The sequence below is a fragment of the Cyprinus carpio genome, chromosome A18 (assembly GCF_018340385.1).
Source record: "Cyprinus carpio isolate SPL01 chromosome A18, ASM1834038v1, whole genome shotgun sequence".
Taxonomy (NCBI): domain Eukaryota; kingdom Metazoa; phylum Chordata; class Actinopteri; order Cypriniformes; family Cyprinidae; genus Cyprinus; species Cyprinus carpio.
The window spans coordinates 2,183,681-2,255,769 of record NC_056589.1 but is presented as its reverse complement, the minus strand read 5'-3'; the positions used below and the strand labels follow the sequence as shown (position 1 = coordinate 2,255,769).

The following is a 72,089-nucleotide window of genomic DNA, read 5'->3' as shown; positions in this document are numbered from 1 at the left end:
GGTATTCACTGCAAAATAAGCAGAAAACACGATGCCTTCACAGGGAAGCATGTATAATGAATTGGATTTATATTAGCAGTGCAAGTTCGTTTTGGATAAACGCCCAATACATAATTTGAACTGCAAACATTCACCTAAGATATCTAATAAACCATGGGAAATGTTTCAGCCTGGGAATGAATCTGCAATTAGTGTAGACACATTAGACAATAGAGGCCTCTTTATTCCCTAAACAACCCTGAGAATAAGGAGATCTACTCAGATCAATACTGCCCACAGTTTTCTGCAAGGTCAACAAAACAGCAGCCGAGAATAGGGTATCGAGATAATCCATTCACTTTTATATATTCAGATTACAATTTTGCTGCTGAAGACCAGGTATCAAAATCATATCGGTTAATTTTGTACAGTCGGTGCTTAAATGTATTTTCATTTGATTATGTTAAGTGGAATATGACTATTTTTTAAGGTAATAGACTTAAAATTAGATGCAGACTGAACAAACTATGCAAGCACTGCCACAGTAACTCCACATCAACAGCATTATTAACAATCAATTTGAATGCCACAACACCTTGGGCTTTCTGTTTTGTTTTGGATTGTGTATTAGTCCAAATGTCTTAAAGTATAATACCGAAACTGTGGTCTCAAAGACATTTTAAAAACAGTTTTCTCATTGAACTGCCTGACCGTTATTGAGTATCAATGACCTGAGAACTGGAACAATGTTAATTAAAATGAAGAGTGGAAAAATAAACTTTTTTTTTTTTTTTGCTCCAATAAGCTTTCCAAAGGATCCCCTCCAGCAGAGTGGAACATACCCGGAGTACTTTCATCACCTTTCACCTCTTTCTACAACTCCAGCCTGGACAGGTTTGCAAGGACATGGCTAGCCGGACAACAAGAGGCTCTCAAACCCAACATTACTCACGTGTTGGAAATATAGCCTTAGCATCAATATTGAAACATTTATCTTCTTGTCAGTTCTTGAATGTTATTTTGTGCAGTCAGCATGCTTTAGGAAGGGATGACTCAGCATTGTCAGCAAATGAATAATGTGTTGCAGTTTTGTATATTTAAATGAATGACCTCTAAATCTCTCTCTTACCACAAAAAATCATGGAAAATTCATTGAGGTCAACTGCTCTACAGAGCTTGGCAGTTAATACGCAACTTGCTCCTTGAAGCCATTCCGAAAGACTTATGGTTTCTAGGGTTAATGCAAAGCTTTAAACTGTCATTTCTTACTCATGGAGACTATGACACTTTCAGGTCAACAGTTGAATTGCTTGATGTCAAAGAGAACATACCTGTAGCTTCGACCATGCCCTCCAAGATGACGACAATCTCAAACTCTTCCTTCTCCATCTGTGCCCGGGACATCTCCCAGAAAGGACTCTTCTCATTGATCTCGTGGGAGATAATGAGAGGTGATACCAAAAAGAGGCGATCGTCTCCTGTGTCAAAGCCAATGTTGATGTCCGTCTGGTTGAGAGGTATAAATTCACCCTCCTTCGTCTGCTGTGAACGAATGAGCTTAGCGCGGATTGATGCTTCCACAATGTGCGAATTCCGCAGGTCACCCACTCTGAACATCAGGCACATCTTGCTGTCCCTCACTGAGATCACGGCCTTGTGGGAGAACATCAGCGTCTCTGCTCGGTTCTTGGGCTGTGAGATCTTTACAAACATGCAACCTACCATCATGGCGTTTACAATGGACCCCAAGATGGCCTGCACCAGTAGAAGTATAATCCCTTCTGGGCACTTCTCTGTGATGACACGATAGCCATAGCCAATGGTGGTCTCGGTTTCAATGGAAAAGAGAAAAGCAGAGACAAAGCTGTTGAGGTTTTCAACACAAGGGGTCCAGCCCTCCTCATCGCCGTGCAGAAGATCTCCTCGTATTAGTGCAATGAGCCACCACAAAACCCCAAAAAAGAGCCAGTTGACCACGTAGACCAAGGTGAAAATGAAGAAACTTAGGCGCCAACGTAAGTCAACCAGTGTTGTGAAGAGGTCGCTGAGATAACGATAGGTCTCTTGAACATTTCCATGATGAACATTGCACTTGCCGTCTTTCTGTACATAGCGCTGGCGGGGTTTCTTAACAGGATCAGAGATGAGGTGGGTGCGATCTGTGGGGATTTGTGCTTCCCTCAGATGCTTGGGGAGTTTCTTCACCTGCTGTAAGGAGGTAGAGAGATAAGGAACAAATTCATCCTTCGGCTACAAGATCAGTGTGATATAATGTTCTTGAATAAAGTCTCAATTCAAAATACTGATGATGATAAAACAGGCTACAATATCAGCAAGTCTGAACCTGTAGACCTATATTAAGCATCAGTGTTAGGGAGACTGCTAGGGAGACCGTTGGTTGCTGGAGGCATAATACATGCAGGATGTGATGCTTCCTACAGGTCCTCTGGTGTTGCAATCATTCAACATATTTTGCAAGCCAGATCAATAGCTCCCATCTGCCTCTTCTATCTCTTCACTAAGATGCTGTAAGCCAGACAATGACAATGTGGATGGCACAGTTGCCAACATCGAGCATTGGAACGTTCATACTGTTCCTTTCTAACAATGTAAGTGCTCTGATATCTTTAGCAACTGTCATGAAATTGTCACAGTATGCCTCTGCACACACAGAACATTCAGATTACTGCAACATAACAGAACTGGTGGATTTTTCTTTTTTCTATCGCTACTCTTTTTTTTCTCTCCCATGACTCTCTTGCACTCTCTATCCTATGCTCTCTCTATCTTGGCACTAGTCCATTTTCTGATTCCATGTTCTACACCAGCTCCATGGGACACTTCCCCATTACCTTCCTCTTCCCCATGGGACACTGGCAAGCCCAGATAAGAATCTTTGCCCCCTCCCAAGTCCATAACACCATGCCCTCCACATGAGACAAGAACACATTGGCATGTTATCTTTCCATTTGTGGAAGAGTGTGCTTGGTTGTTAATTGAAACGTGGTATCATGGTTTGTGGTGGCAGTCAATTATAGGAAAGCCTTAAAGTGCATATGAGAAACTGGAGCACAGAGAGACCTCCTGCTGTGTACACACCTGCGGCCCCCTATTTTCTGTCAGATAAAGCCAAATATTGGCCAAAAAATAAAACCAACACTTTTTGTAAAAATTGCAAACAGATATCTACAACTACAGCCAGTTTCCAGTATTTGGTGTGCCTCCAAATTTGTAGATCAAGTTAGCTATTATATTCACTATTCCTCATCATTTAAGTCATAAATGAAATATACATTTAGCATAAATTAATTAAAATTTATTTAAATTTAAGTAAATTAGACATAACATATTCAGCTTTACGTGACGTGACGTGACATACAGCCAAGTATGGTGACCCATACTCAGAATTCTACTCCCATCCAAGTGCACACACACAGCAGTGAACACACACACACAGTGAACAGCCATTTATACTGTGGCGCCTGGGGCGCAGTTGGGGGTTTGGTGCCTTGCTCAAGGGCACCTCAGTCGTGGTATTGCTGGCCCAAGACTCGAACCCACAACTTTAGGGTTAGGAGTCAAACTCTTTAACCATTATGCCACAACTTCCCCCAAATACATGTCGTTATATTTAGATTATTGCACAACTCCCTGAAATACTTGATTGAACATTGTGTAATCAGCTATTTTGTTTTATGAAAATATATATACTGTAATGTCCTGTCATTGAATATAATAAAATATATATAAGAATAAGTATATATAGCCTCTAAGAATAGTTTGATGTTTCATTAAAAATGGTAAATAGTTACAAATATTATCCAAATGTCTTGGTTAATTAAGCCATTCACATCATCACCTATTGTTTTTGTTCCTTTCATTTTGACTGCCCCCATTATGATTTATTTGAAGGCCACTGGACTGGACTGCTATTTTGAAGGGTTAATGATTAAAAGCTATTAAAACATGAAATAAATAAATTAATTTATCATTTTTGTTGTATATTCTAAATGCTGCAGCTTTGTTATTCTATTCCTTGGTTACAGTATATTCCTTATTACTGAACATTACTTCAGTTGAAAGTGATATTGGGGACAACTGACCTCTCTTGGAGTCACTCCTATTTCCATGTCGTGGTCCATGTGGACGCGAGAATCTCCTGCCATCCTCAGCTTCGACTGCAAACCTGAAACGGAAAGATAACACAAAAGAATAAAATAACATAATTGCTCTTGTAGAAATTATAGCAAACAAACACGTACACTATGATTCTAAACATGTTTTCAAAAGTAGCACTTTTAATGAGGGGGAAAATACTAAGTGATCTTTAATGAATGCTCGTTCAGTCAACCTTGGGATTTAGCACGTTAAGCCTTGATACATTACCATTATCCCTTTCAGATGGATAAATGTCATTACATGGATTTATTGTGCCCTATCTGAATATTGAATGGGTTGTTTTAGGATTACCACTGTTTACAGATTCAGTCGAGCAAACAAGGTGCATTCAAACCCAGGGTTAATCTGATCAGCTAATGTCTCACTCACTGTCTCACCCACCCAATTAGGTGAGTAAACATATTTATTATGTCAGATGCCACAGTGAAAGCTGTTAAACCATGGTTGTCTGAGTCTCTAATGGACAAACAGGAAAACTAAACCTGACTGCTCAGGTTCTCACATTAAATAGAGTGTCTTTTTACATGTGACATGACATGACTTTGAGATGGAGCAAGCCGCACACACTCAGACACCTTTAGGGGAACATCTTTGATGGTTACTTGAAGGATTAAATCAAATCTCACAAGGGAAATGCACTTTCTGAGTGTGCGGATTGAGTTTAATTTGTGCCTAAAACAGGCTGGCAGTCTCAGCTGTTCCCCGCTCCCTAAAGACTTACTGCATCAGCACCGTCATGCCATGAAAGCTGCTGCTGCTGTCTCCATCATCCAGTCAAACTCTCCCTCATACACACAGAAGAAACACCAACCTGGGTGAGCACCTCTGCGCACTCCTCGCTGCCTCCAGCAGCTCACTATCTCCATTCTGACACATTTAGTGTTCACCTGTCAAATCTATCGAGCCAGGCTCTGAGCAGGTAGGGCCTGAACAGATAGTACTGCTGTAGCATAGGGCAAAAAGAAGCACATAGGCTCTGTTTCAAAACCTACTGAGCTGTTTTGCTGTTTACAACATCCAAACTGAAATAGAATCTCATACGTAACTGATTTGCAAAGGTTTGTTTAGGGCAGCATCTCTGTGTCAAACGACTCACAATTGACTTCAACAGCGTCTGCTGTTAGCATGTCGCTAAGCTAGCAATATGACGTTACAAGCATAAAAAAATAAACTCACACAAATATACTAGAACTGGAAATAGTCCATTTTAAATTAATTGTAACTATTTTATTGAAACCTTTCTGCATTTCAAAAGAGTTGCAATGAAGAGTTTCTCATCTCTGGATAAATGAAATAAAATAGAAAATGAATGAAAGAAAAATAAAAAATAGATAAATGAAATGTTGATGGTGCCTTAACAGGCTGTAGGCTACATCTTACTGTACCTATGCTTTGTTTCCATTTACGGGTCTTTGGTATGGAAAACTGGATTTTGGTTAGTTAAACTTTCAGATGTTATGACATGGTGCATTTAGCAATGATCCAGCTCCAGATCCTGGTCACTCCCACACTGCACCTGTGCAGCTGTTGGTAATGTCGTTGTCTATGCTAATCGCTTACATAAGGTGCCTAATGACAGTGAAAAACTCCCATGATCCCCAACAGCCCATCTACAAGTCATGCTAGCCATGTGCACGCCCTAAGTGTTCTGAAAGCTATTTAAGATAATAGTTAAATAATTTTCAAACAAATAATGGCAGATTCTCCTCTAGAATATAGTGTAAAAAGGAAGAGAGTAAAAACCAGAAAGAGAAAGTACAGCCTATTTAGAGGGATATTTTACAAATCCCCCACTGCTTTTTCCAAAAAAAAAAAAAAAAGTCCTTAAAATAGGTATTGATCAGCTAGGAGAGTAAATCAATGTAAAGTAATCAGGTGAACCGATGAACCCAGAGAGCAAATTACCACAAATGCTGTTGCATATTTCTATTCCATGCCTTGCAATGGCCACACACATTTTCAGCGCAGAGAAAATAACCCTCACGGTGGGGGAATGAGATAATCAACACCTTGTAGAGCTAAACACACAAAACCTGCTGCTGTATTGGGCAACAGCTAAACTCTGGCTAATTATTGCATCCTAGAAAGAATCCTTGTTGCAAAAGAGCTAAATTCAACAGTAGTGAAAATTTCACAGGAATTGGAGTCCAGTCTCACTGGAGATTCAAGTCCTTTGTTTGACCCTCGTTCTTATTTGTCTAATTCCACTCTACTGCAGTGACATCACTCATCCCTATTTGCACGGCCCTGCTTGCGCGCAGATGGCACGTCAGAGCTGCCATCCACTCAGGAATACAGTGTTGACTGACAGGTCTGCAGTGAAAGGGCACACTGACGTGACCTGCATCCGAGATGCACATGGAGAATACATCACAGGCAGACAGCAGGCCTCCTCAATGTTCTCTCCTCTGCCATTTCCACATTTTATGACAAAACAGTCCCTGTGCAACTCCATATGACTTTGATGGTTGCACGCCGGTGAGGTGAGCCAGAGCAGAATCTGTTCCCTCCTGCTTATCTTGCTGTTCTGAAGAGGTAACAACCTCCTTATCAAGCTTTTAGAGTAGCATGCTTTTTGTGGTTTTGGAGTCTGGTTGCAAGCCAGACAGGGGATGCAGCAGAGAGAGAGTCAAAGACGCAAGCATATTCAATGATTTTGGTTCTGGCTCCTTAATCCCATCAATGATCCCATCAATACTTTTCGAGTAAGAAATGTCTGGGGGTGGGGGGGGGGGTGCCTAAGAAATAAATTTAAAACAATATAAATTATTCACAAATTGTGTTAATTATGCATTTACTTTTATTGACTTTTAACAGCATAAATGCACACAAATAAATGAAGCCTAGCAATAAATAGAAAATGGATACAACTAAAAAAGATAATAGACAAAGATAATAAATAATTCTAAACTAAAACTATGGTAACATTCATTGATTTTATTTTTATAAAACATTTTAAACTACACATAATTATGAGTTTTATGAGCCTTAAGTTCAACATAACACATCTGTTTTTTTTTTTTTTTTTTCAAACCAACTGAATCATTTGTTTGGGAATCATACTTTCAGTATGACTCAGTAGCAGTTATCAGTCAAGGTTTGTTATACAGTGTGCTGTTTGAATGAATGGATCAGTGCATGCACAGGAATTGTTAACAAAGTGTAATCTGGCGTAATATTTTAATGGTGGAGAATATTGGCATCAAGTTTGTGTAGTGACGTGTGGCTGTCAAATTGCTGTTATTGCACTGTAAAAATTCTACTGTATAATTTGCCGAATTCAGTCTCTTTTCAAAGTGAAAGGTGATCTCTTTTCTGTGAGAAAGACACCACAGGCATGCACTTGTATCAATACTAATTAGTGTTTTAATGGAACGGTTTGGTGGGGGGTTCAGTTGCTGTCGGAGTTCCTCACACATGATCTTACCCCTACATCATTGCCTCTTAGAGAAGATCAGCGCAGCAGTCAGGGACACACTTAATTTGCTAAACCTGCAGATTTCTCATCAGACTGCAGTGCTGTTAACCCCCCCCCCAAAAAATAAACCCCCCCCCCCCCCCCCCCTGCTGAATTTTGTTTATAAAAATAAAAAAATAAAAAATAGGAACAGCCAGTTTATTGAAAAGAGAGACATTTCCTGCAATGTATGGGGAATGACCCAAGTATTTTGTCAACACACTGCAGTACCAGTGATGTCCAACAACTCGATCTACTCAAACACATGGGAGAGTAATGACTGGTGGGGGAGGAATACAGCTCATGCTGCAGCAATGCATTTTACTACTGTCCATTCATCCATGTCCTGCAGTCAGGGGTTGCGATTTTCCCTCTCTTCCCTTTTTCTTTTGTAGGAGTAAGCAATTCTCAAGAGTCATCAAAACAAACTCAACAAGCCAGACTTTTGAATGGTGAAGACATACCGGAGCTTTCTCCTTAGACTTTCGACCTTAGAATTTCTGTAGCTGTGTAAAATTCACACAGTCAATGAAGTGTTCACTGCTGCGTACACTCTGAACACACTCTGAAGCTGAAAAGTTATAAACAAATATTTCATTTGGAATGGCCTGCAACATTGAATTTATAAGATGTACTGTATGTATCTATTTCATTGATGGCACTGTAACAGACACATTTTATGTTTTCACGGGGCCTTAAACATTTTGCCACACCTGCCAATGGTCTGAGACTTGAATTTACTGGCCATATATATACTGGAATTGCTGTTGTTATTATTTTTATTATTATCGAGAGATTAAAATTATAATTATTATTAGTTGCTGGACAATTGCCAAGTAACAGTGTTTCATATAGCATACTCGTCAACACTGATTTTTGCTCGCATTTGGCGCTTAGGGAGCATTAATCTTCGCCCGTAGTTTTATACCAGTGAACAACTGCAAAAAGTGCACATGAAAATAATTAAGCTGAATGAAAATCCGAACACACCACTTACTCTCACCACATTATTTGTAGCTATATTTTGTGTGCAAAGACTGGTGGGTAAATTTCCCTCTGTAGTCCCGATGAAATATCAACACGCACCCTTTACTGATGCTTTTTGCAAATGCACTGTACATATACACTTTCTATTTAAAGGGATAGCTCAGCGAAGGACGAAAAAAAAAACTGTCATCATTTACTCTTCCTCGTGTCGTTCAAAGCCCACACGATTTACTTTCTTCTGCTAAACATAAAATGAAAGATTATGAAGGCTGTTTTCCAAGCAATTACTATGAATGGGAACTGAAGCTGTCAAGCTTTTAAAGGGCACCATAGAAGTATTAAAAAAGTCATCCTTTTGACTTGTGTGCTGCATTCAAAATTTTCAAAAGCCAAATGATAAATGTATGTGGAACAGACAAAAGTCATTATTTAGTGTAAAATCTAGTACACAAGCCAGGGACGAGTTTTATGATACTTTTTCATCCTTTTGAAGCTTGAAAGCATTCATTATAGTTGCAAGTAATAGAACAACCACACATTTTTTTTTTAATGCCTTCTTTTGCATTTCAGCAGAAAAGTTAAACGTACTGGGAATGACATTAAGGTGATTAAATCATAATAAACGGTATATTCTCCTCCAAACTGGATGGAATTTCTGGAGCTTAGTAATAATTATGTCATGATGTGTACAATTTAAAATAAAAACTATGAAAATAAAACACTTATTAGAAAAATTTAATATTTTATTTGTTGACCCGTGTGTCATGTTACCATTAACTGAAATCCGAGAACTGTAAACATTCAATCTAAGGCCTAGAGTTTACTTTATGAGAGATTGGAATATACAGTAACCTCCGTTCGGACACTTCTTCAATGTCATCGCTGCAGCATCGTCTCTGGTGGAAGTGTGAATGTGTGCGGACGTGCATGTATGCACAACGGAGAGAGTGGGATGATGGCTCGGCCATCTATATCTGAAACTGTTATGGCACTTTGAGGTTAGTCGGGGCAAATGAGTTAAAATGCCCCTGGAATGAACAGCATCCAGCGCGGCTCACTGCCAGCACTGCATTCCCTCGCCTGCATGTGTGTTCAGGCGTGCAAGTGTGTATGAGCGTCCCTATCACTCTGAATGACACCAAGCGTTCAAGCAGACATCCTGTCCACACTAAGGAAAGTTAGCCTAATGAAAGGAGTGCATCTCGTCCTATCAGTGACAGGAATAGCAGGGGCTGAAACTAAGCCGGACGCTGTCTTTAGAACGCTGGCGCCATGACAGCGACCTTCCTCGTAGTCCTACACCAACACAAGTGATGCTTCAGGAAGTTCACATGGGCAGCCAAATCACAGCCACTCCAAAAGGCTTTATAGGGTGTGTGTGAATGCATACATCCCTGGTCCAATGACACTCACTTAAGAGCGCTAACAAGGCCGTGCACTCTAGGCGGTCCTTACTGGATGTGTATGTGTGTGTTAAGTAGAGAATAAGCTCTTCAACACTCTCCCCTGTGTTTATCAGATGGCCTGTCAGCTCCCTGAAGTGATTTGCAGCATCGAGTCTGCCAAAGCAGCCGTCGTGTCGAAGTGCCCTAATTAGCATTCCAGAATAACTGAATCACTCCCTCAACATGACCACTTAAAACACCTTAAGTCAGGGTCTGTCAGTATAGTGGAGCACAAGCAGAAAATGCTAAATCCTTTTATTTTGGGAACACTTATAATCCAGTGATAATGGGCTCTGATATCTGGGGAATCTCTGGAAATAATCAAAATGTCAGCACACGGGAGATGTTGACTGCGTAGGAGAATCGAGCGCGATCACTTGCAGGCAGATCCTCCTGAAGACAGACCATCTGTTCTGCACAAACACACTGTAAATCAGAGTTCACTATACTGGAAATTCAGATCCTTATTCTCTATATTGCGCAAGGAGGTCTATGATATATATATATATATATATATATATATATATATATATATATATATATATATATATATATATATATATATATATATATATATATGTATATATATATAGTATATTATATATATATATATATATGTTGCAATTTGTTTGCATTTCCATTCATGGGTTAATAAAAAGGAAAAATTGGTAACAATAAGGTTCTATTTGTTACTACTACCATAGTTAACATGAACTAACAATGAAAAATAATTCCATTTACCAATATTAGAGAACTGTAAACATATTAATGTGACATTAAATTGTTGAAATATTAAATTATTGAATCAGTATACTGTAGTTAACATGAATTTACGATAAATTATACTTCTAAAGCATTTTTAATTTTAATCTTAGTTTCACCATTTACTAATAAATTCTTAAAATCAAAAGTTGTAAATTATTATTTTTTGGGACCTGAGCTAACATAAACTAACAATGAACAGTTGTCTTTATAAGCTAACACTGACAAAGATTCATATATACTGCAACAAATGAATTGCTAACTGTCAGTTAAATTAAGTTAATGTATTAGCTAACATTAACTACTGAGGTACTGATTAACTACTAAAGTGTTACCTAAAAGTGTTATCTTTTACTCATTATACTCGAAAGGTTAAATTTCTCAATATATATGTATATATTTTCAAGTAAATATTTTTATAAATATCTTTATAAATTTGTTAGAAAGTTGCACTACATGACAATTTCCAACCTAAATTAACCGTGTCTTGTAACAAAACGGTAAAACTGATATTGTAAAGGTTCGGTCTCATTTACTGTTTTTCGATGCGATTGTGAATTTGCATGAGAGCGAAAGATTTCCCCACACATATTTTACAACAGTTTCAAGTTGGTCACAGGAATTTGCTGTGTTGACCAACTGAAATCTGCTTGGTATAAAAGTGAATTTGTGAATTCTGTTTCATACATTGCTACACTATTATAAAAGAGATTTCAGAGCTTTTTGACCTGCAAAATTTCATTGTGATCGCTCCATAAGCCTCTTATTGAGACTCTTATTGACCTTGACACAAAATCTGCATGTTTGTTGCACCACGAAAGTTTGAAAAGGTTTTCACATATTAACAAGAAGGTTTAGAAAAATTAGATCAAACAGATCTGAACCAAAAAAAAAAAACACTTAAAATAAAAAAGCACTAAAAATACTTTCAAGTAATGAAAAGGGCCAGGTGAAATGATGCTCCTCTGTCTTTGAAAGCATCACAGAACAAAAGTCTGATATTTCTAGTATTGCAGCAGTGGCCTGAGTATGTTGTGCTTCATCAATCTGACATTGATCACCTTCTTGACTTCTGAATGGCAGATGCAAACTCGCACACACATACACACTGCAGTCTTTCACACTTCTCCTCATCTCTTTGCTTAACAGTCAAAGATGTCCTATTTACTGCAGTGATTGGATGCTACTAAACAAAGTGGCTGGAAAACTTTTGATGGTGTTTGTTGTAATGTTTCTCCAAGCTCAAACTTTCATACTTATAAATCAATACATGCTATATTTAGCAAAAGCTTGTGCTTGTTTTCTTCCAGATAAACATCAGATGTTCTCTGATTTGTTTGCATAAGCATGCCGGTGGCAGTGTGTATGCATCTCAATGCAAAAACAAGGCCTGAATGTAACTAGAAATCTGCCATTTGGCCACACCTCTCGTTCCTTCATCTTCCCTTTTCATTATCTGTTATGTCGGCTTTTATTGCACACCGTCAGACACCTACACACACACACACACACACACACACTGTGCTGTGTTTATGAGGCAGAAGGTAAAGGAATGATTGTCCATTACAGAGTGGATCAGAGGATTTGTTTTATGAGAGCTGGTTTAAAGGATGTGGCAGTATTACCTCCCACTGTATTGCTAGTGTCAGCCCTATATGTCACAGAACTGTGGGTACAGGCTGGAGTGTAAAAAGAAGATCTACATTCAAATGTGATGCTGCGTTCACGTATTTGAGAATTATCATAACTCAGGGATTCAACGCTGAGCTCTTCACATCCTTAGACTCACAAATGATTTGTTTCTATGGCAACACTCGTAACACCGAAAGGCTTCAAAATACCTAATTACTCAATTAATTCTCTGTAAATGAATACCTTGATATTTTATTGCGAAAAATTAAAGAACAAACAGTGTACACGTTTTTTTGCAGTTTTAATACCTTTGGAGCCGCTGTCATTGGGGTTTTACAAACAAATCCGACATGCCATGTTTAACAAAGATGTGCATGGTTAATATCCATAAACTGTAATTTTCATTTGAACTTAGCAAAGCTGTTTAAAGGGGTCATATGATGCAATTTCACATTTTCCTTTCTCTTTGGAGTGTTAAAAGCTCTTGAATAAAGAAGATCTGTGAAGTTGCAAAGACTAAAGTCTCAAATCCAAAGAGATATTCTTTATAAAAGTTGAGACTCGTCCACGCCCCCCTGAAACGGCTCGTTCTAACACGCCCACACATCTCTACATCAGTATGTGGGAAGATTTGCATAATGCCGCCAAAATGTTCACGCAAAGAAAGAAGGCGCACCTTTTATTCTCGCTGTAGTATTGTTGTTGCAGCCGCCACCATGTCGTATAGACACTGTGTGTTTCACTGTGAAAGCGAAACTACTTTGTTTGGCCTTCCAAAAGAGGATGATATCTGCTTCGTCATGCCTGGAGCTGATCCGTGCTGGTCGCTGAGGAAATACATCAACTTTGCACTGTGGATCGCTGAATCAGCTTTCACCGTGGATGAAGCAGAGCCCTGCCCGGGGTCGTCACATGTGTTTGCTGCAAGACCAATGTACGCTCCTTCGTAGAATCTGCCTGCCGCACCGTTCTCAAGCCGCCCGCCTCTGCTCACCCAAGGCCGCGGTGTGTGAGGCTGTTTCGTTGAGGAAACGAAACTACTTTGTTTTTGCCATCCAAAAGAAGATACGACTAGAAATCATGTTTATATCACGTTTATAATGGGTTTTATGTTTATGTCTCGTCGCTCTGGCCGGACAAGACATCACAGAACACAATAAGAGAAGAAACATAACAATCACACCACATCCTCAATCAACCAATCAAAACACAACTCATAAGCTGGCCAATCAGAGCACACCTCGCTTTTCAGAGAGATGACCTCGACGTGTTTCAGAAGGCGGGGCATAGAGGAGAAACAATAATGTACAGTATGTGGAAAATAATGTGTTTTTTTAACCTTAAACCGCATAAACACGTTTCATTACACATAATACACAAAATAATGTTCTTCTTAGCAGCATCATATGACCCCTTTAATGGGTTATATTTCATATCTTTAATTTTGTAATGTCTTGTAAGGTCTAGTTCCTGTCTTTTATTTCCTGATTTCCTTTCCTTTGTCTTGATAAGTCTTAAGTCTTGTCTTGTGACTGGTTCATGTTGGATAGTCTTGTTAGTTTGTATATACAGTATAACACTCATGTTTGATGTGTAATGATCATGATTATGTTCCTGTTGCTCTTCTGATTGTCTTTATGTTTGTAGTTTTTAAGTATTTAGTGTATTATCAAGACCGTTTCTTGTTCTTCTTTTTTTATCACAACATCACAATTGGTCAGCAGTAAATAAAAATACAAAAAAGGGAATATTAAATGATTTCACTACTTTGGTTTGAGCACCTTTTTTTATGTCTCTGGCTAATATTTGCTACAATTCTAAAAAACTAGCAATATATTCGTTTATATACAATTTGTTTTTACAAGTGTTGCATGCGAAACATTATGTCAATATTGTTGGTATACTGTAATAATAATAATAATAATAATAATAATAATAATAATAATAATAATAATAAAACATAAACATCATCACCAACAACATTTTGTAAATAAAATGTAAATTGGTATTTTATTTATAGGATTTGTTTGTCTTCAATATAAATGTTCATCCTTATAATATTTTGTAATATCTCTTTAACAAAAGGTAGTTCCTCTATGACATCATATTTCAGGAAGTGACATCAGTTGATGGGAAAACAACAGAAAAAAGAAAACATCAGTAACTGCAATGGATTATATGAATTCTGTGATTTTTAGTGATATTAGTAGGTATAACTGCTAAACACTCTGTCCTGTTTGATAATATTATAAATATTATAATCATGATTCTATGTTTTGACTGATAACTTAAGCTGTTTATTTCTTTTGTTAGTCATCCTGTTTTACTCTTCTATAAATAATACACTTTACCTTAAATCTTAATATAATTTAATATTAAAAATATATATTTTTAATTAATATATTACTATTTAAAAAAATTGAAAGTGTAAAAAATACATCATAACATGAATGACCAAGCATAAGATATAATCTCAGACCTGTCCTTTAAACCGATAGACATAGACTTTCAAAGCACACAGATCAATGCAGCAGGAAATAGAATTCCTCTCAAACCGCAGCTGACATGACAATATTCTGAATGTATTCAACTGAATTTTTATCTAATTACGATCAAGCAGATGGATTGCGCTCAAGGACTTTCCGGCTTGGATCTTACCTAACACAGTACAAATGGAACATGCACTTTGGGAGCAAATGAGGTGCAACTTACTTCCATGTGATGCACGTCCACACGCACATCCACGCAAACACAGTTATGTGTGCCCATCTTACAAAATCTATTTCTTTCAAGGTAACCCACTATCAAATTAAGTGGGGGAACTTCACATCATGAGATCAACTAATTATTGAGTCTTCAAGAATGATTAGCCTATAGAATTATTGCTTGTGCCAAACCATGACTTCAGAGAAACATATTTCTGCTGCACGACCAGGCCTGCATGTGTTTTTTATGGTCTCTTTGCTTAATATGTCTAGTGCCTAAGCGATAGTTCAATCAAACATTTAAATTCTGTCATCATGTACTCATCCTTGTGTCATTCTTAGTACATACACATATATGAACTCATTTATTTTATGGAACACCAAATGAAACTTTTAAAGAATGCACTGGTCGCTCTTGTCCATGCAATTACAATGACTGGGAGGCTTTCAAGCTGCGAAAGAATACAAAAGTATAATAGAAAAGTCCATACCACATACACTATATTCTGAAGTCATCAAATAAATATAAGTAAGAAATAGAATAAAATGTAATTCCACTTTAATTGTAATTGTATTGACAATAGCAGCAACAACCTCTCTAATTTATTATTTTATATTCCATGTACGAATTCCAGTTTGAGGGAGTAAATAATTTGCATTTTGGCTAAACGATCCCTTTAGTCATTCACACTGATTTATAATTTCTATTGCTCAGAGCATGACAGAATTGGCAGTAGGTAATTGAGAAAGGCCTTTGGTGTGACGCAGTTGTTTTGCTCAGAGTTCAGAGAATTGTCATGAAGTTAATGGAGTCAAAGGTCACTCCATCAGAATCAGCTGTGCCATGGTGACCAGAGACTTGAATGACGTGTATATTTGGACCATTCTGCAAATGCTTCTTTTGTTTGCCTGCATTTATGTATGTATGCGGGACAGGCTTTGCCTATATTGTAGGGAACAAATATCCCCACAAGGATAGTTAAACCTGAAATCACCTCCATTACAAAAGCCTATGATCCCCATGAGGAAAACAGCTTAATAAACATATTAAACAATATATATTAGGGAAACTTTAAAAGGCTGAGAGTTAAGTTTAAGCATAGGGTTACAGGGTGTAAAATATCATTAGCTCAGTATAGTGCATGCATTTGCATAATGTATTAAGTTGCAACTGCATGTATATTGAAACATGACATAACTGTAGGTAAAGTGAAACCGTACAAAACATTTCTCACATTTGCTATTATGTATGCAAGCTGCAAGCAAACTATATGAAAAATTCACACTTGCACTCATTTCCTCTCCTTTAAGCAATGATTGAGCTGGCTTTTATTATTTTCCCCTTTATCAAACAGCCACTGATTTGTTCCCTGCTTTTCAGCACAGAGTTATCTGGAGACCCAAAGTATGACAGGACCAGAGAGGCTAGACGGAGGAAAATCTCACATCTCTATGTGAGCGGTTTGTAGCTGCAGCCCCAGGCGAGAGAACTAATACCCCTATAACGAGGAATCAGAGAGAATCGATACGACTCACGCCAAACACCAGTGACTTTTCTCTCTGAAAGTGTGCACCCAACAACATTCGGTTGCCACAAACGCTCCTGCATGTGAAAGCACATGCAAACTCTCTCCTGCACACACGTGCATGCACACACATGCAAACTCTCTCCTGCACACACGTGCATTCACACATGCAACAGACAGTCTTGCGAAACTGCGATGCACTAAAACACGTGTCCGCTCTTTAACCCGGGAACGCTGACAAAAACACCACCTTACATGCTTTAAGGCATTTTAGATCCATGGCATCGTGGAAAAGGAGCAGACGCTTGCTGTCTCAATGGGACAAGGATTGCCGATGGGGTAATCCTGCGATCCCCGCCAGCTCTCTGTCCCTCTCAGCATGCTCCTTCTCAAGAGTGACGGATGATATAAAGACCGCATTCGATAGTGATTGCATGACACAATCGCACTCAGCCGGGTAACGGATATTTTAACCCCCGTTCCTCCCTCTCGTCACACTTACCTTCATTCGAGCGCAGAGGTAGCTGTGCAGTGTCAAGGGAAGCATGTTAGGGCAGCTGCGCTCTCTTCTGACTCCAGCTCTGATGTGCTCATCTCAGCTGCCTCACTGACTCCGTTCACAAAGCGCTCCACCACATCCTTACCTCGCTCTCCTGGAGGATGCGAGTGAGTGAGAGAAAGAGAGAGAGGGAGGGATGTGAATGTAAGCATGAGAGGATGTTTCCTCCCCCACAGCTCCCTGCTCCTCCGTCTCCCCTCGCAGGATGCGTCCTTTTTGTACTTGCGTGTGCGTGGAAGCATCCCAGTGCACAATCAGTTTCTGCAGGCTGAGGTTTATGCAACTGCGTGAAAAGATTAGATGAGAGAGAGAAGGAATCCTACTAGACGTGCCTGATAATCAATTTCTCTCATTTGTAAGCTTAAGAACAGCCTGAGGGTGAGATACACCACAGTGCAGTGGGAAAACTGGAAGATACTGTATGTACTGAAGCAGAGAGGAGGCACAGGGGGACTGAGTGAGATAAAGTTGGACATTTGCTTGTTGCCCCTCTGCAAGGTCGTCAGAATGCTGAGCAGATGTTTCGGGAGCATTACATCAAGGTTAAACATGTGGCCGTCTACCCACACACTTCCAACATGTGAATAAACACTGATTCATGACTCTGCAGTCCTCCCACACACAAGCATATGCAGTTGCACATGACGTAATACACATTATCTGCCCAACAGCAGAAGATTCTGTGGCTTCTATTGGATCTGTTGACTCCCAACCCACATTTCAGTGTAGGCATGATATGGACTTGAGGTTTGGGTCCCAAATGTGATCCATATCAGTTAATCGTCCCCTGTCAGGTGCTATAAGAGATTCATATGGGCCAATTCAAATGGACAAACCAGTTTGTGGCTCAAACTTTAAGCCAATTTCCTGACCTACCATGAAATGTTAGCTGGGAATCTCAAACCTACAGATCCAGTAATAGATTATAGTTGCCATTGGTTTAAAGGTCATCATAATGGTGCAGGGGACCCTGAAACTTATGCATGGGCCCCTTCTTGAAATATAATCCATCCCCCTTGAGAAGGAGCATGCTGAGAGGGACAGAGAGCTGGCGGGGATCGCAGGATTACCCCATCGACGACCCCTGTCCAAATGAGACGACAAGCATCTGCTCCTTATCCATGATGCCATGGATCTTAAATGCCTTCCAACACGCGAATAAACTCTGATTCATGACTCAGCAGTCTCCCCGCACACAGTCACCTATGTTGTAACACATATAATCTGCCCAACGTCAGGAGATTCTGCGGCTTCTTTTGGATCAGTCGACTCCAAACCCACATTTGAGTGTTGGCATGATTTCGGATTGAGTTTTGGGCCCCAAATGGGATCTGTATCAGTTAATTGTCCTATGTCAGATTCTATAAGAGATTCATGGTTTAATTCAGATAGGGCCGACATGGAACCTGTGGACAAACCCATTTAAGGCCCAGATCTTAAGCCCATATTGCACCTACATTTGGCCTTCCATGAAATGTTGGCTGAGAATGTCAAACCAATGAGTTCAGTATTTGGATTTTGGTGGCCATAAAGGGTGTACCAATGGTGCAGGGGGCCCCAAAACCTATGCCCCACCTGACTTATCATACATCCCCCTTGAGCATGAGCATGCTGAGAGGGACGGAGAGCGGGTGGGGATCACAGGATTACCCCTGTCCCAGCATGTGTCTGCTTCTTATGTTGCCATGAATCTAAAATGGCTTCCAGCTTGAGAATAAACTCTGATTTATGACTCTGCAGTCTCCCCACACACAAACGCACACAGTCACCTTTGTTGTAATACACATCATCTGCCCAACGGCAGTAGATTCTGTGGCTTCTATTGGATCTATTGACTCCCAGCCCACATTTCAGTGTAGGCATGATATGGGCTTGAGGTTTGGGCCCAAAATGAGTGTATACACAGGATCGGAATCAGTGAATTAGCCCCAGTCAGATTAATTTAGGCTAATTTAAATAGGGTTGACATGGATCCCATGGACAAGCCCATTTTGGACCCAAACCTTGAGTTTAGTTTAAGATTTAGATCACAATGGCGTAAAGAGTGTCCCTCTAGGGCTGGGGACCTCAAAACTTATATTTTTACACACTTCTTAATGCTGCACACTATCGCATAAATGCATTTACACAGGAATCCAATTGCAGAAAACAATATACTACATCTTTGAATGTAGTTCATTGATTAATGTGCACAGTGGACCCAGTATACAATGTGCACTGATTGAAATGATTGAGGGGCAGTATAAAAGAGCCTAGGATTTGCACAAATAAATGTATTGCCTTTTGAAACTGAATTACACTTTGGTAAACTTTAAAAAGGGTCATTTTTAATTGTTTTCAGACACCTAATTGCATGTTATTTACAATTCATTGTAAATGTATAATAGCATATATTTATATTAAATGAAATTGATTGAACTTTTTCTGTTTTTAGACCCACTTAAGTGTCTTTATATGGAATTTTATAATTACTTACCTATTGTCTGAATGTGCTGACAAGCATTTATTCTAAACACATACTACAATGTACTTTCTATTGAAACTTGCATATCATGTATTTAAATATATTTGTAAATGCACACTTGCAGTGATAAAGTTAAACTTTATGTATTTAACATATATTAAGTTGTATTATTATTATTTAGTATTATCAAATAACAAACTGCAGTTAAACTAAAAATCAAGTACTTTTTATGTGCTCTAATGTTTAGTTAGTCAGCACATCAAAATAAGTGCACTAAGCATGAACAATATTATCAAAACATGATATAAATGTATTTTAAAGTAAAACTTTTAATTTGACTATTACAAAATGCACTTTTTTTCAATACAGCTAAACACACGTCTTTTCACAAGAGACGATGTTTAAATTCCTTCAGTTTATTAATTTTCACTTACTGTGAGCTGACTTGTCTTGTTAAATTGTCATTTATATGCTTTTAGAAACTGTACAGTATATAAAAGTATTATATAACACCCGTGCCTATTAGCAAGAATGGTAAAATGTAGTTTGCTTACTTTCGAGGATTCAATGCCAGTTGAGCAGCTTTAAAGTGAACGAGAATGCTAGCAGACAGTTATAGGCCTCCTAGGATTGGTTGGCATGCTCAAATGAACAGAGCAATGTTATAGTGCAAATATAGCAATGCACTTAAACAAGCACACTTACAGTATGTTGTGTGTGCATCAAATTTAAGAGACTTGTAAGCTCAACATAGTTTGGTTTCGATCAGCAGCTATGCTTTGAGAACAAACGGTGGATGAAGACACATCACAGTGCTTCATTTACTCGTCTCTTTTTAAAGTGTGAAACAGCATCACTTGAATGCCGCATCAATCAGCTGACCCTGTAATTGCAAAACCAATAAACATTTTCAACGGGTTATCAATCCTCTAAGTGCAATCAAGAGCATGGTCCTTCATTATTCCAAGTGTGTTATTTATTTATTTACTTTTCTTCACTGAATCACTAGAGATTTGAGAGGAATAGACATGTGAGAACAGTGGAAGGAAAGCCAGTATATCATAAATCTTTAATTCTTAATTTCGTAAGGTTAGGTCAGGCCAGTTTTAATCAGTGCAATCCGTTGTAAATTATGTGTAAAAAAATTGAAGTGCTGTTGAAACGTTCCATAATATGTAGAAATAAAACAGTTTAGTAAATGTAATTTTCAAGACTGAGGCAGCATTTGGTTTAAATTTACATTCTGACCCGTTTCTCTCTGCTTTGGTTGTCCGCTATAAATTAGCATGAATTGACCCTGTCTGTGCAGATTTGATCAGTTTGAACTGAAATATTGTGACCTGACAAAACAACGGGAGAGATAATAAAATAATAAAGACAAAACATACCAAGGGCAACAAGAATAATCAGGACAGGATGATAGAGACAGAATGAAATAAATAAAATAAAAAAAAAATATTTGTCCTAGCAGTCTGTCAGTAATATGTTTTACTCTGATCAATGAATGTGTGTGTGTGTGTGTGTGTGTGTGTGTGTGTGTGTGTATGTGTATGTGTATATATATATATATATATATATATATATATATATATATATATATATATATATACATAAAAAAATAAAAAGGCAAAAGAGAAAAAAAAACTTATTATTATTATTCAAAATATTTTATTTGAGGGGTACAGTTTAGGTGAATTATACAGTGAAATCGCTGAAATCAAATAAATATTTGACTTTGTAAACATAAATTTAAACAAGAACATGGTATAACCTAAATGTATTAGCATATAAAGATATCAGATAGACAGTTTGACACAAGTATGGGAATCAGGGTTACTAAATACAAACTATACATATTAGATAGCAAAAGAAATTCAAATTATTCATTCAAATTATCGAAGGCATAGCTTAGAATTTTGTGGAATGTGCAATGAGGGGACATATGCACATATGCATCTCATTGTTAATTTTGTGTAACTGTGATTGTGTACAGATCAGACGAAGGCTCCAAAATAAAAATAAAAAATATAAAATAAAAAAATAAAAATCACATGATCAAATATACTAACTCAAACCACATTAATTGGGCAAATACATCAAATACTTATAAATTACATTAATAATTTGTTAAAAATGAAACGTATGGCTTATCTAGTTGAAAATGCATGTGGAATATTACAATGTGGTGATATTGGAGGGTAAAACTCCAGTGAATTTGTCTTCAGGGGCTCAAGTCCAGCCTGTAGGTCGTTTCTCCAAGTGTCTCAAGCAGACATTGGTTGATGAGAGTATTTTTCTCAAGCATTTTTCTGCGGCTGCTCAGAGCGCTTTACTGAAAAGATGATGTATGGTCTTCAACCCTGAACTTAATACAGTTTTACAAGACTCGTTGAACTAGGAAAAGCCTTTAAAAACACATAAAAAAATGGGTGGAAATTTTATTTTATTTTATTTTATTTTATTTTATTTTATTTTATTTTATTAAAAAAAAATTTTTTTAGATACACAAACCTAATTTTGAGAAGGGTGGAAATTGTAGTTTTGTTTGTTTTGTATTTTATTTTTTATTTTATTTTTTATGTTTTGTTTTATTTTATTTTATTTTATTTTATTTTATTATTTTATTTTATTTATTTTATTATTTTTTGTTTTATTTTATTTTGGGACAGACAAGAGACTACATGCAAATAAAATGGGCAAACGTGAGTTCAAGGATTGTCCATCTTTGTAATTCAACAGCGCAGTATAGAATGGCAGGTTAAATGTTATGTTTCACCTAACATTTTAATGAGTTTCTCCTAATATCAGATTATGCTCACATTTAATATGTTCTGCACAATTATCAAAAAATACATTGTGTAATTTATAATGGTACAAGCACATATCAGTAATATTTACAGACATTGCAAACTCCATATGACTAGATCAGTGATGTTTTAGTGTCAGTGAGACACTATTATATTTTATAGTTTTGCATTTAATATATATATATATATATATATATATATATATATATATATATATATATATATATATATATATATATTTCAATTTTAGTTTTGAGATTAAAATAAAACTGAAATGAGAACTAAATGAAAATTATAATTTCAGTTAAAGTTTTTAGTTTTAGTTAAATATAATAAACCTAGACTTGACAATAAATGTTACATACATTCACATTAACAGTTACCACATACTGTATATGTCTGACAAGGACTAAAAAACTAATCTTTGTTAGTTTTTTTTTTTTGAATAGGAAAGTTTGCCTCATTTGTAATGTTATAACATGCTCTTTTAGGTCATGCTGTGTATTTCTCTCTCTTTTTTTTCCTCCTCAAAAGGAAAATGCATCATATTTAATGTTATAACCTGCTATAAATATAACTATAAATAATTAGTTTTTGTCAAGCTTTTCATGTTTATTGCACTTGCACTTTTACTTCTGTACTTTTCTACCTGAAGTAAAACCATAAAGCACAGTTTGGCCCCCAGTTCAGGAACATTTCTAAAGGTGCTTCATAAGGTCCTCTGTACAACACACGTTTGGCAAAGTTGGCCGGATTTACCTCAGGTTGTGTGACTGCAAATCCCAGCATGAAGTACTAGCAGATATCATGGAGCAGGTGGAGGAGAGGAAGGATATATATATCAAATGAATTAGATTGGATCCTACATCTATCTAACTGGAAATGTTGTAGGCGACCTGGAACTTTGGCCCCCAAAATCCCCAAATCATTGCCACGTTTAACTCCATTAGTGACGTCTAGTTGCAGTCTTGAGGGTACAGTTTTTCATTTGTAGACAGGATGCTATGCCAGTTATTAAATCTATCGCTCTCTAACTTTGTGAGTTGTTTTCCAGGTTAAAGTATAGATATGACACCTAAGATAAAGATGTATTACTAAGAAATCAGTTTATTATGGGTTATCCGATCCCAACCCAGCGGACCATAAACTCTCACAAAATGGTACAAAAGCTGTCACTGGGCTGGTACCCTTTCAAGGGGTACTAATATATACTTTTAAAGTCCTAATATGTAGCTTTAAGGTACTAATATGTAACATTTAGGGTAAAAAATGGTACAAAGACGTACATTTCCGCTTGTGTACCTTAGAGTGCAAAATCGTTGAATAAAAGTATTCATTTCAAATAAATAAATAAATGTATTCATTCATTTATTCATTCTTGAGAAAATTATTTATTATCAAATATTAGAATGATTTCTGAAGGATCATGTGACACTGAAGACTGGAGTAATAATGCTGAAAATTCAGCTTTTAATCACAGGAGTAAATTACATTTATATAGATCTACTAATCTGTTAATTGTAACATTAATAAAGACTAGTTTTTATAATCCCTTTTAACAATACATGAAAACAAAGAAAACAGATTCTATTAAATTCAATATGACATAAATCTGACTCTATTTAATTAATGCACATTCCTGGTCTTATTTTGAGTGATTCACCAGTGCATGTTAAATTGTGCAACAGATAAAAAACAAATGAAAGTGGAGTCATCAATACGAGGAACAGTGTTGTGGTTGTCGCTGCTTACTGCTACACAAAAGTGTTTTTTTTTTTTTTTTTTTTTTTCACATAGCAAACAGATATAGAAACAACACTTCAGAAGACAAAAAAAAAAAGGCTGATTATAATAAACACAAAAAAATAATCACTAAAAATAGTCTACAGGCAAAAACACTTGATATGGGTTTCAAAAGTGTGACATCAGCGATGCACATTTTCCTATTGAGGTATATGAAGGAAAAAAAATAAAATAAATAAATAACACAGGCCACAAGAGAATGTTTGAACATCAAATTCAATGTGCATTTTCCTATACTGACGATGCAAGGTAAAAACTAACAAAGGGATTTACATCTTTGTTTGAAAAAAGTCTGGGTCAGAGGTCATGAGAAGCAGCCGGGTTTGAGTTTTAAGCAACATATCATATATTTCTAAAAGATAAATGAATGAATGAATAAATAAATAAATAAATAAATATGGCATGATTGCAACATTGTTTAAAAGACTACATATACCTGGCTGTTCCTGTAGCTCGAACAGTGGAGTGTTATGCTAGAGATTCTGAAGTCATGGGTTCAAATCCAAAGTTATTTTGTATAAAAGCATCTGCCAAAGGCAAAAAAGCCTTTATCCCCACACTGAAACATGTTGGTAACGCATCCTTGGAAGATGGATGAAGCCAAATGGGCAATTCTTAAGAAAACCTATTTCAGCCTGCAAAAGATTTGAGACTGTTGTTAAAGTTCAAAGCTGCCAAAGCTACACAATGACCCAACTGTCTCAGAAAGGCCCAGTCAAAAGCCAGACCTCATTCAGATTGAGAATCTGTGGCAAGACTTGACGATGTGTGTTCACTAATGGTAATCTAAACTTACAGAGCATGAGTAGTTTAATTAAATAGCAAATTTTGCCAAGAGGAATGGACAAAAATGCAATCCCATACAGCAGAAAACAAACAAACAAACAAATACAAATAATAATAAAAAATATATATTTTCAAATATTTTAAAAAAATACTTTTTTTTGTATATTTTTTTAAATAGATTTTATATTTGAAAAAAAAAGCATTTCATATATTTTGGCCTTCATATATTTACATAAGAAAATGCATTCACACGTCACAAAAAAAAAAAAATCACCAAGGAGCATACTATACACATTGTGATTTTTTTTTCATACATGTATACATTATTAAATTATTATAAATCTATTTTTGATCTCCAGTAGGCTATTTCACCAACATTAGGTTACTAACTGTTTATTTTTTTGTTTTTGAAAATTGAAATATATTTTGGTATATGGAAGTTGATAGTTAATACATTTCTGATTTCAAAAACTTCACTGTTTACAGCATATATATATATATAATCTGTCTAAAATCTACTTTAAATATATGCTGTAAACTGTATGCTGTAAACATCCCATATATATGGGATATCCAGTGTCAAACAGAAAGAAAAAAATAATTAAAATATGCATGGCCTGACATAGACTGACATGTGATTTTCTCTTTTATCCTCTTTAACAGGAAAATGTGCGTCATAGTTGGTGTGACAACAAAAGCTTGTAGGCTGGGTAATTTCTGTCCCTTTTTGTCTGCGTTGGTAGGAAAAGCTGCATCATATTTGATGTTATAACATGCCTTTGAAATTGAGTTTTGTGTTCACTGGCGCAATTGTTTGCAGTGTTGAACCAATTTGCAAGGTTTATCGTAATCACAGTTTCTTTACCATTTCACTTCTGTATGGTTTATTATTCTGTAAAAATAATAATAAAAAAAAAATAATAAAAATAGAAAAGCAGAGCACAGTGTTATCTCGAATGCGTCATTGGTGGTTTCAGTGTGTTCCCCGAGTACTGAGCTGGATAATACTCCCTTCCATGATATTAGAATTACCATAGTTATCAGTTGCAAACTTTGAACAGTCCTTCATATCATAATTACAACTGAGAACTTCAGGAATAATTTGATACTTGAGTATATAAATATACATAAGGCTATTGCTGTCGACGTGAGTGTCTTTCACTAAACACAGAAATGTTTTATCATGCAGTAACACTTTCTTTAAAAAAATCTATAAATGTGTTTTGCTTTGTCAAGATACAATTACTCGTGATTTAATAATAATAAAATAAATAATAATGTCACTGAAAGCCATTTGTGAACCATGACAGGAACCATGCAGTTGTATTTTTGTACCACTGATATAATATCGTTTTTGTTAATACTTAGAATTCGATTTTAATTTGATACTTTTCGTTTTTTTTATTTTTTATTTATTCAACATTTCCTTTTGAAGTTAAAGTAATTTTGTTATTATTATTATAATTAAACGTCTATAAAAAGTTATGATAATTTTTTTATTTTTTATTATTATTATTATTATTATTATTTTATTTGCTGTTGTTGTTGTTTTTAATAATAAGATGTTGTTGCAATTATAGCTGAAATAAAATTTTTATTTTATTTTATTTTTTCAGCTAAAGTTCATTTTATTTCAAATAATGATAATGTATTTTATGGTTTTAATTATTCTAAACCTATATGACTTTCTTCCTTCTGTGCAACATGAATGAAAGTTATAAACATTCTGTGGGAAGAATATATTCAGAGTTTATACACACTCACTGGCCACTTTATTAGGTACACCTTGCTAGTACCGGGTTGAACCCCTCTTTTGCCTTCAGAACTGCCTTAACTCTTCGTGGCATAGATTCAACAAGGTGTTGGAAGCATTGCTCAGAGATTTTGGTCCATATTGACATGATAGCATCACGCAGTTGCTGCAGATTTGTCTGGTGCACATCCATGATGTGAATCTCCCATTCCACCACATCCCAAAGATGCTATACTGGATTGAGATCTGGTGACTGTGGAGGACATTTGAGTAAAGAAGTCATTGTCATGTTCAAGAAACCAGTCTGATATGATTGGAGTTCTGTGACATGGTGCATTATCCTGCTGGAAGTAGCCATCAGAAGATGGGTACACTGTAGTCATAAAGGGATGGACATGGTCAGCAACAATACTCAGGTACGCCGTGGTGTTTAAACGATGCTCAATTGGTACTAAGAGGCCCAAAGTGTGCCAAGAAAATATCCCCCACACATTACACCACCACCACCAGCCTGAACCGTTGAGACAAGGCTGGATGGATCCATGCTTTCATGTTAATTCTGACTCTACCATCTGAATGTTGCAGCAGAGATTGAGACTCATCAGAGCAGGCAATGTTATTCCAATCTTCTATTGTCCAATTTTGGTGAGCCTGTGTGAATTGTAGCCTCCGTTTCCTGTTCTTAGCTGACAGGATCGGCACCCGGTGTGGTCTTCTGCTGCTGTAGCCCATCTGCTTCAGGGTTTGACATGTTGTGCCTTCAGAGATGGTATTCTGCATACCTTGGTTGTAACGAGTGGTTATTTGAGTTACTGTTGCCTTTCTATCATCTCTAACCAGTCTGCCCATTCTCTTCTGACCTCTGACATCAACAAGGCAGTTTCATTCACACAACTGTCGCTCACTGGATATCTTCTCTTTTTCAGACCATTCTCTGTAAACCCTACAGATGGTTGTGTGTGAAAATCACAGTAGATCAGCAGTTTTTGAAATACTCAGACCAACAACCATTCCACGTTCAAAGTCACTTAAATCCCCTTTCTTCCCCATTCTGATGCTCGGTTTGAACTTCAGCAAGTCGTCTTCAGCACATCTAGATGCCTAAATGCACTGAGTTGCTGCCATGTGATTGGCTGATTAGAAATTTGTGTTACCAAGCAATTGAACATGTGTCCCTAATAAAGATACAAATAAGTGTGTGTGTGTGTGAGTGTGTTTGTGTGTGTGTGTGTGTGTGTGTATATATATATATATATATATATATATATATATATATATATATAGATAGATAGATAGATATATTGATTGATTGATTGATTGATAGACATATATAGACACACACACACACACACACACCTATATATATTAAGACATCAGGATGAGTGAATGGCTTATTTTTTTTTGCTGAACTATCCCTTTAAGAATCTTTTATTCTCAGTCTCTACTTCACATGACAACATTACTGATGAAAGTATAGTCAGGCTATATATGCACTGTTCAATAGTTGAGCCCGCCCGCTGAGCTGAGTTTCATAATAAATCACACTGGACTGTCTCATTTTAGCTTGAAGTGGTGTTCAGCGCCCACATATGAGAGTATAACATCAGCACTCATCATGTGGATCAGTTCTTCACATTAGCTGTGCGTTTAGCAGACTATCCGGACTTTACAGTTCAATTCAGCTCTGATAACAAAGGTTTCATTTGCATCTCTGAAGTCTTGATGAAGTTGATTATTCATGGCTACAGTATGTGTTTGTGTTCTCGCTCAGCAGCGGCACCCTTCAGAAAGCAGAGGAACTGCAATGGTTCCACTCGCAGGTCCCGTAAATATTCTTAAAGTACTTAAGAGGTGATGTTTCAATACATGGAGCAGAAAATCAGGCTATTTTTCAGACCCTTTCCTTCCTGCAATAAACAAGGAGCTGTTGGCTAACATACAGCCGCTGTGTGCCAGCAGTCTTTGGCCTTGTCTATACTGAAAACTTTCTGCTGGCTAGACACCAGCTCTGACCGGCATAGTTTATCAAGTCAAACAAATCTATTTATGAACTCTTTGTACTCTCAGAAAGGGAGTGAATAAAATGAGGCTTGAAATGCAGAATCAGCTCATTCTACAGTAGATGAAGAGGGAAATGCCAAAAGGCACTGTATTGAGCAGCTGATCGAGGTTTGTTTTCACAACTCTAAAGGAAGGTGAGTTGCAGTTTTTACCGAAAATTCTTCTCTCCACAGCTGAGATATCAGATTTGTTAAATCTGTAAATCAGAGAAATGAAAGCTACAAGCATCATTTAAAGTAATTCAGCTACACTCAAGCTAAAAAATAATCTACCGCAATTGCCTGGTTATTTAGATACGTACTGTATAGCTTCAATATCTTTAAAAAAAAGTATTTATAAGGCAAAAACGATCATCATCATCATCATCATCATCATCATCATTAAAAAAACAAAACAAAACAAAAAAAAAGGGATTATAATGTGAATCATTTTTGAATCAGTTCAGTTGTAAAGAAGACATTTTTATTAAATTTTAGGAGGTGTTTACACGACACCAAAACTGAAAACTGACCGATATCGTCTCTGTGTAGACTACAAAAACATGAATTTGTAGAAACAGTGACGTCATGCACATGTGTATTATGTGCTGAATATGTAGGGATGCATATGTGTGCAGGCGCGTAGTGTTTCTTTGCAAAGTGACATTGCCAACTGCTGGCCTGGCATGCATAACGTTGCATTTTAAATCATTTTTACGGATCCCGTGCTTTTGTTTGTTTGTTTTATTTGGATCCCCATTAGCTTCAGCATAAGCTAAAAGCTATTCTTCCTGGGGTCCTATAATCTACCATGTGACAATACAATTTATGACACACCATACGTACAAGACATTACACTACATTGAAAATACCACTGATCACAAAATAACAATTAAACAATAAAACATAAAAAAAAAAAAAAAAAACTACTGCATGCCTCGTTGGATAATAATGTGTATCTGTACTAAAGGATAGTTTTGCATATAAAATAAAAGGTGTTTTGTTTGTTATAACATTATGTAAAAATACCATTAGTGAATACACCAATCTTTTTTCCACTTTAAACCATGAGAGGCTTTCATGCATTTTGTCAACATTTGATCTAAACCCACATGAGAGAGCCAGGCGTGCAGCTTTATTCTGAATAACTTGTAGTTTTTTTATATTAGTTGATGAAGTATTGGACCAAACCACAGAGCAGTAATCAAGGTGTGAAAAATACAATGCATAAAGTACTTGTTTAACAATTTGTGGTGTAAAATATTTTGCACATCTTTTAATAACAGCCAAAGTGTTGCCCATTTTAGTTAACAGTTTCTGAACATGTTTGTCCCAACACAATCTACTATCAATCATCACTCCCAATAGTTTGGCCTCTTCTTTTTGCTCAACTGAATTTTGCTCTATGCTAAGTTCAAGCTTCGGTTTGGAAAGTAAAGAAAAAGGAGTTCCAACCACAAAACAGGTAGTTTTAGATACATTGAGAATCAATTTGTTATTCCTTATCCAGTTCACCACTAACTGTAGTTATATCAAATGCTGCAGTGAAATCAAGCATTACAACACCTATTATTTTCCTCTCCTCCATATCCTTGTACCAGTCATCAACCATCTGAGTCAAAGCAGTGGCTGTTGAGTGTTTTCCTCAATATGCATGCTGAAAAGTTGTAATTAAATCATTATTCATAAAATAAGACTGAATCTGTTCATAAACAATTCTTTCCATTATTTTACCGAGAATAGGTAATAAACTTATTGGTCTACTATTTGGCCCAGAAAAAGGCATTTTCTTATTTTTCGGTATTGGCACAACTTTACATATTTTCCATGCTTGTAGACATATATTATCCGTAAAACACAAATTAATTATATGAGCAATAATAGGAGCAATGATTGAGACTATTGGCTTCAGCAACTTATGTTCGAGGAAATCAATGCCAGGTGGATTGTGTTTACAATTCATCAGAAGTAATTCCACTTTAGAGCCACTGACACTCTTAAATTTAAAACTACATGTTTTACCTTCCATCGTTTTATTTATTAATATATTTGATAAATCCGTCTTGTATGGCTGTGTAGTATTTTTAAGTTTATTTATTTTATTTATGAAATAATCATTAAGATGATTCGCTATATCACTTGATTTAGTAAAAAATTCACCTTCATATTCTAAATAAGCTGGAGTTGATTTATTATTTCCTCTTAATATATTATTTAGTGTATTCCATAATTGTTTACTATCGTGTTTTATTTCTGTAATTTTCTTAGTATAGTACAATTTCTTTTTCTTCTTATTTACCTTAGTTACAAAATTGCATTGCAAGACAGTACTGTAGCACATACACAAGTCTGTGCAGAACAATGAGCTTTAATTTGCATTTTAAACAAAGTCACTTGTTTGAGATACTATAAAAGCACGGCAAAATGAGTAAAACACCAAAATGAATGACAGTTAAAGAAACGGCGAGTTTCCTCGGCTCCCCTGATGTCAAGTCAAGGTTGGTTTATAAAGTAAATCTAGATTTTGCTGGTATTTTAACTCACTTTACGAAGAATGATATACTGCCCATGAACGATAATGACTTCCAGGACTTGAAGTAAATGATACACGAAATGTATTATGACATTTTGTTTAATAAAAAACTTATTAAATAGTTTCTAGCTTAGAAAATAATGCTCATGACGTTTGGCTCCAAACACTGCTCAGAAGCTACATCGACTATTTGATTTGGGAGTCAAAAAGCAGGTCACAAAAGCAGAAAATATGGGTGGCAGTGTCGCCTGGAGCGTGTGACTCATTCGAGTCGTTCAGTGGAACTAAGTTGGTCATTAACGTTCACACTTCAATAGTGAAATCCCCCCTCAGCCACCTGGCACAGGTGATTATATCATTATGATCACAGAAGGGTGAAGAGAAACTTTACTTTGCCACCTCGACTAAGAGGGCAATGCTTCTGTGAATTGTTTGAATGAGGCGAAAGTTCAAAAGTCAGGCATTTTTCCAGTTTAGAGTATGTCATTTATATGTAACATTTTATATGCTGTGAGTTTTTCATAAAATTGTGTCCTGATGGCCGTTTAATCCATGAAAAAGATCATTTGTGAAGTAGAAAACATCCAGGTCATAGAGACTCAGCATTTTCTTGACAGAATGACCGCCGTCTTGTTGTATAAATTGGATTTGACACTTACGACTGTTGCCGTTTGCACAAATACACAAATGAGTTCACATCGCAGCAGAAAAGTCAGTGTGGAAAAACTTCTTTCTTGGATCAGTGGTCTTGAATGGCAGCCTAAGGCAACATTTCGTGGTTTGGTATTATTGAAAAGCTTATTATGGATTTTCCATTGAAAGCTTCACTGAGGTAATTTTGATCTTCGGCATGTCAAAGCGGACGAAGGTATTGAACTGAATGAAGATTATAGCCGAATGACTGACAGGAGAACTAGGGTACCATATGTATGCTATGAGTTCATGCTGCGAACCTGAAAGGTCAAGATCAGTTTCTTACTCACCAGAATAGTGATTAAACAACAGCTGAATAGTGTGAACATCCAATTTAGACTCTAACACTTTGTAATTTAAACACTGAAGGAAGGGAAAATTCTCCCAGTTCTTTCCAAAGTAATTCAGATGCAAACTGTGGTAATACTTCAGCAACATTTCTTTGTGTTTTAGCTCAAGGCTCTTTGAATTCTCAAACACCGTTGCTTTAAATTGATTCAGTTAACCAGTAAACACAAGGCCAATTTGAAATTCAATCATGAAAGAAAACTGTGCTGTGATGACAAATGGAAACTCGCATTACATGATAATCAAAGCATTAAGCATTGCTTTGAATGTCTAAAGTACAGGTGCTGGTCATATAATTAGAATATCATCAAAAAGTTGATTTATTTCACTAATTCCATTCAAAAAGTGAAACTTGTATATTATATTCATTCATTACACACAGACTGATATATTTCAAATGTTTATTTCTTTTAATTTGATGATTATAACTGACAACTAAGGAAAATCCCAAATTCAGTATCTCAGAAAATTAGAATATTACTTAAGACCAATATAAAGAAAGGATTTTTAGAAATCTTGGCCAACTGAAAAGTATGAACATGAAAAATATGAGCATGTACAGCACTCAATACTTAGTTGGGGCTCCTTTTGCCTGAATTACTGCAGCAATGCGGCGTGGCATGGAGTCGATCAGTCTGTGGCACTGCTCAGGTGTTATGAGAGCCCAGATTGCTCTGATAGTGGCCTTCAGCTCTTCTGCATTGCTGGGTCTGGCATATCGCATTTTCCTCTTCACAATACCCCTTAGATTTTCTATGGGGTTAAGGTCAGGCGAGTTTGCTGGCCAATTAAGAACAGGGATAACATGGTCCTTAAACCAGGTACTGGTAGCTTTGGCACTGTGTGCAGATGCCAAGTCCTGTTGGAAAATTAAATCTGCATCTCCATAAAGTTGGTCAGCAGCAGGAAGCATGAAGTGCTCTAAAACTTCCTGGTATACGGCTGTGTTGACCTTGGACCTCAGAAAACACAGTGGACCAACACTAGCAGATGACATGGCACCCCAAACCATCTCTGACTGTGGAAACTTTACACTGGACCTCAAGCAACGTGGATTGTGTGCCTCTCCTCTCTTCCTTCAGACTCTGTGACCCTGATTTCCAAAGGAAATGCAAAATTTACTTTCATCAGAGCACATAACTTTGGACTACTCAGCAGCAGTCCAGTCCTTTTTGAAGCGAGACACTTCTGACTCTGTCTGTTGTTCAAGAGTGGCTTGACACAAGGAATGCGACAGCTGAAACCCATGTCTTGCATATGTATTTGTGTAGTAGTTCTTGAAGCACTGACTCCAGCTGCAGTCCACTCTTTGTGAATCTCCCCCACATTTTTGAATGGGTTTTGTTTCACAATCCTCTCCAGGGTGTGGTTATCCCTATTGCTTGTCACATCTTTTCCTTCCCTTCGCCTCTCTATTAATGTGCTTGGACACAGAGCTCTGTGAACAGACAGCCTCTTTTGCAATGACCTTTTGTGTCTTGCCCTCCTTGTGCAAGGTGTCAATGGTCGTCTTTTGGACAACTGTCAAGTCAGCAGTCTTCCCCATGATTGAGTAGCCTACAGAACTAGACTGAGAGACCTTTTAAAGGCCTTTGCTGGTGTTTTGGGTTAATTAGCTGATTAGAGTGTGGCATCAGGTGTCTTCAATATTGAACCTTTTCACAATATTCTAATTTTCTGAGATACTGATTTTGGGATTTTCCTTAGTTGTCAGTTATAATCATCAAAATTAAAAATAAATAAACATTTGAAAATATAGTCAGTCTGTGTGTAATGAATGAATGTAATATACAAGTTTCACTTTTTGAAAGGAATTAGTGAAATAAATCAACTTTTTGATGATATTTTAATTATATGACCAGCACCTGTATTTCTTGGCTAGTTTTATGATTAAAGTAAGAGTCCACTCAAAAAATATATAAAAATAATACATTATGTTATAATTTTCTCCCCCTTTATGACTTAATTTCTACTTCTGTGGAACACAATATAAGATACTTTAAGAAACGTCTCAGTGTGTTTTTTGTCCATGCAGTGAAACTATTACTAACATTCTTCAAATCTTCTTTTGTCTTGCACTAAATAAAGAAAGTAGTACAGGTGTGATATGACATGAGAGTAAGGAATGACAAAATTTAAATTTCTTGGGAATCTATAATTTTCAGTAACATCATATTGCAGTTAATCAAAATCACGTTGATACTCAGCCATGATTACCAACAGCACAATTGTGAGTGTGATGTTACTCAAATATAAATGTTCATTAAAACATGGATTTTTTTTTTTTTTTTTCAAAAAATTATTTATTAGAAACGTGAATTTTTGACACAATATGGCAAGTTATTTTGTCTATTTAGCTCCAAATGATACAGTAAAAACTGTTTTGGGTCTCTCAATTAGAATCAGTTTTGAGGAGCGGAACTAACGTTTGTGTGAAATAACATGTAACAGAAAATTGTAACAAATGAGGATTTCCAGAAAGCGATTTCAGCAATTTCGACAGCCCTGATTACACCACTCCCTTATTTCAATGACAAAGGATGCTATCAGTGTCAGCAGACTCGGAGAATCAGTCTCTGTGGGAAGAGAACGGCTTTGAGCTCTCAGGTTGAAACCACTGTCGTTTTCACTCTCTGTCCAAAGAACAAAAGATCAGAGAATGAAAGATGAGAGATTCCTCGTCTGAAACAAAGTCCTGAACCTCATCATCTTCTGTATCACTGATGACTGACGTCTTTTCACAATCCTTCAGCGACTATCATCTGATTTGCACTTCTAGAAGAACCAGTCTGATATATGCTCTAGACTTTGAATTAGATCATGTACAATACTAATGTGATCTCATTAATGTTTGCAGAATTTATAAGTAAAGTGTGTTTCTAGTACACTTACATTGATGCATGTTCAGATAGACGCTGAAACAAACATTCCTTATCGTTTACTAACAAATGAAGGTCTTGCTATGGGATTGTGTCTGAATATTGAACTTTGGGTAACATTTTATTTCAACGACCAATGCGCACTATTAACTAGCATGCATATTACTAGCATGTTGGCTGTTTATTAGTAATAAAGCATATATAAATGCCTTATTCTACTTGACCTTATTTTAGATCCTCTAAACTTAACAACTTCCTTACTAACTATAAATAAGCAGCAAATTAGAAGTTTATTGAGCCAAAAGTCATAGTTAACAGTTAGTGAGAATTAGACCTTAAAAAAAAGTGTGACTGAACTTTTTTTTTTATATTGAATAGATCTGATGTCTACCAAAACATACAAAAATGCAAATACGCACACTAGATATTCCTCTATAGATCCCCAAAATCAAAACCGCAAAGTTGCAGCAAATCATGACCTCTGTAGTTTGCAGCCTACTGGTGAACCGAAACTTTCACAGAAGACCGATTTATCACTGCATGCATCACTTATTATAACATGAACATCACTGCTGACAAATATTTATGGCTAAGTGATTTTGTGGGGGTGCCTTTAACAGTTCAGCGGTATCAGCATGGCGTGCGGGATGTGTGCGTGTGTTGATAAGTACTTCCGTCTTGAGTTTGCAAGATTAACATTTAAATGCACCCTCCACACTCCCTTTGCGTAAAACATTTTTGTGTATACATAAACAAGGGATAAACACGGGATGACTGTGTTGAGTAGGAGGGAAGCCTACAAAAGGGAAGACTCGGGCATGAGTTCTCAGAGACACCTGGCTAGAAAGAGAGAGAAAGAGAGAGCGGCGGAGTGTGAAAGAGTTAAGGAGGGACACAACTTATTAATGAGTAACACACACATGTTGATTTCCAATTTCCTGCTTTAGCTCACATTTAAAAGACAGGAAAGAGCGGACGAAAAGACACATGCAAGTGAACTGCTGAGCGAGTGAAGTTTTCACACCTCGACTTCTGTAGCAGGTAAGCTGAACATCTCGAAATCTGTGATGCTTTCTTACGTCTGCAGTGTAAATCTCTGCTCATCTCATGTGCAGTCTGGTTCACTCATCAGCACTGATATCCCTCATGGTATTTTGGGAACATTAAATTCATAAATCTGCACAGCAGATGATTGGTGGCCGATGGGAACTGCGGGTTCCTCTGGCTGAGCTGAACAGTCACTATTCTGTGCTGTAATTGAGCTTCAGAACAGAGTTGATGTGTATTCTAATAGACTCTGCATTAAACATTAAGCACACTCCAGAGATGGAACAAATGGATCTGGAGCGAACCAAGCAGCACTGAGCCGCTCATAAGCGACAGATAAGCGGAGATTACCCGCAGCTAACTGCCCTGACGCCTGCATTTTTTAATGCTTTTATTTATTGTTGTAATTAAGTACAAAGAAACATTCAGAATGTGTCAAGTGGAGTAAAATGATCGTGAATCAAAGCCTGCAGCGAAACCACAGGCCTGACAAACATTCAGGTGCAAGACAAAACTGGCACTTCTATGCATAACTAAAAAAAACTGAATCTTTTTTTATTTTTGGTAGTTATATTTTAAGCTTGTACACCATCTTAAATGTGGGTTTTATCATTTGCTTTTTAAACAAAATTTGCAACCCAGTTTCTTTGAAAAAAAAAAAAAAAAAAAAACTTACCCATTCATGCAAAATACTATGCAATTTCCTAATGCAATAAATACTAGAAGCAGTAAAACATCATAATTTGTGTGAAAAGGAATAAAAGTGGTTGATTACAGCACCAGATTATCGATTCATTCGAGCAGTTCCTTGCACAATACTTTGAACTCAACACACTTTATAATAAATCTGAAATATTGATGCCATTCTGCATAGAATTAAGAGGTTGGCTAATGGCTAATTATCAGTAACACACTCACTCAAGCATTGCTTCTTGCACTAAGCACAGCTATAACTAGTTTAAAAATGAACTCATAAAGTCAGAGAGAAAAAAAAATTGCACTGAATTTGTTCTGTGTCTTTATTTGTTATCTGTGATGTAACAACAAAGATCCTCAGCAACTAATAACATTGCAGCTGTAATGTGTTTCTCAAAGTTATTGGGTGTTATTTGAAAAGGCCCAGATTCTAAAGAATTGTTTACTGTTTTCCAAATGTGAAATCACGTCAGGTGCTCATGCACGTACAGTGTGTGCTATGTATCTTATCTTATGCATAACAATAGCCAGTGTTTATCCCTAAATACCCCAGTCTGTTAGACAACATGTTCTCTGTCCCTGTTTGAAACGCTGTAGCCGAGAGTTTCACCGTCAACGCTTTGCTATTTTGTTATGCATTGTGTCCTAACAAATATCACTTCATTCTCTTCCCAGACAGACCCTCAAAATGACTCGTTCCTTGAGAGAGTTGGTGAAGGAGTACATGTCAGATCGGCGAGTGCGCAAATATCGCCTGGTGACCAAAGACGGACGCTGCAACATCGAGTTTGGCAACGTGATGCACCGAAACCGCTTCGCCTACGTCCTGGACATATGGACCACCTTCGTAGAGACCCGATGGCGGTTCGTCATCTTGCACTTTGTGGCGTCCTTCACCCTCAGCTGGTTCATCTTCGGCCTCTTCTGGTACTGGATCGCCAGAGACCACGGCGACTTGAAGTGGCAGAATCCCCACGAAAATCACACGGCTTGCATCTACAGCGTCAACACCCTGACTTATGCCTTCCTCTTCTCGCTGGAGACCCAGACCACCATTGGTTTTGGAAATGTGTACATCACCGACGTCTGTCCGGGAGCCGTGGCTCTGATCATAATTCAGAGTCTTATGGGCGCCATAATCAACTGCTTCTGGGTCGGTGTAATTATGACAAAAATCTCCCTTCCCAAGAAGAGAGCCAAGACCATAACCTTCAGTGACTCTGCAGTTATCTGCCCCAAAAAGGGCACCCTTTGCCTTCAAATCCGTGTAGCCAACCTGCGCAAGACCTTGATGATCGGTAGCCAGATTTACGGCAAGCTCCTGAGGACCACAGTCACCCCCGAAGGTGAGACCGTCATCTTGGACCAGGTCAGCATTGACTTCATGGTGGACGCCGGCAAGGACAACCTGTTTTTCGTGTGTCCAATGACACTATACCACGTTATCGACAAAACCAGCCCGTTCTTCGGCATGGCGGTGGACACTCTGCATCAGCAGGAGTTTGAGCTCGTGGTGTTTCTCGACGGCACGGCCGAGTCCACCAGCTCCTCCTGCCAGGTCAGGACTTCCTACATCCCTCAGGAGATCATGTGGGGCTACGACTTCCTCCCGATCATCTCCCGCAGCAAAGAGGGAAAGTACCGCGTGGACTTTTCCAACTTCGCCAAGGTGGTGCCCGTACCGACCGCTCATTGCGCCTACTGCTACCACAACGAGGCGGGACACCATCACCACTCCATCGACGGCATTGATAACCAGGGCTTTGAGGTGATCGACATCGAGATGCCCAACATCACCAAAATGTAAAGCTTTTTGCCTGACATGTACTGAGCAACGTTGTGAGGTCACTATCTTGCACTAAACTAGAAACACTGGACACAAATGCGTTCTGTCTCTCATAGAGAGCACAAGAGCCAAGACGAGTGTTTTATCTTTTGAAAATCCCCCATCTACCCACTGAAAAATGAAGAGCAGTGGCATACTCCATGAAAAGTATTTATTATTTTAAAGAGCAGCTAGCATTCAAGACTCTCTGACAAGATTGGAAATATAAAAGTGTGAACTGTCCTTGAAGTAACAGTAGAACTGTCTTCTGTTCCGTGTTAATTAGGAAAGAGAGTATTAACTGAAAGTTCATTAATATGAGACTGACTTTTATTATTGTCAAGTATTTCAAATACCAGTGAACAAGCTGATGCTTTCATGTCCCGAATCACTCTGGGACGGTGTATTTCTTTGTAAATTAGTAGATTTGTTAAAAATTACTTTAAATAAAATTTACACTAAATAAAAATCATACTTTTTAATTAACTGAAAATTACATACAACTTTTATATAAAATAAAATAAAATAATAAAATAAAATAAAATAACATAATAAGAAATGGTGGGTTAGTTCACTGAAAATGGCATTCAACCTGCATTTTCCAGCATTTGCAGTAAAAACATGACCACATGAGGGCGCACAAGACAAAGCAATAAATAGACAAATTGTCAGCTTGACAAACTTTTGGTGTGTGCGCATGTGTGTTTTGATAATATATGATATAATCCATTGCCAGGTTGCCTTGAAAAAAAATAAATAAAAAAAAAAAAAAAAAAAAAAAATATATATATATATATATATATATATATATATATATATATATATATATATATATATATATATACACATTACATAATAAATATACATAAATAATCTATTCCTGGTCCCTAGTTTCGATTGACAGAGCAGGGCCCCAGTGGATCCTGCACAAAAGTCTCATCATACACAGCCAAACAAAGCAGTCAGTGTTACAGCTTTTCTCTTATCAGCGCTGACTACTTAGAAATTAATAAAGCTCATAAAACATAAGCATGGAGACTTGTGCGTAAGTAAGGGTGGTGCGTGATGGAGCACTGCTGTTTGAGGCTGTGGCCCGCTGACTCACTACATGACACATCGAATAATAAAGAGGCTTTAAAATATATTAGACATGGAATGAAGATAATACCCTTAAGAGCTTTCACTGCCAAACACTTAGAATTAATATATCTGCCCATAGACTATCCATGTGTTTACAATCCTTTAGCACTGACATTACATCACTGAATTCTTTCATTTTTATTATTTCATGTTATTCATCTCCGAATTTCCAGTAAGTATCTTTTCATTTTTATTTTTATAATCTAGTCATACCCTTACCAAAACAGTGGATCAAAATCCAAATAAATTAATACTCACCAGATTTATTGTGTCATCCCGATCCTCAGACATGCCTACGGTTGTCTTTGATCAACTGGATTAGATGAAATATCACACAGTCTAGACCATAAGATTGATTCATAAACACTAACTGCAGTTAGATTGGTGCCAGACACAGATTTTCCTATCGGTCTGTTTATAAAAGTGATTTAATATTTGACTAACTACAGCGGAGAAAAAGATGACATTATTTTTATGTGATCATATGAATTCAGTGCAAGCCAATACATGATTAGTTTAGCGGTCTAGTACTCCACCCTTTTAACAAATTCAATCGAAATATAATTTCAAATTACACATCGCCCAAATGACACACAGTAAAAGCAAAGATTTATATGGAAAGATTTTTAATGTAAAAACATTTATTTTTGTCACATTTTACCTATACAACAGACCCTTTTACAAAAGGTAATAATAAATTGCAGAAACAACAAAATTAACAAAAAGATTAATTGCAATATTTCATATATATTTATATAGTAATAAATTTAATATCCAAAATACTTGCATATATAAAATAGCACAATTCCTTCATATCTGAGAGTGAGCCCTTAAAGAGATGAACAGCTGGCAGTTTTCATGATCATCTGTTTTTCTTAATGCTACAAAGTACACAAGGAGAAATGCTTGTGTGAAACTAACACTTGTATAACACTGTCCAAACACTTTTTTTAGGCACAGTAACACAATTTGGCTTTAAGGAATTCTTATGGCACTTTGGGAACCATTACTTACGTAGAACAGATTGTCTCTAGGCATGTTTGGTAAGGCATTTGCAATATCAACTACTTATCAAAATAACTTTCTTATGGTCATGGCAACGAACCAAGAACTTTAGAAAAGCATTTTCTGAAAAATACAAGAAAACATTCATAAACTTATTGCCCATATGTACAGATATAAAACACCTACGTAGTACAAACTACCTTCAGTAACTGATAAAAAAGTTTGCATTTTGACCGAGGTCAACTCGTATTAACGTATGATTCTTAACACTGTCACATATGAAAATAGCTCTGCATAATTTATACAGTAAGATGCTTTTAATGCCTAGTAGACCTTTGTTTAAAAAAAAAAAATACTAGCAAATAGGTCTGACAAACGCACAGCGTTCGCGAATCTCTGGTTTCAACGTCTCATGCTGCTGTTTTAACTGTTATTTCGTTTTCTTTTCTTTCGAAGAGGTACTTCACATGATGCCCACGTTCAGTTTTTTTAAGACATGAATCTCATGTGAACTCTTTGATCACTTTGGCTGTTTTGAGATGAAATCGAGTGGATTTTCACTGGCCAATGAATCGGGACACCATGCGTCAGAAATATAAGCAGGTTTCAATCCTTTCACATCAACGCCATCAGCATAGAAGAGCGCTAAAGATGAGTGAGAGAGTTTAGCTTGAGCCAGCTAGCCTGAGAAGCTCCTAATAAACATTCAGACGCCACGTCCTCCGGCGAGGAGGAGAAACGGCGCTTGAATGCCAACATTTTTTCCAGTTGCCAGATTTGCTTTAGAAAAGAGAGTTTCAGTCACAAATTAAGAAGATAAACTCGTGTAACCAAGGTGGGTTTAGATAAAATCCAAAGGGAAGCAGGGACTAGTTCAGGTCCAAACTAATATTCTGCTAAACTGGCCCGGGGGTTCACAATTGCACATGCTAAACACACAGGGTGAGTTTACAATAACGTGATTCTTTTCTCAGTCGGATCAGCGACTTATCATACTCTTTTCCAGCCTTTTTCACCTGGTCTTTATTTGCTAGAACCCATTCTGGCCCAGATCCGGCCCAACAATCACTTTTCCCCATGATTGCCGCTTTCGGGTGTAGAACTGGATTACAGGCAAGGGGCACAAATAACATGCCAGTTATCACCCTGATGTCTCTCCAAAACAGGTTTTAAATTGGTGCCATACACCAATCCAACGTTCTCCCAACCCACACAATAAGAAGTACTCCATTATTGCTGTCTGGCTCTCTCTTTCCTTAAAGAGGATCAGCCATTTATTTGGTCCATTTTGGTCTACTTTCTCTTTCTTTTCCAGCCTTTTCACCTTCTGCTAACTTTTCGGCCAAAATCCCTCCAATTCCAGCTTCCTTTTTTGTCTTTGCTTCGAGTGCAGTTCAAGTTTTGGTGTACGGGCGTGAAGGTTTTAGTAGTAACTTCCTAGGTGGGGAGGCACATGTGTACTGGTGTGACGCGGCATGCTGGGATTGGGATAAATCCCTCCTGTCTGAGAGCTCCAGTATGGGTTGGTGTGCCCAAAGAAATTGGAGGATGTGACGGGCATAGAGGGAGGATGGGGCGATTAACGAAGTTGACCTTCTGCTGGCCTGGTGAGCGTGGTAGCTTGGCACGTAGGGCAGAGTGGCGGTTGGGTATTTGTACATGGTGGACTCGGTGGGATGGGTGGGGAGGCTCTGGTGTGATTGGGCAGGGCTTGAGCGATGCCGTGGAAGTCAAACTTGTAGGCGTAGCGCTTGCCGTGCACTTTGGTCATGATGTTTTTGTCGTAGTAGTAGCGCAGGGCGCGGCTCAGTTTGTCATAGTTCATGTTGGGCTTGCTCTTTTGGCTCGCCCCAGCGCGACGCGCTACTTCGTCGGGGTCCGTCATCTTGAACTCTCCGTTGGTCCCTTCCCAGGTGATGCAGCCGGCGTTGGCGCTGTCCGAGAGGAGCTCGAGCAGGAACTGCCACAGCTGGATCTGACCTGAACCTGGACAAACACACAGACAGAGTTTTACTAGAGTCTAACAATAAAGCCTCATGGTGCTGGCAACACCAAGGTCATGGGTTCGATTCCCAGGATAAGTGATAAACTGATAAAATACATACTTTAAATACAATGCATGAAGCTTTGGATAAAAATATCTGCCAAATGCATAAATGCATAAATGTAAAATGTAAATATCACTACCAATTTTGTAATTATATATATATATATATATATATATATATATATATATATATATATTTTTTTTTTTTTTTTTTTTTTTTTTTTTTTGCTGATATTAGATATATATATACTAGTAATTTCTGAGCAGTGTTTATTATAATTTATATACTATTATAGTTTTTTTTTTTTTACTGATATACTATTATAGTTTTTTTTTAAATGATTTTAATTTGAATTAGTTTATATATATATATATATATATATATATATATATATATATATATATATATATATATATATATATATATATATATATATATATTATTTATTTATTTATTTGCCATTACAATATTCCATATTTATCTTTTTTTTGTGCTGTTTTTGTAATTTTTATTAGTTTTTTTATGTCTAGTACTTATTATTATTTCAGTTTATTATTATTATTATTATTATTATTATTATTATTATTATTTAATAGTACTTCAAGGTAAACTAAAATAAAATGAGATGCCTGGTCAACCAGCTGAAATAATCTTTTTTTTTTTTTTTTTTTTTTTTTTTTCTTTAGTTTAACGTAACATTTATTTATATTATTTCAAATGTTGATTTTTTTATAGGTTTTAATTTAAGTTTATTAATGAACCAATTTTTTTTTTCAGTGTAGATGTAGATTTCATTTGCAGTGATTTAACTAACAACAAAAGTAATTTTTAACAAATATGGATATCCATTTTTATAAATGATGAGTGCCTAAATTCACATTTAAAATAATTGATTTCATTGTTTTGTGTCTTTTAGTTTATTTAGACCGAATATTATAAAACAGAAATAGTATAGAATCAACCAGTTATTAATTAATGGCCATATCATGAAAAAACCTGATCTTTTTAATTAAATATTAATATTTTAATATAAAAAGTCACTACATTTAAAAGGTTTTTCTAAAATACACTGTAGCTTAAAAATAGCAAGATTTCATGTTGTTACCTGGGTTGGCAAGTCGACTGCTAGTGGGTCCTAATATCTGGTAAGGATCTGAAAGGAGATATAAATTCATCTTGATGTGACCTTTGAACTGGACATATGCCACAATTTAAAAGTAGCTGAACTGGTCTTTCCAAATGCGTACATATGACATGTTTTTGAATGCATGCGTGTGCTCGTGGCAGAGCGCTGCTGCTTACCGGGCTGAGGCCGAGCCTGTTCAGTGTTCTTGGACACGTTCTGAGAGACCACTGTAGGAGAGCCTGAGAAATGGAAAGAAAGAGCGCCACAGCAAGAAAGAGACAGAGAAAAAAAGCTAAGCACATTCGTCTGGGCGAGCAGACGCACAAGTCTTCATCCAAAGAAAACACGGGCAATAGCTGGCCCAACTGCTAAGCACTTAATGGGCCTCTTCAGTGTCCCTAAACTAAAGACCGGCCATCAGCTGACGCGCAGTATTACTGTCCAGATTAAAGCCTCAGAATCAAACACACTGTCTGACCACTTAAATCAAGACTCCAGATGGACGTCTGTCACTCACCTTTGCCGCTGAGCATGTTGTTTGACCAGCCTGCCCTCCGTACAGCATCATAAGACGCATCTGGAGAGAAGAGAAAAGAATATGAGGGACTTTGGTAACCTGCTACTGTTTTTCCAAAAGCTCAGTATGCCTTTGGAAAATGTGTTAATGTTCCTGAGACGTTTTATTTGGACTGATTATAGTGGTTTATATCCCACTCAAAGTCCTCGTTCATATTCATTTTTTTTTTCTTTTTTAAGACACTCTTCCAAACTGTCTGTGTGTGTATGAAACAATGAAGATGCTCTACATCTGCATACTCAAACACACATACAAACAAAAATAAACAAAGAAAAAATAAACACAAAAAAACCAATAATAAATAATAACATGATTGCACAATAACCTTTTTGGATGTAAGAACAAAATGATCGTAAGACTGTGTCTGTTTTCAGAGATCTCACAGAAACACAGATTGGAAGCACATTTTGAGCACTAAGGTACATAACAGATGAAACTAATATAATAATAATAATAATAATAATAATAATAATAATAATAATAATAATAATTGCAAACATTTTGTAAAAAAAAATAAAAAAAAGATATTATTTTAATCCAGTGCTGTTGTGGTACAGAGCAGGTTTATTATCGTTAAAACTGAAACCTTAAAAAATATATATATATATATATACTGAAACTTAATCAAAGAAACTTATTATAGAAAATATGTTAATAAAATATAATTCATAATATTACCAAAAACTATACTATTATATCAATTATAATTACATAACACTGGCACTGAGTTGCAAGTTATTCTATTTTAGTTCCATTATTATTATTATTATTGAAACTACATATTATTTTTACTCTGTTTTTATTTATTTTAATAATAGTTTTTCATATTTTAGCTATTAATATATATATATTTTTTTTTGTACGAACCAATCAAAATAATTTTAAACAAAAAAATAAAAAACTAATGAACAAATATAATGTTGAACAACTGTATTAAAATGTCTTTTAAAATGGCAAACTGAGAATGTGTGCTTCCTCTATTGGTGTTTTTTTTTTTTTTTTAAATACCAACTCTGGAAAGGCAACACTGTATCAGTATCCAAGGCAAATGGCCAGAGTCTCCTTCATTCTCAAACATACTCTTAAAACATTCCCATCATGCCTTGCAGCACTGCAGTGATCCCTCTTTCACGAACGGAAATTAACCAATGACTGGCACGAATCAAGTCTCTATATGCCCTAGATGGACGTTTGGCCTTGGTTACGAAGTGAGTGTTTCCTCTAGGGCTTACAGGGGCTCTGTGTATGACCATATGAGAACGTAAGCGACCGAATCAGATCAAACCGCTAGAGACGGCCAAAAAATGTTGGCCCAATGCTAGCATACTGAAATTATGTCTTTGAAAGTAACCTTTGTGGGATGATTGTCCTTAGAGTTAAAGCTTAAGGACACAACTCCACCTGAACGGAGCCAAAGCGTTTGCAATCGTGACATAACACCGCCCTCTTCTGGTCACTGTAATGGAAATCTCATCCAAGCTTTGGGTGGAACTATGAGGCATTAACCTCTGAAGACAAAGAAAATGTTTGGTTTGGAAAGTGCTGATAAAACTACATGGCCCACGTTTCAAAATCGTAACAGGATCTGCAGCCAGCGTTTCGCAGCAAAAGCAGAATCCAAGAGAAAGGAAGATGATAATCTCTGAAAGCAGAGAGCGACAAACACCACTCCACTTCCACTCACCCAATCCACAGTCCGACCCGACTTAAAAGACAAAACAAAAACACTACACAACATACTCTACAAATAAAATACTCAACACATCACAAAATAAAATAATCTCATATGTGATCTGAGGCTTTTTAACATTATCCAGATCAAAGGAATCACCAAAAATGATAAAGAAAATGAATAAATGTATCAATAAAATAAATGAATGAATAAATAAATAGACAGATATACAGATAGATGGATGGATGGATAGATAGATAGATAGATAGATAGATAGATAGATAGATAGATAGATAGATAGATAGATAGATCTATCATTCTTTGTCCTCAAACAGTCACTCTTTCCCTCTAACGGTCTTCCATCCTTCAGTCTCTCAGTGTCTGTCAGACTTGATCTGGAGCCGGAGAGAAGAGAAAACGAGAGAGAAAAAGAGAGAGAGAGTCCTGAGAGAGTAACGTTTCCTGCCTGCCGAGTCTCTCACACAACCTCTCTTTGTTTTACTGGCCTTTTTTTCCCTCGTTTTTCATCCCCCTCCACCATAAAAAAAACACACAGCAGCCAGGAGAGAAGAAGAAGGGTCACAAAGCGATGAAGAGAACAGAGAGAGATGGAGAGCAGACGCTGCACATCATCGGAATTCACAAAGAAAACAGCGGCGGTGGCCGTCGCTACTGTCTGATAGAGCGAGGAGAAAGATGGATGGATACGACTGCCAGATCTTCGCTTTCAGATCTGAAATCCGGAGGAGCGGCGAGGCCCGTGTTTCTAATTCAATCACATCACAGTTCAACTGCGAAACCGGCGACCGGTTCTGATTCAGGGCCATAAATTTAGATTTGCTTCACTAATGCATGCTTTAGAATAGTGCGTTATTCTCTGCTATGAATAAAAGGGAATGCAGTGTTTGATTGCAGAAGGTGTACGAGGCAGCGAGAAGAGAGTTTAGTGTTGTTGGTGTGCTGTGTTTGGGTGTGGCGTCTCCTCAAGAGACCAGACTGCTGCTCTCTAGTCAAAACAAGACTCTCGCCCAGCCAGCCGTCTAGACTAGCTCAGCTTTTAAAAAATCCAATGCATGTGGCCATTTTTAACCAAACCAGCATCTATAATGCGATTCAACTTTTTGTCCAAGTGGCTGTTTATAAAGGACGCACTCTTGCATTCATGCTTAACAGGATAGAAGAGAGAACGCAGTGCAGCTCACAGGCTCTGTTCCAGAAATCTAGTGAGTTGCCCTGCTCTCTATGCCCTACAGACAGTTTCATTCTAAGTCAGCATCCCAAATGAAATGAAACCTCAGAAAGATTGTTAAAAGGAAAAATGGTACTGTAATTAAAATATTTTTTTTTTCTGTATTTTCTGTATATATATATATATAGTCTGGGAGAAATATATATATATACTTTATATTTATATATATATATATATATATATATATATATATACTGTATATAGTCTATAGATATACTTTTAGACTTTTTAGGTAAATGTTAATTTATTCAGACAGGACACTTTGCATTTTTTTTTTCTTCAAAAAGTGACAATAAAAAACTTCAACTTTCTTTTCATCAAGAAATCCTTAAAAAAGTATAAGTTTCCTCGAAAATATAAAGCAGCACAACTGTGTTCAACATTGATAATAATCAGAAATGTTTCTTGAGCAGCAAATCAGCATATTAGAATGATTTCTGAAGATCATGTGACACTGAAGACTGGAGTAATGATGCTGAAAATTCAGCTTTGATCACAGGAATAAATTAAATTTTAACATATATTCACATAGAAAACAACTATTTTAAATTGTAATAATATTTCACAATTTTACTATTTTTTTTCTGTATTTTTGATCAAATAAATGCAACCTGTGTGAGCAGAAGAGACTTTAAAATATTTAAAAAAATCTTACTGAACCTACGTTTTTGAATGTTAGTGTGAAAATTTGAATATATATATATATATATATATATATATATATATATTTAAATATATTCATATATAAACATAAAAAAATATACAATTAAGCACACACTGTTTTCTTAGAAGACAAACATAATCCAAATAAGGTATCTGAAAAGGCAACATAATCATGCTTGACTACCTTTTGGAACAGGCTTTGCATCTGCAGTGCACTTATGAAGCCTTAAAATACTCACTGAGTTTGAAACTGGGCCATTTAGGACACTAAACAGAAGACCAGTACTTAAGATCAGTGTAATATGGCATTTACTGCTCTAAGTGGAGTATTAATCTGGATTAATCTTTAACTACCCGTGAGAAATTGGCTCAGAAAAAAAATGGCCTGAGATGAAAGGCCAAGTGAAAATAAATCCAGCCCATAAATCTGGCTATCAAACGTTTAATCTTCTGCTGATAAATGGAGACCTGTTCAATGGCCAATTTTTTGACGAGTTTATCATTTTTATGCCTTGGATTAAATGGACACCTCCAGGGAAGGTTTATGGATCACTAAATTTCAAATTCAGAGATATTTAAGCATTGTAGAAAGGACGCTCAAGAAGTTTTCTCATGAAACACTGTCACTTAGTGCTCTGATTGACAGCTGTGAGAAGAGGGTCAGAGGTCTCACAACCGTCTCAGCATTATCTTATCTTCAAGCTCACTGTACTAATGACCCTAATATGTGTATAGAACAGGTGGTCTGTCTTCTGGCTTTTATCAGGCCAGCCGGTCCTCTCTGTTATTGCAGCCCACTGCTTTCTGAAGAGGGAAAGCCCAAAGTGGACCGTTCTCCAGAGAGACTGTCAAATGTTTACTGAAATGGTTTATGGAAACCGATTTCCTTGATGAGTTTGAGAGTCTGATTTCATTTGGATGTGTATCTTGTGTTATCATTGGAAAGTACACAAGTAAATTACGTAAATGAGTCACAGCAATCGTTGTCTATATCTCTGTGGTCATGTAAATCTGACGATCAATGGCGCATAAACCATCTAAAAACCTTGGGGGACACAGTTATAAAATAGCTTTTGTATACATTTTAAAATAGTAGTTTTTTTTTTTCATGAATATGAATAATTTGGTGTAATGTATTTAATATCTAATTAGTATGCTAAGAACTGTTTAAAATAAATTGTCTGTCATAGGTTTTAGTATTTTATTGGTTTTATTTAATGTTGTAGTTAATTACTTTATTTATTTTATGTTTTTGCTTCATGTTTTAGTATTTTATATTAGATGTATGTGTGTGTGTGTGTGTGTGTGTGTGTGTGTGTATATATATATATATATAGTATGTGATGTTGAAATTTCTGATTATGTAACACTTTGAACAGCATTTTATGTCTGAAAGGTGCATTATAAAGTTGATTATTATTATTATTATTATTTAGAATCCTACATGATTTGCTGCAGATGCAACAGTAGGCTTTTGTTTTATTTGATTATTTATTAATAATATAAATGCTCATATTAATTAAATAATTATTGCTTTAAAATAAATTATTTAAACATATATTTTATTATTTTATAATATATTTATATTTATTTTTATAAAGCTATAAAAGCTATAAAATAATTGATTATCATTATTTATTTATTTATTTATTTATTTATTAATTTATTTATTTATCTATTTTTATTTTATAAATGGTTATTTATTACTGATTTATAAGTGTCGGGGACATGTAAAATGATTGCTATGTCCCTGCTGACAATTCAGCAACAATCCAATATCCACAAAAATCCAAAGCTGCCCACCAAAAAAAAAAAAGTACATTATTTTGCAAATTTGTTGTGTTGGGTTGTTGTGGTTATATATGCAGCTGTTAATGCAAAGACCTTCTAACTGCAATACACAGGCATTATTGCAGTTAATTTCCATATCACATCCTCAAGCATGATTTGAGATGTTTCAAAGAGCATATTATGAACTACCTTTTTTATCATTTTGTACTGTTCATTCAAAAAACATCATAATTTAGAATTAATAGGCTATTTTCTTTCCTGTTTTGACCCCCCTCATCAGAACACTCTTTTTGAATAGACGTGGCGGATTGTGCATTCTTTGTAAACGAATCTGCGGTCAAATGAAGTCAACAAAGGACCGAACTTCATCCACTCTTTCCTAACGCTGAGATCAGAAGGAAGCGTTTTTACACAGCTTGGAGCTGTACAGCGTCTTGTCGTTTTCAGAGTGTCTTTATCTTGCCTCTCTCGTTATTCGCACTACATGCAGGACTCGGTGGGCGGGGCTAAACAGGCAGCGCTGTAGAAGCAGGCGCTGAACGTCTTCTGCGGAGGCCTCATTATTAAGTCATAAAGTGACATATTCCACAACCTATCGTTTTGATATAAACTGTTTTTTAGACTAACTAGAAAGTTTTGAGTTCTGAAACTTACAGGATGTTTATAGTACAATGACCTCTTAAATGTCAAAAGATCAAGGGAATTTTGATTTCTCAGTTCTTGACCCCTTTAAACATTTCATTTTTATTTAATTTCACTTTCTATTGACACAAACAAAAAATCATGCTGGGGTAAACTAAAAATGTTATTATACTGTATACCTTTGCAATGCTCTTATGCTATAAAATCAGTCTAGGTAACGTCCGCACGTACAAAAGCACCCTAAATCACTGTTATTATGGCACACGTGTCTTCCATTAACATCTCTGTTCAGTTCTGCTGTATTGTTCACAGAGACACCTGTCTCTCTACTCTTTCTCTCTGTGTGTTCATGTCTCACTCTTTCCTGCACGTGGCTTTTGTCTTGCTAATTGTCTCTCTGCTCTGTGAGCCTCTGCTGTCCATGCTCAGGTTTAAACTGAATGGTTGACACTTTTTATTTGTGGCAAACAAAGACAGCACCTGCTGGATGCCTCGCCTCGGCCTGGAGCCCTGCTCTGATACACACTAGAAAAAGATGGAAAGAGGGGACGGGGCCAACTAAACACTCTGTAATGCCATTATTTTTGATGAAATGATAAGACTCACTTCCTCATGTCATATCCATATGCATTGTTCACCTAATGGGCCTTTTGTGCATCAAAATTATCAATCTATGGATGGAACCATAAGGATTTCCAGTGAAAATGGGATTATTGCAATTGTATTCACATAACAAATTAAAATATTGTTGGAGCAAGACAATATATATATATATAAACTCTTTTTTTTTTGAGGACAATCAGTGTGTCATACCGTCTTTGGCAGCCAAGCGAGGAGACTGGTCAGTATGAGATGGTGTGTTGTATGATATGGATGAACTGCCTGCAACAAACATAAAAAAAATGAACAAAATAAAAAAAGGATCTTAGAATAATAGAGGTCTAATAAATTCAGTGAGGTACATATATATATATATATATATATATATAGATATATATAGATACAGAGACAGACAGACAGATATATAGATAGATAGATAGATAGATAGATAGATAGATATAGATATAATATATATATAGATAGATAAATAGACAGAAAAAAAGATCACTTTTAATATGTAATATTACTAAATAATAATATCATATAATAAGCTTGTATTCTATTCTATTTTAAACTCTAAAAAAATGTTGAGTTGTTTCAACCCCATTTTGGGTCAAATATGGACTAACCCAACTTTTGGGTTAAAATTTATTAAAAAATAAATAAATAAATAAATAACCCAACAGCTGAGTTAGTCCATATTTGACCCAAAGTTGGGTTGAAACAACCCAGAATTATTTATATTTTTATATATTTATTATTATTATTTTTTTAGTGTTTATGAATTTTCTGCTGTTGCATAAACAACAATTTTAGCATTTGCAATTTTGGCCATGAAATTTGTACCTATTGAACTTTGTTTGAATTGCTTGAATCACACAAAAGAGTGCATCTTTTATAACAAGGCACTTCATCACACATCGACCATTCATTTCTCTTCACACAAGCTGCTCAGTTTTGTCATTACAATCCAAACACAATCTAGACTTTGCACAGAGAGAGGCATTCATGTGCAGTCAGAGAGCGTTTTCAGTGAGCCGTCCCTGAAGCGCTCTCTTAATTTTAGCTGCTTTAACTCATAAATCAGCGCAAAGGAAAACAGAAGGAAAATTGCACTAGCAAAACACAAGTCTTCCTACTATGGATGGAGGGCTGATGGTTATAGCGGTGGGATTTCAGCGGATGCTAAAGGAGGGATTCTTTGTTTTTCTGAATGAGGAAAGGGAAGGGATGACGTTTGGAATTCTTGTGATCTTTGATCAGCTCAGGGAAGATAGCAGGGTGTTTTATCATACATGTGTTTAGGTATGTTTTATGGGGGAGGAGAGAGCATCGAACACATATTTTAACCTCCAGGCCCTTAAAAGCCCCGAAGCGATGCCGTTGGGGCCACAGAACAGGGCAGTCTTTGTGTGGGGTGTGATCCCTTCACAGCAATCAAAGACTGCTGTTCACATACAAAAATACCCCCCCACACATCCATGCAGAAGAGAGAGAGAAACTTGTATAGAAAAACGAATGGGAAAACAACACAGGGCTGAACTGAAGGGAAGTTCTGTATTACATCTTTGTACATGTGCTTATGTTTTTATGATCCATGTCGCTCCCCTGATGGATTTGAATTTCAATCTATGTATTTATACGGAACGAACAAAATCACTCAGACATCTATTCTTTGTCTGTAAACCTTTTTAAAAACTTTCAAACACAAATTTTGCTTTTCAAAAATTAGTCAAGTTCTTTTTTTATCAATTTTTACAATCAAATTCTACAATTCTGTATCTAATTTTTTACTACAATTCAAATTTGAATCAAATTGAATTAACTTTCAAATGAATTCATAATTCAGACTAGATCTTTGCATTAGTGCTCATAACCCACAGATCCACCTCCCTGCTCCCTTTTAGCCATGAGCTGCAAACTGACTACAACAGTGTCTACAGATGTGCTCAGATTACATACACAGGATTAATCCTGGACTTCTGAGCTGCTTTATAAATTATGACTCAGTCTTACAGAAGCTGTACAGTAGAACTGTAGATCCACTGAAAGATCCACAGTACAAGGAAGGTGCTGAAACACCCAACATCAGCGATAATCCACCACAAATGGAGGACAGAGCAATAAAAGCTTGTGGGGAAGGGCGAGATATCAATCCACCACTCTGAACTCTCACAAACACCAAACATTCTAACAACAACTAAAGCAATATAAAACTTTCAATCTATCTATCATTATAAACTGTCAGTATGTGGCCATTTATGTATGGAATCTAAAACTTTCAAACCAGCAAAATGACACATTTTAATTTTAAATTAGTGAATTAATTTCTTAGGACTTTAGTTCATATTCACTTCTTTGGATTGCTTCAGACCAAATTTTGGAACTGAATTAGACTTTTAAAAGCATTCTTAATTCAGTTCTAAATGGTGCACAAGCCTGCCATGAATATCATGAGGATTTCATGCCATTAAAAACCCAATAGTTTTTAAAAAAGCTATTTTTCCAGGAATTTTAGCCTTATAATGAGGTAATGAGACTTTATGTTTTATTACAACCACCAGACAGTTTTTATTTTATTTAATTTTTTTTTACTTGAAGCACTAAACATAAAATAAAATTAATTGAATTCAGAAACTGGAAACAGTTCATCACAGAAGAAGAGTGTCCCATCACCAACTGTACTGGTGTGAGTATAGATACATACAGTGACTCTGTGAGAGTAAGCACTTTTCTGTGCATATCCAAACTAAATCCAAACTGAAACAATAACACACACACACACCTTTCCAGTCTGTACAGTGTGTGCATGTTGAGATAAAGGCAGCAGTTCAGCTCTGCTCCACTCCTGCAATGAAATTCCAACAAATTCTCAAATTGCAGCCAAATTGAAAGCACATTGGTGAGTGGGCGGCAATCACTAATAAAATCTGAATAACTGACCAACAGCAAAGTCAAAACAAAACCTCCTCCAGCACCATTGAGCTGCAGCATCACCAGACACGTTCACATTCATCAGCTCTGCATCAACGGCTTGTTCTGATGCATGTATCTGTGTCCTGTATGAGTCCCCAGCTCTGCTGTGTATAAGACTAACCACACGGAGGAATGTTAATCAGAAGCTACGTAAACATCGCAGCATGTACACAGATGTGTATGAAATGATTACGCTGCAGACTGTCACAGAGGTGGATGAGTGTGTGTGTGTGTGTGTGTGTGTGTGTGTGTGTGTGTGTGTGCGAGAATAAATAGATCATCTTTGGTTTCAAACCCTATTGTGGAGTGCTGTGATTGTGTTTGTGTTTGTTGTGTTGTGAGAAGAAAGAGATCATCTTTGGTTTCAAACCCTGAGCCCAGGGGCTCAAAATAAATCCCTCCGGTAACCATATGGACCTACACATGTACATAGATGTAAACTACATGACACATGGTCCTCTTAAAGAGACCCCCATTCTGTCATCATTTACTTATCCTCATGCTGTAGTTTATATTTTGAAGAATGTTTACATTTTTTTCTCATCAATATGACTAATATTTCTAATGGGCCATTTAATGTTATTTTACAGTAAAACACTTTTAAATGTCCTTTTAAATGTAAATGTACACATTGTTTGATTTATTGAAATTACACTTTTTTTTTCTTTTTCTTTTTTAAGATAGGGTTTTGTTTTTGTGCTCTTTAAATTAATAAAACTGCATATTTTTAGATTCATGTCTGTTATCATAACAGTGTTTTATATTTGTGTGTATGACACTATGTGCACGTCTATATATTAGTATTTACCTCAGCTTGTAGAAAAGCTGAACTTTTGTTCTTTACTACCTGCCTTTTTAATTGAGGTCGTTGTCAGTATATTATAAAAGTAAAAATATATAGTTTTGTAATTTGGTATATTACCATATTTCAATTAATTATTCAGTAATGTATAAATTATATATATATATATATATATATATATAATATATATATATATATATATTATATATATATTATTTTTTTAACAATTTTTTTTTTTACAGTGAACAATAAAATTCAGTGGGGTCCAATGGGTTGCTTTGGACCTGTGTTTTAGATCACTGACTAAATTTATGAAAAAAAAAAAAAAAAAAAATGAAAAAAAACCTTTTTGAAAATACCTCCTTCTGTGTTTCAGAGAAGAATAAAAAGTAGTTAAATGATATGAGGGTGAGTAAATGATTTTTGTTGGGGTGAACTAGGTCTATTCGTTTAAAAACAGGTAAAAGAAACGCAAAGGTTTTTTTTTCTTTTTCTTTTTTTTTGGCTGAGAGTAAGTAGCCTCTGGTAGATGGGACCATCTCTCTTATTATTATTTGATTTTGACTCGGGACATGTTCCAAGGCAATACAAATGGTGGAGCGGAGGATTACGAACCATTTCTTCTGTTTCCAAAACACACAGGCCAAATCAAAGAAAGAGCGGAAGGCAGATCCACAATGCCCCGGCGCGTAAGCTCTGGCTCAGTCCCGGGGCAATCCTCCCTAATGAAAACTCCAAAACCAAGTTCTCTTCAAAAAAAAAAAAAAAAAAAAAAACACCTGACAGCACGCAGACAGGCTGGGCTCTGCCCTACAACTCACAATGGCTCTCTGTTATACTCCGAGTCTGTATGCAGGCCCACAGCCTGGCCACCAGCACAAAACCGTTGACACCCACGGAATAAAGTTCCCATTACCTCACAGCAGAATCCATCACTATTTTTTAAGGAGGACTGTTTTAACCGCTGTTGGGACTCCACCCACCTCAGTAGCGGGCTGCTGTCATAATGTTTAGATGGGCCAGCTGCTCTCGCCATCCCAGCAAATTGCATCTAAAAGCAACCCTTCGGAGAACGCATAGCTTTGTTTATCGATGCAATTCTCATGCAAACAATTCGCACACAGTGTCCTCCCGACATTTCGCTTATAGATGGCACTGATGTTTTAAAGTGGATGAGTGGACTCGAAGCTGTGGGATTCTTGCCAAAACATGCGGGGAAATAACATAAGAAATCCTTTGGAAGAGAAATGGGGCAAGATGCCTCTGTTGTAAATTAGGGATAAACTTTCCCGTGCTGTGTGTAGGCAGGGGCCTCGCTGGCCGTCTCCTGAGGCCATGCACCTGGGCTTCATCTCTCTAAGTCTGGGGCCGAGAGCGCTCAGGAGGACGGGATGGTTGCTGAAATTCAGAATCATTGTGACTCTGCCAAACCAAATGTGTCCAGTAAAAGTCAAGCAGGTGGAGCGAGACAGGAGCCCTCCCTACTAAAGCGATCGAGTGAAATAAAAGGGAGCGTAATGTGCAAACTATTAAAAAAATATGTTATAAAATATTGCTGTAAACTTGATCTCCGTGTGGTTTGAGTGACTGTGCCACGGCGTGGCAGAAAACAATGACAGCAGCCATGTGGAATAAACTAGGCTCCATTTCTTGCATGGATAGTCATGCATTAAACAGTTACAATTACTTCCAAACGTTTTACTGTTGTGGTACAATTATTACAAGCTTTTCTAAATAGTTTGGGAACTATTTATTGGTCAGTTGCTTGGCACCTCATAAATAGTCATAAAGAAAATATAAACACTGCTCTAAAACATCTTCAGAGTGTGAGATTAGTTATTTTATTATTTTCTATGTCTTATACACTCTCAGAAAAAAAAAGGTACAAAAGCTGTCACTGTAACAGTATACTTTTTTCAAAAGGTACACCTTTGTACCTTATTTACCCCCAAAATTAGCATTTTTTTTGTCCCTAACAGGTACATATTAGTAAATAAATGGAGGATTATTTTATTTTTGCACCATTTCTTTTCTGAGAGTGTAACAAAAATAGTAAAATATTAGGGTTGCAATATATTCTGACATCATAAAGCATCACATAGAAAAACAGTGTGCTACACGTTTGTAGGCAAGAGAATGGCAGCAATAGTCAAAGACTAAAAGAGCCAATCTCAAACGAAAACAAAGAGGTGGTGGACTTACTTTCCCTGAGGTAATTGAGATGTGAGAGCAGGACCTCCGTGTTGTAGATGCTGGTAAGTCTCAGGAAGTCCTCTTTGCTCATCTTACAAAGTTCTTTTCCATCTGTGTTGTGGAACATGGCTGTGTCGATCTCCTGAAGACCATACTCTTTAATGGCCCAGTCTAACCATTGCCGCACATGGTCTGGAGACCAGAGAGAAGGGTCTGAAAAGGAAATAAAGACAAGTTTAGAATCAGGGATTAGATAGCAAGCAAGCAGCTTTCATTGGTTTAGGTGTGAAAAATTACTCCAGTATCACCATTACCAATAAAGCAGTGAGAGGATCTTTTGCTGTCATTTACAGAAACCTTTCAGAGATAGAAAGTAATTATTTCTGCTCTATTAGTGGCTCCAAATGGAATTCCAAAAATAATGACTGTTCCAAACCCCCAAAGATCATGCATTATTATTATTTTTTTATAGTATCTTGTTTTCTCCAGCAACTTTTATTAAGTTCAGGTCATCATTAAGGTCTTGGAAAATGAATCACAATCTCAAGAAAATAATTGTTCAGGTTGTTGGCATTCTTATGTTTAGAAACTGTATTTTAACAGTTCATTTTGGTGCAGCTTTCACACCTTCAAGGTATAATTCATCCAAAAATACAAATTCTATCATCATTTACTCACTCTACTGAAACCTGTTGATGGTAGCCAATGACTTTCACAGTATGAAAAAAAATACTATGGAAGTAAATGGCTATATATATATATATATATATATATATATATATATATATATATATATATATATTATATATATAATATATTTTTATTTGGAGCATGTTTCAAAAGAAAATACTATTTCAGTCTTTCCACTTTAAATTATCTCTTTTAATATAATGTGTTAGTTTCAAAAGAAAATACTATTTCAGTCTTTCCACTTTAAATTATCTCTTTTAATATAATGTGTTACTTGCTATTTCTTTGCAATTAACTGTGAAATTTAATAGCAATTTCTGAAAGTATTCAGGTATGTATTTATTTATTTAATCAGTGCATTAAAGCTGTGTGACCTGTAAATGCAGCATTCAGCACACAGTCATGTGAATACCTGCTGGGACGATAACTCTCCTCTCATTGGTTGTCATGTTTGGGGGCGGAGCACACTTCTCATCCATGTAGCCAGTATAGTTCATCTGTGATGTGTCGGTCCCACCCACCATTTTATTGCATTTACCCACACTACAGTCCACTGGGGACTCTCTGCTAGAAAGAGACCCGGGAGAGAGAGAAAATACACAAATTGCTTACTAATGCTTATTTCAGAAAGAACAACTCACCAATACAGAACACTGGCAACAAATGAGAGTTTTAAGCCATACCTGGAGCCATTGATGTGGTCATACTCTCGTTTGACATGAACCCGGCCGGGCTGGCTGATCCACTCCTGCTGAGGGGGGATAGGGTTGATCTTGTGAGGCTGACCGTAGTCCTGTGCGCCAGATGCAGTCATGTCTGTTTTGGGTAAGGGAGCAGCAGCAGCGTACGGAGGCTCAAACAGAGACTGGTCTTCACTCACCACTGACAGCGCCTCCTGGAGGAGTGAACGGTGGAAACTGTATCACTGTTTCTCATTAAAGCACAGAGCCAATGATAAATGACTTTCAGTTCATCATGTGAAACCAGAATTAAGCAAAACAAATTGTAAATTGTTTTTAGCTGAAAGGCAGAATCGCAGATGCTGGGTGCAAATGAAGCAGTGCAATTGATTGCTTACACATTGCTACACCACTGCTACGGAAACGGGAAAACGGCTTGAAGTCAACACGAAATTCAACACATTTTACTTAATTTGACATATTGCATGTGAAACTGAATATTCAATTTAAAAAACAATTTTAAAAATTATTTTTCCATTGAATTTGTTGAAGGTGAGGAGTTAAAAACGGGGATTTGGGATGTCAGCAGAAAGGAAAATTGGTTAAGAGGTAGAATTATTGTGTTTTGATAAAAGATTATGATTTTTTTTTTTTCTTGGAATACTGTGCACCTAAAATCGATTTATTCAGTAACATTATGTATCAGGTGGTTTTAAGAAAATACTACTACTACAACAAATTTAAAATAAATAAATAAATAGCACATTTCACAATTAAATACAAAAAAATAACAATAATAATAATAATAATAATAATAATAATAATAATGGTGCATAATAATAATATAGCAAATAACAAAATTAAATAAAAAAAAATTCACAAATTGCCAGTAAATTTAAAATAAATAAATAAATAAATAAATAAATAGCAAATTTCACAATTAAATACCAATAAATGCCCTTGTTTTCATTAAAAAAGACTGAAATATTATTTTCTTGTAAAACATACTCCAATAATCTTTTTTTTTATTTATAATTTATCAGCTCTTTCCATGACCCTGGTGTTGCAAGCACCATGATCTAATGTTAGAGCTACAGGAAAGAACAAACATAAACAAACACACACAAATAAATATATACATACAACAAATTAAATAGAAACAATTTTCATTAAAAAAACAAGAATGAAATAGAAACAATTTTCATTCAGAAATGGCTAAAAAAGTAACAAATGAAATATGAACAGTTTTATTTACCATTTCGAGGAAAAAATAGTCATTAAGCTTCACTCTGACGGTTAAACTTTAAGAAGCATTTCAAAACATGATTTTCAATAAGTAATAAACTTATTGTACTTCATTTCAGTTCATTTCATTTCATATTTCCATGTGATATTCAGTAAGAAAACAAACAAGTAGAGCAGGTCTTGCTTTTATCCTGTGGGAATTACCAAGCAGAATGAAGTCATGATGTTGAATTTAAAAGAAAGAGGGATTTGTGATGTCAGTAAAAAGTAAAGTCATTTAGGAGCTGAAGTTATTGTGTTTTGGTAAAATATAGGCTCTAATCCCCCGCCCCTCCCCAGTTTTCCCACAATAAGACCAGCATGTTGACTTCAACAGTTTCATCATTGAGAAAATAATAATACTAATAGTTAACTTATAACAACCGTTACAAATAGAAACCATTAACTTCGCATTGATCACTAAACCTTTTGTTTTGGAGAAGCATTTCAAGATGTGACTCTCAATTGGTACAAGATTTCTTAGTCTTGTTCATGACTCATATGTGACCCTGGAGCACAAAAGCAGTCTTAAGTCTCTGGGGTATATTTGTAGCAACAGTCAACAATACATAGTATGGGTCAAAATTATAGATTTTTCTTTTATACCAAAAATCATTAGGACATTAAGTAAAGATCATGTTCCATGAAGATATTTTGTAAATTTACTTCTGTAAATATATCAAAACTTCATTTTTGATTAGTGATATGCATTGCTAAGAACTTTAAAGGCGATTTTCAAATAGTTGTATCTCTGACAAATATTGTCCTATCATAACAAACCAGATATCAATGGAAAACTTATTTATTCAGCTTTTAGATGATGTATAAATATCTCTTTTTTTTTTAAATTGACCCTTATGACTGGTTTTGTGGTCCAGGGTCATATAGATGAGACAGAACAGAGGCAGACAGATCTGTCCAGGGTCACTTCTACATTAGCTCTCATTGCAGGCGCTCAGCTGGGGTGATGTAGTTTTATTAAAGAAAACAAACGCGGCAGACGGGCCCCTCTGGAGAAAGCAGCATCTACACGTGCATGTGATCGTCTCCATTCACATCTCAGTCAAACCTTTCTTTCGCTTTTCTAAAACTTGAACCAATCGCCTTGATTTCCAGCAGTTATAAACCTCTGTGAAACATTCACTGAACTTTATACTCAATAAATGCATAGATTCACAAACAAAAACAAGGCATTGAACGATGTTAATTGTTGAGTGAGTTTAGAACTTTGATACTGTTTGATACCAAAGGAATGATTCCTCCTTTGCATGTTTTTTATAGAAATATACTTTTCATAAAGAATACAGCATCCAAATATCAAACTGAGTGTGTTAGACAATTCATACTGCTGTTTTTACAGATTAGATGTTAATGACAAAGGGGATCATGGGACACTCTCTTAGCTATTCGTTTTCCCTCTTTGGCTTTTGAACTTTGGTGACAGTCGTCATCAATTTGATCAGCGTCCCGCGGACAGTATCGGGGCGACCCACAGCAGCAGCCTGTGGCATGATAAGTATGGCAGGGCTAAGGAATGCCTTCACGGTGCCAGATAAGACCAGAGCTGCTATTATGACTGTTACACGTTACTTACACGCAGACATATCAGCCTCCACCATATAATTCATGATTGGCAGTCAGTCGTTCCCAAGATTACAGAGGGTTGTAAAAATAGGAAAATCTAATTCCACACTCATGCTCATATATACGTACAGACAGGCCTGTCAAAAGGCGAAATTCCTTAATCTCTATGAAACAGAGAGCTAGGCAATGGTCAGCTTACAAGTGCAAGCTTCTTGTTACAATGAGGTTAAAATACTCACAAAGGTGCTATTTTTCTTAGGCTATAAATTGGCCGTGCCAGCATGGCTGGCTTAAACCATCCAGAACCACAGGCTGTAGATTTATGGTGAGGTACGCCAACAACTGAACACACTGCATAAATAATACATTATGCTACCGTATGTTATGATTCTCACTGGAAAAGCAATTTTGAAAAATTTCATATTAGAAATTTAACAGCCAACTTCATCATCACTGCTCGTCCCTCAGAGGATGCATCATTCAGTCGGGATGCACGGACCCCATTAAGCACAGTGCTATTTTATACAGAGCGCATTCCTGTCTTTTGTTTCAGGAGGAAAAGGAAACCTGACAGGAAACCAGACTGTGTGGAACAGGAAATACCCATGGACTGAGACGCCCTCGTCATCGTCGACTAAAGTGTACAGTTAAAACTTGATCAAGAGAGCTATATGTGTCAATTTTCATCAAAATAACACAAATTCCTCTATACATTAATGCTACAGTAAATACAGTACACTTATAAAAACTAATTGATGACTGTTTTTGAAAACTGTTTTGGGTTGCGCTTTATTTTTCATACACTATGTTCTTACATTAAACTTTAAAGTTAGTCTTAGGGTCATACAAAATAATAAATAAACAATAAAGATCAAAAGTGAATCTCTCAAAACAGAAGATAAGGGTTTACAGAACAAGGGTTATTATTTGTAACAGTAATACAAATATGATTTTTTTTTAACAGCCAATCACAAATACAAATATAATTTATTTATCTATTTATTTATTTATTTAACAGCCAATCACAACAGTACTGATCATATTATAATTACAAACACTAGATTTGTATTCTTAATACCATAAAGTACACAAGGATTTTATGCTCTTTGCATAACATTTTGCTGCATTAAAATCATTCTTAATCTAACACAAGCAACACCAGTACAACCCAAAACAATACACACAAAAACATACAAACAAACACAAACACAAACATAAATACACAAAACATATACCACACCCAAAACCACTTATATGACCGCAAAATAAGGAGTGTTTGAATCTGCAGCCCTCCCTTCCTGACAAGAGTCAACAATCAATCAGTGATCGTTACCTTATTTGATGCTCAGAAACATTTTATTCAAATTGATAGCTGTTTTAATCAGAGATTGGATATGCGGATTATTTTTACTATTATGATTTTAAATATAAAACTATCGAGAATGCACAGAGTAACGGTGTGGACCACACACAACTAATTCTTCTAAGTAGAGCGCGTTTCCTCAAGTGTTAACAACCCATTCCAAAGTACTGTATAGCAATTATTATTAGTTATCAGAAGAAGGGAGTTATGTGGAGTAACATTTTATTGTGGGTGGGCTCGGCTTTTGAACTATATGAATGGTTGGAAAACCTCGGCACGGTGCCACTCCAATTGCGCAGCCACATCTCCAGCCTAAAGCTTTATGATTTATATAAACCACTGCACTGCATTCACACACACACACACGCGCCACGGTATACTGAAAACACAAAGCAGCCTCGTCGAGCACTGGACTTTCGCTATTCTAATCCTAAAAACGAAACGTTTGAGTTTTTTCTTGGTGAAACAGCTCAACTCCATCACAAACAGCGGGTCTAGCCCGTGCGTTTTTACGAGCGTCCGAGTGTGTGTAGAATCCATCTGAACGCTCGTATCCTCCGCGATAGTTTTCAACTTTCAACAAAAGTTTCGACGAAAAGGAAAAGGAAACTTGGAGAGAGAGAGAGAGAGAGAGAGAGAGAGAGAGAGAGAGAGAGAGGAGGAAAAGCGCAGCTCGGAGCGCCTGAAAAGTCCCAGACAGGCAGAACTACAGGCGTCTTAGAAAGAAAGATCAGAAAGATCCCTCTCCTCATCTCTTACCTTAATAGTTCCGTCCATTTTGCGCAATTTTCAGTGGAGCCCGACAATATTCCAAACATGACACGCGTCTGAATTAATTCCAGCCCCCGATATGTGGCGGAGAGACAGAGACCGTTTCGCCGGATGGTTTTTTTCCTCTAAAATTGGGAAGTGAAGTCACTGCGCTTGAGAAGGAAGCCGTGTATGTGTGTGTGCATGTGTGTATGTGTGTGTCACTGGCCCTGCCTTCATTACGGCACCCAAAGCAGGATATTTGTCCCGAGAAGATAAGACACCAAAACAATAGTGTTTCTTTCCTTTGTACATGTTTTTGCCTGGAAATATTTACAGAACGCCTGCCAGCTCTCTACATTTGTTGCGCTTTTCCCGACATTAAAGTACGCGGCTTGGTAGAAATTGCATTAACACATCGAATGTATGTTAATATTAATAATAATAATAATACACCTCGAATAACAAATTAGACGAAGCTGACAAAACAAACAAAAAAACTATAACAACTATAAATCGTATCGTCTTTTACATTAATACGGGTTTATAGCATACGAGATCGAATAAACATCTAAACTATAAAATTAATGTCATAATATTAGGATCCGTGCTCCGCTATAAAGAAGGGGCGAACTGGATCTACCTATGGTGAAGTGATGAATGTGACGAGCCTGTCCGAACTTCTTTCGCTGCAAAAATGGGTTTCCATTAATAAAACCGAAGCCCGCAGCGCCGAGTTTGTCTGCTCCACACGTGTGCGCACCTCTGAATGCACACGAGCAGCATATCTCCAGCAGTAATGCTGCTCTCAGGCTGTATATGGACCATATAGAGAGGCTGATCGCTCTCGTGTGCTTGCAGTTCGACATTTTGCAAAATCAATAACATATGGCCTCACATTTTTCATGTCTTCATGGGAAATGAGGGGAATCGTCTCTATTCTAGACTACATTTACTGTACATTAAATATTTACTTACATTTACATTTATGCATTTAGCAGACGCTTTTATCCAAAGCGACTTGGCTAACATTTTTTACCTAACATGTGTTCCCTGGGAATCGAACCCACAACCTTTTGCGCTGCTAACGCAAAAGGTTGAAAAAAACAAACAAAAAAACTATTTTGCATCAATATTATATTGTAATAATACCATTATATTCATTTAAATACACTGCTTGTGATTCCCTTTGCCAAATGCAGAGTCAGTCTCCACCCTCTACTTTTTTCCCCCTCGGTGCGCTCTATTACCGAGCGCACTCTAGACGCGGAGCCATCCCAAAACGTGACCAGACCCCCGGATCCGAGAGGGCCATGCCTAGGGGAGTGAGACTGAGTCTGCGCCGGCTGGCTTGCACTGTTTGCCACAAGGGGGTCTAGAGGGGGAGAGGCCCCCTCGAGAGCGCCACATCTGGATCCTGCTAGGGGTCAAGGCTTCTCCTGCCTGAGGCCTGCACAGTAATTAACGGAGACACCTTGTTTAACCATTTCGAGTCAGGGCCCCTCTCTCGTGCACAAAACAACACTGGCTTTTCTTTCATTCAGATAAACGGCGTTGGCATATATTAATCAATTTCTGTGTTCTGCATTCCTGGGGAAGGTGGAGGAAGCAATAGGTGACAAAGCGCAAAGATGGGAATTTAGTTCGAATTATCCTTTTACTCATATTTACACTTATTTATGGCCAAGTAATACAGATTCGGATCATCAAATCAGGTTTTGAGACGTGTATGCGAGTTGCAGTGCAAGGGTGGACATCATTTTCACAGAGCGTGGGACTTGATAGCTGAAACATATGTTTCCCTAGAGGGGCCGCTTAGACTCCACCATTCTTTTAATTAAAACACCATTATCTCTGAGCGCATGACGAGACGGAGATCTGGCGAAGGGGTCACTAATGACAGTATAATTATGGTTTATGGTCTCCATTTCGATTATTATAAATGAGACCTCTCTTTACTTGAGACTAAACTATATATCAAATAAATAGTGAACGCAAGTGTTTCATTCGAAATCACGAATTAAAGCAAAGTAGCCTATTGATATAGGCTCAGTAGATCGGTATGATATTCGTTGTTTGATGACAACAATCTTGTCTTGCTCTGTTTAGACATCATCTGCTTATCTAAACCAAGGCTGTTTCCAGAAACAGTGTGTATTCAACTCGCAAAATGTAATGATAACTTGTCCAAAAGAAATGTAGTTTTATTTATGGCGCAAACATCTTCGTGAGGTGCATCATTAAACCTAGAAAAATCAGCCTCTTTTCTCGCGTGGCACTTGCCCAGGTCATTACGAGTCCAGCGGTAACAAACATTTTGGAAGGCTAATAAACAGATGCATGTTGGTTTATGTAGTGAGCCGCAGAACATCTGGCTCGACGCTGGAGCTTGACAGCCAGGCATGTCTCCCAACCACGACCTGTGGGAAGCCAGTGGCCCAACGCTACTGGAAAAACCCTGAAGTGCCGGAGTAAGACTAACCCAGAGTGAGACCAGAGGCTTCCTCGACTTTAAAAGGAAGAAAGAAGAAAAAACGGTGTGGGAACAACACGGTAAATGGACTTTCGACCATACAATTACATAACGGGCTACTGAACTCTGCAACTATAAGATCTATCTATCTATCTATCTATCTATCTATCTATCTATCTATCTATCTATCTATCTATCTATCTATCTATCTATCTATCTATCTATCTATCTATCTATCTATCTATCTATCTATCTATCTATCTATCTATCTATCGTATTGTTCTACGACAAATTTTCGAGAAATAGTCGTGCGAGGCGGTCCGGACAGGCATCGTGCTTCTCAGCTTTCTCTAGACCGTCACGAACCTCTTTCCTCTCACGCGCGGAGAATCACACGAACATGGAGGGGGGGAAGACAAGAAAGAAAAAAAAAACAGAGACTGCAGCACACAACAGCAAACTGTCTGGCCTCCTGCTCCGGGCCATAATTAATTTGAGATTTATTTTTATTGGAAAGCTCCAGTCTCACCCGGCCTTAACCAAACAAAAACCTTAACCTGTGGCTTCGCCTGAATGAAGCTGAATATTTCTCTGAAACTGGCCTTTTTTGAGGCGTGCTGAGGTAAATCCCCTTTCCTGCTCAAATTCTGCCCGCCAGCAACAACACCCACATATGACCGTTTTAACCCGGTCTCATGAAAGTGCATATCAATACCACGACTTTCTATTTCTATTTGGCGTGCTATTTATACGCTGAAATGACTTTGGCGTGCGTATGATGCGCAATGGTTAGGATCAGGGGTGGGGTGTGGGGTAGGTGCGTCTTATACACGCGTAACTGCGTATCATATGCACGCCAAGGCTTTGCGTAATATCATATGCACGCAAAAACTACGCATTATGTGCACGCCAAAGTCAACTTCTGCGTATAAATAGTACGCCAAATACAACAACTTGATTTTGGTTGTATTAGAAGAATTTTCTAATGCAGACACCCCCCGAGAGTGTTTATAAATGTGGACAGATACAAATCATAAAACATAATAACAATAAAAACAAAAATATTCCCAGAGACTTCTATTGCTCCATTTTAGTGTTGTTTATACATGGCCCAGCTCCACTGCCACGCAGTGCACTATTTATTATTCAGTCTGTGGAGAAAAAAAGCTGGATTTCAAAGAGAAGGTTTTCCCCTCAACATTCCTGTGCTGCTAATGTCTCGAAACAAATCGAGGACTGTTCGTGGGACTGTGAAACGCAGCCCCTCTGTGGAGGAACACAAACTATAGCGTCTGCATGAAAAGCTCCCTTATGCAGGGGGGCAATAAGTCTCCATAACATAACAGCTCGGCTCTGGAAAGTATGCTGATTGTAAAGATATAATGAATGACTTTAGCAGGCACAATACTTCATTTTCATAACTCTGTCTGTGCGCTGTGCACTAAGCCTTTTGATACAATAAAGTTATTGCTGTGGCACTTTGCCATAAATAACCATCCAAATACGCCAATGTACATTTCAGCCTCTAAAAGAATGAACAGTGATAAAACAACATACCGTTCATAAATTGGTAGCCTATATAACTCCATGTTAGCAGCAGAAAGTGAGCAATTCAGTATAAGTGACATAATCAATGTAGACCCAAAACCCATCTGCTGAAGAGATTCCTTAAACAGTTCGAGTTCTGTATGGAAACGTCCCTGTGCATGGATGGTCGAACTTAATTCTTGCAAAAACAGATGTCTGCCATTTGCAATGTTTACATTCTTTAAGACCATGTCGAGAGAGAGAGAGAGAGAGAGAGAGAGAGAGAGAGCGCCAAGTCAAATGCAATAATATGCAATAAGTAACATTTGTGAAGGTCAGAGATGGCCTGTCCCTTCCTTCGATGGCCAGATCAAATTTAAGACTAGACAGACAGTGTACACTCTACCAGATGTGTTGTAAACCAATTAACCAGTTCGTCAAACTAAACGTCCTTCATACTGCATCATTCATTCTAAGTCAAATATGGCGAGAGGTCTTTTTTTTTTCTTCAAGCAGTTTACATCAGTCATCAATGAAACTTGGAAGAGGAAAAAGGCAATTTAGAAGCTCCACTCTGTTTCCTCCGGCATTACCTGCTCGTAGTGACGATGTAGTCTTACCTTGACGTAAGACGACGTGTCGGGGACGGTCTGAAACATTTTCATTGGACAGAGAGCCCGGAAATGTGGGATGTTCACTTCACGGCCCCTTAAAAAAAATCCACAGGTCATTTTAGAGGAAACTAGTTCAGACTGTCAAAACTAACAAATAAATATGCCAGAGTTAAACTTCTATAATAATAATAATAATAATAATAATAATAATAATAATAATAATAATAATAATAATAATTATTATTATTATTATTGTTGTTGTTATTATTTATTATTATTATTATTATTATTATTATTATTATTATTATTATTAAAACAAGAGCAAATTTAACCAAATTATTTCTTAATTCTGATTTAATTCCGACTGCCGCCCTTAAGACAACTGTCCCACATAAAGCTCGGAAATTTAACTTAATTTCAGTTTTCATCTGCTAAATTCCGAACATTTTCCAAAGCAAACGAATAAATTCATTATATTTCAGCCATTCATTAATTCCCATCTCTCACAAATCAGCACAAAAACTTTTATTATTATTATTATTTATTATTTATCTGAATTACACGGATTCTCCTCCGTGAGCATATTTCCCTACACCATGCCAGTTCTTCTCAAAATTGATTTCCGTCTCAGTTTCTGCGAAATGCGTTTCCTCATGCCCTACAGTGATATTTTCATTTCGACAGAGAGAAGCTCGTTTTTCTGCATTCTCTGTATTTACCTGTACCATGTATAATTGTAAAATTATTTGCAGCCCAGCAGTTATGAGCACGTTGGTTTCCAGTTAAACCACATCCAGTTATCTAAACAGAGAGGTCAGATCTGGTTCATGAGCTTATATGAGGGGCACGAATGGAGCACTGTTAAACAGAGCTGCATTTATTCCTTTAAGAATTGTAGCCTATAGGTCTACCTTTCATCCCTCCGGAGTTTTTTTTTTTTTTTTTTTTTTTTTATTCACTGCACAGGCCTCCATTTCAGGTTGCCTATTTTGTCTACAGGTGGCAGTACATGGAGAATCAATATTATTATTAATAATAATTTTGATATTTTATGCTATATTAATCAAAACATCAGTTATATAGTTTTGCTTTTCTCGTTCCATTTCTTAATCTTTCGTTTTTGATTGTGTTTATGAGGCAAGGCTATAGGATAAGTCAATATGTGAAGTACATAGGCCCAGCCCCCTTCACGTTCAGAGCAGCCACATATTGAAACACTTTTCGTTTTAATAAGTGAAGCTTACAAAGTCTCGGGTGAAAGGGCACCTCGGGGACGGTGTCTTTGGCCTTTCCTTCGGCGTGCAATCACAGAGCAGACTGGCACTAGCATTATTTAACATTCCACAGCAGTTCAGCAGCACTATGAAAATAACTGATGGCCATATCTAAACACAGCAAGAGAAATAAAGAAACATACCAAAACTTTGCTTCTCGCAAATCGTTCTGATTTTTTTGCATTGACAATTTTTTAGAGGCTGTTATCATTAAATTAGGATTTATCAAGAACAGCGGTGTGACAAGAACTATTGCATCCTGATGTAGCCTAAAAAAACAAAACAAAACAAAAAAAAAGAAAAAAAAACTTTTTGTTTGATTGTTTCAGTTGTGAACTCAAAAAAGGCCTTTCTTAACCAATTTACTTTTTCGAACCACTGCAAAAACATTCAATATATTCATGCATCATTGTGTTTGCATTTGTTTCAGTCCATTATTACTGCAATTTCTGTTATTTCTATTTAAGTTTTCAGTGCCAATACGACTTTATTCACCACTAATTAAAAGGTGTAGTAAATTTATGACTGCAGGTTGTCACTTTGATTTTTACTTACAACCGCAGCCAATTCTATTTTTTACTTAACTTCTGAAATATTGATTTGAATTTGTGCGTGAGGCATCAAGACTAGATGCCACATTAGAAACGTAGAATTATGGACGTAGGCTACATCAGCGCAACTTGGTAATGGTGGAAATTAAAATGCATTCGTCAGTTGTCGGTAAGGAATGAGATGTTGTCATGTCGATACCTGAACGCACTGACCGTAATGAATAAATCAGGAGTCTTATAATTCGCTCGATTTATATTCGCAGCGTCAGACCTCGGGCTCCTGCGGGCGAGAGCTGGACTCGCCTCATAAACTTTCCCAAATGCATCCAATTTCTAAACGGTAAAAGAGCATAGAATTCCGCATCTGTGGCCAATTAAGTGACTGGAGGCTCAACAGGACTGTTAAGTAACTGCATCGCTTCTCCTCCGAAGAGGACCAAGAGCGTCTAGTGTTTCATTCAAAGCGTCTTGTCTAGCGTGTACGTGTTATCCATCAAATAACGTCTTTCTCGACTGTCAACACAATGGAAACGAGCAAAGAAGCGTCAAACCAAAGTGGGCAAGGAGATCAAATCATTCGCGAATGAATAGTAGCTCCACGTGCATGTGTTTTTATCCCGAAAAATACCGATGACTGTAGAGCGACAAAAACTTTCTGGTCAAACTGAGATCAGAAAGAACGCGTGAGCTCAAACACAAAAAACTCACCTGTCTCTTCTCTTTCACTGGGTACTTCTGAACTCTTTTCCAGTCTTAAATAATTAGTCCCGTCTATGAGAAAGTGATTGTCATGGATAAGTGTGAGTTATGTGGAGGAGGCGTGAGGGAGGAGAGGAGGGATGTATGAATGGGAAAAGTGAGATGGGAGAGCAGCGGCTCGCTGGCCAATGAGGACGCACGAGCTCACCCTGAACATCCACTGAACCGTGAAATAAGGGAAATCTTGACTGAAATGAGCATAGCACCATAAAAGAGAAGGGGATAAAGCCTGGAGAGTACTGGAAGACATCCGAGTCTTCTGCAGACATACATAAACGTCATAAAAGTTCGAAAGTTTGACAATTTCATCCGTTCATTCATTTACTTGCATATTTGCTTCGTTCATTCATGCCATCTCGAAAACCCTGAGCATTTATAGAGCACAAAATACAAAAACGCAAAAAAAAACAAAAAACCAAAAAAAAAACCTATTAATAATAATAATAATACTAATAATTGTAGTGGTAGTTATTGCTTGGAAATATGCATCTAAAATGATTTTATTTTATTTTATCGACGGATCCCAGAACCGTCCTCCCGCGCTCAGTGGACCCCGTCATATCCACGCGTCACCCGTGACCGTCTCTTTCCTGTTAGATTGACCCTGTTCACTTCACTAACTCCATTTCCTTCACCCGAGAACTCCTTCAAAGAACCAGCGGCAGGTTTACAGTCGGGAGAGCCGCTGATGCATGACGTTTGAAAATCAGTGAGGAGCCAAACACTTGATAAAGACTCTTCATTGATCTGAACTGAACGCTGGCTTCCAATTCGGTCTTACCGTTTTTTAAGATGTTGATTTGAAAGCTAGATGACACTTTACATTGTGTTCATAATTACATTTACATAAGTACTGAGTAGTAGGCTACACACCAAGTGATCTATATGCTTAATATAATATGTGTGAGTTGCTTGTGATTGCAATTTGCTAGCTATTGTAATCTAAGTGCCCAACCATGTTATTGCAATCAATTACTACACAATGGAAAATGTGCAACATGGGTGAAACAATAAAAAGTGTCACAGTATGTAAATATATAATGTCTTTGCTAATGGATTTTTATCTAACAATTTAGTTGATTAAATTAAACTAGATTGATAAATCATGATTGATAACCACACACACACACACACACACACACACACACACAC

At 36.8% G+C, this 72,089-nt stretch overlaps 2 protein-coding genes and 1 pseudogene across 4 annotated transcripts in view; 1 reads left to right on the top strand and 2 right to left on the bottom strand.

The window, feature by feature from the left end:
• The window catches only part of LOC109061875 (G protein-activated inward rectifier potassium channel 4-like), a 27,199-nt gene extending 9,753 nt beyond the window's left edge, over positions 1 to 17,446 (bottom strand). Inside the window, exons 1-4 of one of the 3 annotated variants that reach the window (XM_042774753.1) lie at positions 17,175 to 17,446; positions 4,083 to 4,165; positions 1,311 to 2,187; positions 1 to 1,210 (exon numbers count right to left, since the gene is read on the bottom strand). The exon at positions 1 to 1,210 is cut by the window's left edge and continues 1,774 nt beyond it. In XM_042774753.1, the coding sequence (XP_042630687.1) occupies positions 1,092 to 1,210; positions 1,311 to 2,187; positions 4,083 to 4,145 (1,059 nt within the window). In that variant the 5' untranslated portion in view covers positions 4,146 to 4,165; positions 17,175 to 17,446 and the 3' untranslated portion in view covers positions 1 to 1,091. Of the gene's footprint in view, positions 1,211 to 1,310; positions 2,188 to 4,082; positions 4,166 to 5,543; positions 5,678 to 17,174 lie in introns of those variants that run through there. The other 2 variants (XM_019078951.2, XM_042774752.1) reach the window with 2 other exon arrangements.
• Positions 17,447 to 36,114: 18,668 nt separating this feature from the next.
• Positions 36,115 to 39,330, top strand: LOC109074213 (ATP-sensitive inward rectifier potassium channel 1-like). Its single transcript, XM_019090270.2, has 2 exons — positions 36,115 to 36,377; positions 37,755 to 39,330. Exon 2 carries the CDS (start codon positions 37,768 to 37,770, stop codon positions 38,884 to 38,886), a length of 1,119 nt encoding a protein of 372 aa, XP_018945815.1. The 5' UTR covers positions 36,115 to 36,377; positions 37,755 to 37,767; the 3' UTR covers positions 38,887 to 39,330.
• A 2,981-nt stretch (positions 39,331 to 42,311) lies between these two features.
• On the bottom strand, positions 42,312 to 64,242 carry LOC109102507 (annotated as a pseudogene).
• Between the last annotated feature and the right edge of the window lie 7,847 nt (positions 64,243 to 72,089).

What these genes read in the sequence shown, in the direction of transcription:
- LOC109074213 (XM_019090270.2), top strand. Translation starts at nt 37,768, where the DNA reads ATGACTCGTTCCTTGAGAGAGTTGGTGAAGGAGTACATGTCAGATCGG.